The sequence below is a fragment of the Rutidosis leptorrhynchoides genome, chromosome 8, assembly GCF_046630445.1.
Source record: "Rutidosis leptorrhynchoides isolate AG116_Rl617_1_P2 chromosome 8, CSIRO_AGI_Rlap_v1, whole genome shotgun sequence".
Taxonomy (NCBI): domain Eukaryota; kingdom Viridiplantae; phylum Streptophyta; class Magnoliopsida; order Asterales; family Asteraceae; genus Rutidosis; species Rutidosis leptorrhynchoides.
In genome coordinates this window covers 91,022,384-91,093,804 of record NC_092340.1, presented here as the reverse complement: position 1 = coordinate 91,093,804, position 71,421 = coordinate 91,022,384, and the positions used below count along the sequence as shown (strand labels likewise).

At 34.4% G+C, this 71,421-nt stretch overlaps 3 protein-coding genes across 6 annotated transcripts; 2 read left to right on the top strand and 1 right to left on the bottom strand.

The window, feature by feature from the left end:
* The first annotated feature begins 11,023 nt into the window (after nt 1-11,023).
* LOC139861514 (alpha-mannosidase 2) lies at nt 11,024-16,262 on the top strand. Its single transcript, XM_071849931.1, has 4 exons — nt 11,024-11,771; nt 12,214-12,363; nt 12,855-12,887; nt 13,119-16,262. The coding sequence occupies exons 1-4, from the start codon at nt 11,151-11,153 to the stop codon at nt 15,858-15,860; spliced, it is 3,546 nt and encodes a 1,181-aa protein (XP_071706032.1). The 5' UTR covers nt 11,024-11,150; the 3' UTR covers nt 15,861-16,262.
* A 2,780-nt stretch (nt 16,263-19,042) lies between these two features.
* LOC139864781 (cyclin-B1-2-like) lies at nt 19,043-21,096 on the top strand. The gene is made up of 4 exons (XM_071853350.1): nt 19,043-19,255; nt 19,356-19,456; nt 20,649-20,746; nt 20,833-21,096. Exons 1-4 carry the CDS (start codon nt 19,130-19,132, stop codon nt 20,931-20,933), a joined length of 426 nt encoding a protein of 141 aa, XP_071709451.1. The 5' UTR covers nt 19,043-19,129; the 3' UTR covers nt 20,934-21,096.
* Nucleotides 21,097-26,635: 5,539 nt separating this feature from the next.
* LOC139862239 (BRCA1-associated RING domain protein 1-like) lies at nt 26,636-33,046 on the bottom strand. 4 transcript variants are annotated; one of them, XM_071850809.1, is made up of 11 exons: nt 32,909-33,031; nt 32,344-32,435; nt 32,128-32,196; nt 31,793-32,035; nt 31,263-31,363; nt 30,982-31,171; nt 30,811-30,908; nt 30,207-30,273; nt 28,515-28,680; nt 27,489-27,607; nt 26,638-27,403 (listed from the first exon to the last, which is right to left on the bottom strand). In XM_071850809.1, exons 4-11 carry the CDS (start codon nt 31,964-31,966, stop codon nt 27,056-27,058), a joined length of 1,263 nt encoding a protein of 420 aa, XP_071706910.1. In that variant the 5' UTR covers nt 31,967-32,035; nt 32,128-32,196; nt 32,344-32,435; nt 32,909-33,031; the 3' UTR covers nt 26,638-27,055. The 4 variants fall into 4 exon arrangements, with proteins under 4 accessions (XP_071706913.1, XP_071706910.1, XP_071706912.1 ...); XM_071850811.1 differs by having other exon boundaries at nt 31,793-31,999; XM_071850810.1 differs by lacking the exon at nt 32,344-32,435 and having other exon boundaries at nt 32,909-33,046.
* Nucleotides 33,047-71,421: the final 38,375 nt, after the last annotated feature.

The window sequence follows — 71,421 nt, the reverse complement described above, 5'->3', positions numbered from 1 at the left end:
ATGAGCCATAGACACTAATTAACAACTTTATAACTCAAAAATCTCAAGAACACATAAAATTAGTGATTTTAGAAAGTTACCCAAATGAGATGAAGTTGGTATCAAATTGAAGAGGATGAAGAGAGGATTCCAAATATGTATTTTGTTTAGTTGTAAGCTTCCTTGATTGAATTTGGATGATGAATTTATGAATTGGGTTTTGAGAGGATTTGTGGAAGTATTAAAGAAAAATGGAAAAGAAAAAGATAAATGAATGGATGAGGGAGGTTTGACCTCTTTGACCTAGTCAAAGGTTTGGTCCCTTGGCAAGTTTGGTCCCTCTAGTTTCAAAGCGGGTGCGGGAAATAACCAAACGAATATTTTAAAACGCTCGAGTAAACGGGTGATGTTATAATTAAATAACGAGGATATTATGAACGTTAGTTAACGAAAGATACCAAATTAAATGACGAAAGATATTATAAAAAAAAAGACGGTGTTAAAATAAATTTAACGGAAAAACGCGGGATGTTACATTATCCACACCTCAAAAGAAATTTCGTCCCGAAATTTAGTTGGAAGTAATAGTCGATGTCTCTTACTCGAGACCTAGTGTAGTAACTCTACGAATGATTGAAGGTACTTTCTTGGACATTCCACGAATCCGGATAGTCGGGGTGTTACGTTGTATTAGGGCTTGGTTTTACGATCCACAAGTTCAGCCGGTTTTTCCTATGAGGAGGAGTTTGTCATCAATAGTTGGTGCATCTAGAAGGATTGCACGTTCCTGTTCCGCAGGACACGTTTCTAAGTTTGTTACACGAAATGTAAGGTAAACGGAAACTTAATTGAGTCGGAAGTTCTAAACGGTAGGAAGCGGTTCCAATACGCCCCAAGGTTTCAAAAGGTTCAATATTGCGGCTATAGCCTTTCTCGATTTCCTAAAATGGATTTTACCTTTCCAAGGTGCGGTTTCTCAATATTACGCGATTACACACTGGGATTTGTGAGGTTTTCATCTAAGTTTGGTATAACTCTTCTGGCGACAATGGGTTGTCTCGAGCCCTTCTCGGACTTGAACGATCTCAATTGTTGTTTTTTTTTTTTTTGATGGAGTTCAGATTTCGGTGGTTGATGCTTTGGTTAAATGAACAGGGGTATGACATTAGCGGTCATATAGGGTTTCAGAAAGTGCGTGTGAACACACGAGTGGTATCTACTGTTGTAAGAGTGATCTACTAAAGGTGACAATACGAGTTTGTGACATGTCTTTCCAAGACGTAAATCGTTCGTTTGCTCGGTTCGTCGGTTTGTGGGTGGCACGCGGTACTCATGTCTAAACGGGTCTCCAAGGTTTCTTGTAAAACTAGAAGTGAAACGAGTATTTCGATACGGAATAATTGACAAAGATACACCGTGTTGGAATAGAATCTCTTAAGATACGTTTGAACAAGTTAGTTAGGGTTCGAAAAATGTTCGTTAGGACTATTCACCCTCGTGGCGAATACTTAGGTAATATGAGAAATTTCTTTAAACGGAAATGCGAGCGATAAAGATAGGAGTGAAATGAGGACTTAGAATAGGATGAGCTTGCATCTCGAGGTTGCCATAACGTGCCTCTAGTTGTCAAAAGTTGAAGTCTGAAAGAGAAACGAGGTAGTACACGTAGTTGTATAGTTCGGGGTTGAATAATAGTTGACCGATTATCAGAAACACAAGGGCGTTAAGTCAAAGAAGAGTGAAGTATCGTTGGATTGTGTGTTATCTTAAATTCCAGTAATATCAGACGGTGACGGTGAAATAACAGAGGTATGTAGTGTGGTACGTGATGACGAGAAGTTTGATCGGATCCACAATTTAGTATTCGAATTCTTCGTGTAAAATAACGAATTTTAGTTATGTTGATTTTTTTTTTTTGAGTCGAGAGAGTATGCCTTTCGGCGTTCAAATAGAAATATTTCCATGTTCGAGTTCCATCTGTTGCTATACGATTTTAACTAGAAATGTTGGTGTGAAGAATCACGCTCAAGGTTCGAACACGGAGAGGTTTAGAGTTTTCCTTAGTGAGTTAACGAGTTTAAAAGTAGTGTAACACGAGAAAAGTCAGAAATGAATCTTCGGTAATAACAGACGAGGTCTAAGATTTTTACGAATACAAGTCCGAGTTGGTAGAGTTTCCTGATTACATGTGGCTTGATTTCGAGATTGATTGTAATGCCTTGACCATTAACATCATGGTCTAAAAAATTGGACTTCGTTCAACAGAAATTCTCACTCGGAGAATTTGGTATAAAGTTGCTCTTTTCTCAAAAGTTCGAGCGTAAGATGGTGATGTTGTTCGTTTTTCTTCTTTACTTAAATAAGTTAAGATGTCATCTATAAATACGATAACAGATTTGTCTAGATAAGTTGCATACGTGGTTTAGGAGGTTCATGAATACGGACGGAGTCCTAAATAAATCAAACGGTACTAAGAGAGATTTACAACTAACGTTGCGAGTTCGGAAATGGCTTAGGAGACATCGTCTCCCTTAACCCCCAATTGATGATAACCGGAACGGAGGTCGTTTTGGAATGCACACGGGATTCATGCAAGTAATCAGGTGGTCATGGATACGAGGAAGAGGGTATCGGTTTTCAACCGAAAATTATTTAGTTCACAATAATCTATACCTAGTTGTAGGGAAACAATTTCTCCTTAACGAATAGGTTCTGAGCTCCCTAGTTCTATAGGTGTCAAGTCAATATTCTTAACGTATATCCTCCGATAGAATTTATAGACACACAATATCTTTCCGTTGGTCGCTTAAATTGCCTAAGTAGTATCTAAGGGAAAAAGGTGGAATGTAATGAGTACAAGTCAAAGTCTTGGTTGTAAAACGTCTAGCGGTAATGGGATCGAATAAGTATGAAGTATACAGTTTGTTGTGAAGAAACGTACCCGTTATTAGTCCATCGTCGTTCCGGGCATCCTAGGTGTCGATGTTGAAGGTTCAACGGCGTGCGTTGGGGTTGATTTTCTTATTTGGGCACACATTCCTAAAATGACCCAGTTGGCCACATTCGAAGTAAGCACCCGTTCTGTGTGCGTTGGGCATCTTTCGAGCGACGGGTCCTTGGCGCCGGTGGCGAAACCTGCCACATCCTTCAAAGTGATGCTTGTGGCATTCGTTACAAAAAGGTAGTTTTCCGGCATAGCCTTTCTTGTCGTTGGAGGTAAAAGGCTTCTTGGCGGGGTTGTTGTTATTGTTGTGGTTGCTTGATTGAGAGGCTTCCCATGTTCTTTTGTTGTTACTCGGGTGGTTCTCGACCATTGGTGCCGGTGCTTCCATTTCATTCACCGTTTCTAAGGCTTGGCGGGCCATTGTTAAAGCCTCTTGTAGGTTAGCGGCGCGCAATACCTGGGAAACATGCAGTTTGCAGAAAAATGGTCCAAGTCACGAACCAAAACTCAAATTAACATATTTTATGAACCGAAAACATCCAAAATGCATACTATATATCGTTGGAAAGGTAATTTGACAAGGAAAACAACTAAACACGTTTCATCAAACAAAAACATCAATTTCAATAACCGATTTTCCGTCAAGTGATCATTAAGAATCCATTTTCAAAGTTTCAAGTTCATCAAATGCATTTTTAGTTTCGGGAATCCAATTCACACATGTGATATGCCGTTTTGAAGGTGATCAAACACACATTGTAACAAAATTCTTATCTACAATATTTCATAGCATTTGGTGCATCAAAAGTTCATCTAAAGCTTATCAAACCCTAATCCAAGTTCACAAAATCACTAATCATGTTCTTGGAGTTTCTTTAATCAACCTATACATCAAAACGAAGCTAATGATACTAGTAACACTTTTAAAACATGCACTTTAACAATCTAACAACATTTGATCATTCAAAATCAAGGATTTAGCAAGTAATTTTCATATTGAACTAGTTACACCAAAAACAACGAATCGAGCATACAAATTACATACACGACATCACAATGAGCCATAGACACTAATTAACAACTTTATAACTCAAAAATCTCAAGAACACATAAAATTAGTGATTTTAGAAAGTTACCCAAATGAGATGAAGTTGGTATCAAATTGAAGAGGATGAAGAGAGGATTCCAAATATGTATTTTGTTTAGTTGTAAGCTTCCTTGATTGAATTTGGATGATGAATTTATGAATTGGGTTTTGAGAGGATTTGTGGAAGTATTAAAGAAAAATGGAAAAGAAAAAGATAAATGAATGGATGAGGGAGGTTTGACCTCTTTGACCTAGTCAAAGGTTTGGTCCCTTAGCAAGTTTGGTCCCTCTAGTTTCAAAGCGGGTGCGGGAAATAACCAAACGAATATTTTAAAACGCTCGAGTAAACGGGTGACGTTATAATTAAATAACGAGGATATTATGAACGTTAGTTAACGAAAGATACCAAATTAAATGACGAAAGATATTATAAAAAAAAGACGGTGTTAAAATAAATTTAACGGAAAAACGCGGGATGTTACACCCCGAAAACTCCGAAGCATATACGCCAATTTTTAGGACTGGATGGTTACTACAGAAGGTTCATCCAAGACTTTTCCAGAATAGCAAAACCCTTGACTGCATTAACGCATAAAGGGAAGAAATTTGAATGGAAAGATGAACAAGAAAAAGCGTTTCAATTGTTAAAGAAAAAGTTAACTACGACACCTATATTGTCATTACCTGAAGGGAATGATGATTTTGTGATATATTGTGACGCCTCAAAACAAGGTCTCGGTTGTGTATTAATGCAACGAATGAAAGTAATTGCTTATGCGTCCAGACAATTGAAGATTCACGAGCAGAATTATACGACGCATGATTTGAAATTATGCGCGGTTGTTTTTGCATTAAAGACTTGGAGGCACTACTTATATGGGGTCAAAAGTATTATATATACCGACCACAAAAGTCTTCAACACATATTTATACAGAAACAACTGAACATGAGGCAGTGTAGGTGGATTGAATTGTTGAATGATTACGTGGATTGAATTGTTGAATGATTACGACTTTGAGATTCATTACCACCCGGGGGAAGGAAAATGTGGTAGACGACGCCTTGAGCAGAAAGGACAGAGAACCCATTCGAGTAAAAGCTATGAATATAATGATTCACAATAACCTTACTACTCAAATAAAGGAGGTACAACAAGGAGTTTTAAAAGAAGAAAATTTAAAGGATGAAATACCCAAAGGATCGGAGAAGCATCTTAATATTCGGGAAGACGGAACCCAGTATAGGGTTGAAAGAATTTGGGTAACAAAATTTGGAGATATGAGAGAAATGGTACTTAGAGAAGCTCATAAAACCAGATACTCAATACATCCTGGAACGCGGAAGATGTACAAGGATCTCAAGAAACATTTTTGGTGGCCGGGTATGAAAGCCGATGTTGCTAAATATGTAGGAGAATGTTTGACGTGTTCTAAGGTCAAAGCTGAGCATCAGAAACCATCAGGTCTACTTCAACAACCAGAAATCCCGGAATGGAAATGGAAAAACATTACCATGGATTTCATCACTAAATTGCCAAGGACTGCAAGTGGTTTTGATACTATTTGGGTAATAGTTGATCGTCTCACCAAATCAGCACACTTCCTGCCAATAAGAGAAGATGACAAGATGGAGAAGTTAGCACGACTGTATTTGAAGGAAGTCGTCTCCAGACATGGAATACCAATCTCTATTATCTCTGATAGGGATGGAAGATTTATTTCAAGATTCTGGCAGAGATTACAGCAAGCATTAGGAACTCGTCTAGACATGAGTACTGCCTATCATCCACAAACTGATGGGCAGAGCGAAAGGATGATACAAACACTTGAAGACATGCTACGAGTATGTGTTATTGATTTCAGAAACAGTTGGGATCGACATCTACCGTTAGCAAAATTTTCCTACAACAACAGCTACCATTCAAACATTGAGATGGCACCGTCTGAAGCACTTTATGGTAGAAAGTGCAGGTCTCCGATTTGTTGGAGTGAAGTGAGGGATAGACAGATTACGGGTCCAGAGATAATACAAGAAACTACCGAGAAGATCATCCAAATTCAACAACGGTTGAAAACCGCCCAAAGTCGACAAAAGAGCTACTCTGACATTAAAAGAAAATATATAGAATTTGAAATTGGAGAGATGGTCATGCTTAAAGTTGCACCTTGGAAAGGCGTTGTTCGATTTGGTAAAAGAGGGAAATTAAATCCAAGGTATATTGGACCATTCAAGATTATTGATCATGTCGGACCAGTAGCTTACCGACTTCAGTTACCTCAACAAATCGCGGCTGTACATAACACTTTCCACGTATCGAATTTGAAGAAATGTTTTACTAAAGAAGATCTCACTATTCCGTTAGACGAAATCCAAATCAACGAAAAACTTTAATTCATCGAAGAACCCGTCGAAATAATGGACCGTGAGGTTAAAAGACTTAAGCAAAACAAGATACCAATTGTTAAGGTTCGATGGAATGCTCGTAGAGGACCCGAGTTCACCTGGGAACGATCGTAGAGGACCCGAGTTCACCTGGGAACGAGAAGATCAGATGAAGAAGAAATACCCACACTTATTTCCAGAAGATACGTCAACACCTCCAACTGCTTAAAATTTCGGGACGAAATTTATTTAACAGGTAGCGAACTTTTCCATGTTTATATATATTAAATGAAATTTTTATTTACATGATTAAGTGTTTCCAACATGTTAAGCAATCAAACTTGTTAAGACTTGATTAATTGAAATAGGTTTCATATAGACAATTGACCACCCAAGTTGACCGGTGATTCACGAACGTTAAAACTTGTAAAAACTATATGATGTCATATATATATATATATATATATATATATATATATATATATATATATATATATATATATATATATATATATATATATATATATAGTTAACATGGTATTATGATAAGTAAACATATCATTAAGTATATTAACAATGAACTACATATGTAAAAACAAGACTACTAACTTAAGGATTTCGAAACGAGGCATATATGTAACGATTATCGTTGTAACGACATTTAATTGTATATATATCATATTAAGATATATTAATACATCATAATATCATGATAATGTAATAATTTAACATCTCTTTAGATATAATAAACAATGGGTTAACAACATTTAACAAGATCGTTAACCTAAAGTTTTCAAAACAACACTTACATGTAACGACTAACGATGACTTAACGACTCAGTTAAAATGTATATACATGTAGTGTTTTAATATGTATTCATACACTTTTGAAAGACTTCAATACACTTATCAAAGTACTTCTACTTAACAAAAATGCTTACAATTACATCCTCATTCATTTTCATCAACAATTCTACTAGTATGCACTCGTATTCGTACTCGTACAATACCCAGCTTCTAAATACAATTACATCCTCATTCATTTTCATCAACAATTCTACTAGTATGCACTCGTATTCGTACTCGTACAATACCCAGCTTCTAAATGTATTTACTATTGGTATATGCACTCCAATGATCAGCTCTTAGCAGCCCTTGTGAGTCACCTAACATATGTGAGAACCATCATTTGGCAACTAGCATGAAATATCTCATAAAATTACAAAAATATTAGTAATCATTCATGACTTATTTACAAGTAAACAAAATTACACATCCTTTATATCTAATCCATATATCAATGACCAAAAACACCTACAAACACTTTCATTCTTCAATTTTCTTCATCAAATTGATCTCTCTCAAGTTCTATCTTCAAGTTCTAAGTGTTCTTCATAAATTCTATAAGTTCTAGTTTCATAAAATCAAGAATACTTCCAAGTTTGCTAGCTTACTTTCAATCTTGTAAAGTGATCATCCAACCTCAAAAATCTTTCTTATTTACAGTAAGATATTTTTTTAATACAAGGTAATACTCATATTCAAATTTTGATTCAATTTCCATAACTATAACAATCTTATTTCGAGTGGAAATCTTACTTGAACTTGTTTTCGTGTCATGATTCTGCTTCAAGAACTTTCAAGCCATCCAAGGATCCTTTAAGCTAGATCTATTTTTCTCATTTCCAGTAGGTTTACCTATTAAAATTAAGGTAGTAATGATGTTCATAACATCATTCGATTCATACATATAAAACTATCTTATTCGAAGATTTAAGCTTGTAATCATTAGAACATAGTTTAGTTAATTCTAAACTTGTTCGCAAATAAAGTTAATCCTTCTAACTTGACTTTTAAAATCAACTAAACACATGTTCTATATCTATATGATATGCTAACTTAATGATTTAAAACCTGGAAACACGAAAAATACCGTAAAATCGGATATACGACGTCGTAGTAACACCGCGGGCTGTTTTGGGTTAGTTAATTAAAAACTATGATAAAATTTGATATTAAAAGTTGTTCTTCTGGGAAAATGATTTTTCTTATGAACATGAAACTATATCCAAAAATCATGGTTAAACTCAAAGTGGAAGTATGTTTTTCAAAATGGTCATCTATGCGTCGTTCTTTCGACTGAAATGACTATCTTTACAAAAACGACTTGTAACCTGTATTTTCGACTATAAACTTATACTTTTTCTGTTTAGATTCATAAACTTAAGTTCAATATGAAACCATAGCAACTTGAAACACTCAAAAGGATTTAAAACGAAGAAGTTATGGGTAAAACAAGATTGGATAATTTTTCTTGTTGTAGCTACGTGAAAATTGATAACAAATCTATATTAATCATATCCTAGCTAACTCATATTGTATTATACATGTATTCTAATATATTATATAATCTTGGGATACCATAGACACGAATACAATGTTTTGACATATCATATCGACTCATCTATATATATATTTCAGAATAACCATAGACACTCTATATGTAGTAATGTTGGAGTTAGCTATACAGGGTTGAGGTTGATTCCAAAATATTATATATACTTTGAGTTGTGATCTAGCCTGAGGCTTGTATACACGAGGTCGTGGATTGATTCAAGATAATATATATTGCTTTATTTTCTGTACATCTAACTGTGGACAACTAGTTGTAGGTTAATAACGAGGACAGCTGACTTAATAAACTTAAAACAGCAAAACGTATTAAAAATGTTGTAAATATATTTTGAACATACTTTGATATATATATACATATTTGTTATAGGTTCGTGAATCGACCAGTGGTCAAGTCTTACTTCCCGACGAAGTAAAAATCTGTGAAAGTGAGCTATAGTTCCACTTTTAAAATCTAATATTTTGGGATGAGAATACATACAGTTTTATAAATGTTTTACAAAATAGACACAAGTAAATGAAACTACATTCTATGGCTGGATTATTAAACCGAATATGCCCCTTTTTAGTCTGGTAATCTAAGAATTAGGGAACAGACACCCTAATTGACGCGAATCCTAAAGATAGATCTATTGGGCGCAACGAGCCCCATCCAAAGTACCGGATGCTTTAGTACTTCGAATTCATCATGTCCGAAGAGAGTTCCGGAATGATAGGGGATATTCTATATGCATCTTATTAAGGTAGGTTACCAGGTGTTCATCATATGAATGATTTTTATCTCTATGTATGGGATGTATATTGAAATATGAAATATTATGGTCTATTATTACGATTTGATAAATATAAATTAAACCTATAACTTACCAACATTTTTGTTGACGTTTAAAGCATGTTTATTCTCAGGTGATTATTAAGAGTTTCCGCTGTTGCATGCTATTATATGGACAAGATTTGTTGTCAGCATGTTTGTATAATATTGTTTAAAACTGCATTCGAGATTTATTTTGTTGTAACATATTAATATTTGTAAACCAATATGTATTGGTAGTGTGTAAGTGTGATATTTGATAGATTATCATTTCTGGATAATCTAAGTGGTGTCTTGTTAACCTTGTCGATAAAATAAAGGTTTTGGTTTGTTTTTAAAAATGAATGCAGTCTTTGAAAAACGTCTCATATAGAGGTCAAAACCTCGCAACGAAATCAATTAATATGGAACGTTTATAATCAATATGAACGGAACATTTCACAATCGTCGGGGAAAACTCCGACCACGAAGAAAAAACTGATCGGTGTCTGATTTTACAGGGAACCAAAAAAATCAAAGTGTAACGAACATCATATCTCTAAATAAGATCCGTACCCAACACCACCATGGACGAAAAACACACAAGGCAATTTTCGGCAACCAACAAAGCTCACAACCACCAAGTTTATATATTCCTACGCTACAAACCACAGGGAACGAAGGACACCCTTGTATAGACCGTCGTGGTTCATCGACGAAAAAAATAAGGGAGCCCAAAAAACATGCTGGAAGAATGAGGTGTTCGGATCAAAACGTGTAAGTTGGCAGGGACACGCTAACCCTGTGTGCCGTAGCACCCACCAATCCCACCCCGAAAGAGACCTGTGCCGGCAAAGTACCTCCTCCCAGGTACCACAGTGACGGCAAGGCGATTTTTACCCCAGCTAGCTAGACCCCCGAAACACTTCACAAATTTCCCCCCGGAGGGAGAAATAATTCCATGCGGGGCGCCCAGACCAAGAATCGAACTTGCGCCTTTCTTCGGATCAAAGCTTCCCCCACTGTGGGCCCAGGGATCAAAGGCATCGGGTACCACTGAGCTATAAGCTCGTTGGTGAAGAATGAGGTGTTGTGATGTATTTACAATACAATAAAGGTAGTGGAAAAGAAGAGACAAATTAATTTGAGACGATAAAAAAACAAAATATTGAACAATACATTTCGAAGAGTATTGTTTATTAATATTGATTGATATTTATATTTTTATGTATATATATTGGGAGAGCTAATGTGCTCGTTTATAAGAGAGTTTAATGGCTATTAAAAAAATAAAATATATTTATATTTACATTTATACTTATACTTATACTTATACTTATGAAATTATTTTATTTATTGTTTATATCTATATCTATTATCTGCTACGTAAAATAAACAAAATAAAAGTCCCGGCAATAGCATTGGGTACAGAACCAAAAAATCTTCGTCAACGTTTTGATTCTAAACCCAAAACGACGTCGTTGAAAGACGATCTCATATTGACTCAAGACCCCTACTACTGACACACCTTTTCCGATCCATTCATCACCATCCGATGGCTTTCTCAACTTCTCTCGCCGGCGGCAACTCCAACGTCCGCCGGGGAGTCACCGCCGGTTGGACCCGATCACTCCTTCCATTCACATCACCAAAATCCACCAAACACATCCGCAAATCACGCAAACGCACAACCGCCCTAACAGACTTCATATTCGCCAATTTCTTCAAAATCGGACTCACAGCTTCAATACTCTTCTTCCTTCTCGTCCTCTACCTGTACGGTATCCCAAAACCTATCTCATCACAGTTCCGTATCAACACGCCACGTGTCATTAGATCACGTAAATCAGGTTACCGTAGAACGACGTCGTTATTAGGAAGTTCGTTATTACTTAATAAGAATCAGTCTAGCTTAGGGTTAGGGTTAGCAACTGCTGCTGTTGATTTAACTACAAAGGAGTTGTATGATAAGATTGAATTTAAAGATGAGGCTGGTGGACCTTGGACTCAAGGGTGGAGGGTTTCATATAAAGGAGATGAATGGGATGATGAGAAATTGAAAGTTTTTGTTGTTCCGCATTCGCATAATGATCCTGGTTGGAAGCTTACTGTTGAAGAGTATTATGATCGACAGTCTAGACATATTTTAGATACTATTGTTGATGCGCTTTCTAAGGTGCGTATTTCGGTTCGATTAATCTATTTAGGGCTAAGTACATACAAATGTATAAAACGTATCGGGCATTGTGTTGTTCGTAGAATCGTGTAATGCTTGTAGTTTACTTTCAGTTCTTGCCATTGTAGTATTATATGATTGTATGATTTTTAACTCATATAACAAGTTAACTGATAACGTGATGCCAGTTAGGATGATGTGGTTGATTTTGTGGTTACTTTAGCAAAATGATGTAAAGTTGAAAACTTGGGGGTTACTGATGAAGTGATCACCTTATAGATAGAATAGCAAGAATTGAAAGTATGTTACGTATAAAGGACATAATAAGTTGTATACATTTACATGCACTTAGCCTGGTTATCTATATCAATAATGTTATTCGTGTTTAATCTACTAATTATTAACCTGTTGAATGGATTTATTTGCTATGATATATGTTTAGGATGAAAGGAGGAAGTTTATTTGGGAAGAGATGTCTTATTTGGAGAGATGGTGGAGGGATGCATCAGAAGTCAAAAGAGAGTCTTTGGTTAAATTAGTGCAGAATGGGCAGTTGGAAATTGTTGGAGGTGGTTGGGTGATGAATGATGAGGTAATATCGATTCATTAAACATAATTTTTGTATGGTCATTGGTTCTTGCTTTCATTTGTGTTGGTCCCATGGTTTCTTGCTTTGAATTTAGAGTATTGGTGACTCAAGTTTAGGTTGAAAATGTGTCTACAGCTCTATAAGTGGGGAAACGATAGTTTATTTTGAGTTATATAGGCCATATACAATGGAACTTGAATACGATTTGTTATCTGAGTTTAACTGGGAAAGGTTGATATGGTAAAAGAGCTATGTGTTTAATTTGCTATGAAAAAAGGTTGTATCTTTTTGGTTGTCTTCAACCATAATGGCATGGTTATTGCATAAATGTGTACATAGATGTAATACAGAGCAATTTCTGCTTTATTACGTGCATGTCTTGTATTATATGCTTCAAAATTGGGGTCTCTTATAAAGATACTCATACATATGCATCATCAATCTTCAATTTGACCTTTTAGTCTTACTGAACTGCCTTTTTGATTCTTTTGCAGGCCAATTCACATTATTTTGCGATCATTGAACAGGTATTTCTTAGTTCATGTAACTGATGTTGATATTCTTAATCTAATGGCTGTAATTTTGAGAGCATTCTTTTTGTCATTTTGGTATTATAATTGTTTCTATGGTATGAGTATTATTTTTACTATCTAAAATTATTAAAAACATTGTATTTGTATTTTGTTATCTCTATTACTTTTGCGCATATTAGCTTTATTGGGCAAACTTATTTTAATATATTTTTTAAATTGTATCAGATGATGGAGGGAAATATGTGGTTGAATGAAACTTTAGGCGTGATCCCAAAAAATTCATGGGCGATAGATCCCTTTGGCTATTCACCTACTATGGCGTATCTTCTTCGACGTATGGGTTTTGAAAACATGCTTATACAAAGGACTCATTATGAACTAAAAAAGGAATTGGCTTTACATAAGAATATGGAATACGTGTGGAGGCAGAGTTGGGATAATTATGAAACAACCGATATTTTTGTCCACATGATGCCATTTTATTCTTATGATGTCCCACATACATGCGGGCCCGAGCCAGCAGTATGTTGCCAGTTTGATTTTGCAAGAATGTACGGATTTATGTATGAACGTTGCCCGTGGGGCCAACACCCCGAAGAAACAACCCAAGAAAACGTTAAAGAACGAGCCCTTAAACTTTTAGATCAATACAAGAAAAAGTCAACCCTTTACCGAACGAATACCCTTTTAATCCCACTTGGAGACGATTTTCGTTACATAAGTATCGATGAGGCCGAAGCTCAATTTAGAAACTATCAAATGTTGTTTGATTATATTAATTCAACTCCAGAGTTAAACACAGAGGCGAAATTCGGAACGTTAGATGATTACTTCAGAACTTTAAGAGAAGAAGCTGACAGAATAAATTATACCCGCCCGGGTGAAATCGGGTCGGGTCAGATTTCAGGGTTTCCTTCTTTATCGGGTGATTTCTTTACATATGCTGATAGACAACAAGACTACTGGAGTGGGTATTATGTATCACGCCCGTTTTTCAAATCGGTTGATCGTGTACTTGAACAAACTTTACGGGCAGCCGAAATGACTATGGTCTTTTTACTAGGGTTATGCCAACGAGCTCAGTGTGAAAAGTTGCCTAACGGTTTCGTCTATAAGTTAACCGCTGCAAGAAGAAACTTGGCTCTGTTTCAGCATCATGATGGTGTAACCGGTACAGCTAAAGATCACGTGGTTATAGACTATGGTATGCGTATGCATACATCATTACAAGACCTTTTAATCTTTATGTCTAAAGGTATTGAAGTACTACTCGGTATCCATCATGACAAAAACGATCAGAACCCGTCACAGTTTGAACCCGCACAGGTTCGATCCAAATATGACGCTCAACCCGTGCACCAATTAGTTAGTGCTAATCAAGGAACGGTTCAAACGGTGGTGTTATTTAATACTCTTGAGCAAACAAGAAACGAGATTGTGATGTTCATAGTTAAGAGACCCGATGTAACAATTTTGGACTCGAATTGGACGTGTGTCAAAAGCCAGATATCGCCTGAATTGCAGCATAACAAAGTTAAAATGTTTACTGGGAACCATAGGGTTTTTTGGAAGGCTTCGGTACCTGCGATGGGATTGCAAACGTATTATATAGCTAACGGTTTTGTAGGATGTGAAAAGGCCAAACCTTCAAAGTTGAAAATTAGGTCAAATTCTGAAACTTTACAATGTATTGCTCCATACACTTGCTCAAAAGTGGAAGATGATTCAGTACAGATTAGAAATCGGCATCAAGCTGTTACCTTTAATGCTAAACTTGGTTTATTACAAAAGGTAACCCAAACCAAAGGTGGGTCCCAGAATGTTCTTGATGAAGAGTTGGCTATGTACACTAGTCCTGAGAGTGGGGCCTACCTTTTTAAGCCTAATGGTGACGCCTCACCAATTGCTCAATCCGGTGGTGAATTGGTTGTTTCGGAGGGTTTTCTTATGCAAGAAGTGTTTTCGATTCCGAAAACGGGTTGGACCAGATTCCCGGTCTCTCACAGCACCCGTTTGTATAATTGTGAGGGCTCGGTGCAGGAATTTTTGATTGAGAAAGAGTATCATGTGGAGCTTATCGGGGGTGAATTTAACGATAAGGAGTTAGTCGTTAGATATAAGACGGATATTGATAACAAGAGGATATTTTATTCAGATTTGAACGGCTTTCAGATGAGTCGTAGAGAAACGTACGATAAAATCCCTTTACAGGGAAATTACTACCCAATGCCTTCGCTTGCTTTTATCCAAGAATCGAAAGGAGAACGTTTTTCAGTACACACCCGGCAGTCATTGGGCGTGGCTAGCCCTAAAAATGGATGGTTAGAGATCATGCTTGATCGACGGCTGTCACGAGACGATGGTCGTGGTCTCGGTCAAGGAGTAACAGATAACCGTCCAATGAATGTTGTTTTCCATCTCACTTTCGAATCTAACATATCCTCAGTTCTCGACCCAATTTCACACCCGGGACCCATTAGTCCGTCTCTTTTCTCTCATCGAGTTGGGGCCCACTTAAACCACCCGTTACATGCATTCATCGCTAAAAAGCCACAAGAAATATCTGTTCAACCGCCACCAAGATCATTCTCGCCATTAACAGCTCCATTGCCATGTGATTTGCATGTTGTAAGCTTAAAGGTTCCAAGACCATTAAAATACACACAACAAAATCTTGAAGAACGGAAGTCGGTTTTGATTCTTCAGAGACGGCATTGGGATTCATCGTACTGTCGAAAAGGAAAGTCAGATTGTTTAAGGCTAGATGATGAACCGTTGAACCTGTTGAACATGTTTCAAGGTCTTGATGTTTTAAATGCAAAAGCAACTTCTTTAAATCTTTTGCATGATGATACCGAGATGCTTGGATATAGTGAGCAGTCCACAGATGTTTCACAAGGACGGGTCGTTATATCACCTATGGAACTGCAGGCTTTTAAATTTGACTTACTACCCGTTGCCAGTTAAGCTAATATGGCATTGATTTGCCGTTTTGTGACCATGTATAGCCACAAAGTCGCCCGAACGAAACAGGCAAGAATATTATTTTCGGTGAAGATGTGGCTTTTTTAAGTTTTAAAGAAATGTTATATAGTTGGTTTGTAAGGTAGTGTTACATAGTTATGATTTGAGGGCTCAAGAAGAGATGATAGCTGACACACACAAGAGCAGATTACGGTTGTAGCTATTTGGCTTTTTTGTTCTCTTTGGTTTTGTTATCATGTATGGGATAAATTATTTGTGTAATTGTGTACACTTTTTAACATATTATATGAATGAATGAGAGAACACAGAAGGATCGTTTTAATGGTCATCTGAGCAATTGTAATCGGTTCTCAATGTTCTTGTAATTGACTCAAGCATAGAAGGATTCACTCGAACCACAAATTACATGCAACCTTATAAAAAATTATACTTTGTTTAGAATGTTCATATATATGTTTACAGATTAATCTACTTTAGTATTCAACTAGAAAAAATTCGACCGCGCGTTGCTGCGGTTGTATTCAACGCGCGGTCGAATTTGGATATATGTTGTTTGTTACCTAATATATCTAATAGGTTGAGTTGTTTGTTGTACGTGTATGTATATGTATGAAATATAATCCGAAATATTTAGTGTTTTTTTAACGATGTCCGTTTCGCGCGTAGTTAGTTCCGTTGTGTTCGTTAGATTTTTTCTAGTTGAACGGTGATTTCGGAAAAATTTAACTCGCACCGAGCGAGAAGATAGGGCCCGTTAAAAATTCGGGTGGAATTATTTTCTTTTATTTTAATAGAATTATGTATGTTCGCTTTCTACCCCTGATAAAGTGTAAAGTTGAGGGATCGATGTGTAAATTGAACCGAATTTGAGGGATCGTTTGTAGTGTGAGCGCAAACTCAAAACGACAATCGAAAATAAGTAGAACTACATTTTTTGGCATGTGTTTTAGAATTATGTATGTTCGCTTTCTACCCTTGATAAAGTGTAAAATTGAGGGATCGATGTGCAAATTGAACCGAATTTGAGGGATCGTTTGTAGTGTGAGCGCAAACTCAAAACGACAAGCGAAAATAAGTAGAACTACATTTTTTGGCATGTGTTTTAGCACATAGGGATAATAATAATAATAATAATGAGGACCCTCGCAGCAGGCAAGTGGGTGTCTTTCCTCCTAATATTGCTCGACCTTTAAATGGTGTTAAGTTGCTTGGGGCCCCAGCAAGTTCCGATCTTGGTTTTAGTAGTGAACTGGTGATGCAAAGGGTGACCAAGTCCATTGCGCTTATGGATAAGGTTGCTAAGCTTGATGATCCTCAGTGTGAGTTGTTGTTGCTTAGGGCATGTACGGGAGTTTCTAAACTCTACTTTACCTTGCGTACTTGTCCTCCTAGTATATTTGAGGCGGCTCAACGCGCTTTCGATGGAGCCCTTCGATCTTCCTTGGAGCATATTGTTACTGCTTCAGGGCCTGGGTTTGGTGATTGGCAGTGGCGGCTTGCCACCTTGCCATTTGCATTTGGAGGGCTTGGTGTTTATTCTGCGGGAGATGTTCGTCATTATGTTTTTCTGGCTTCTCGATTACAGTCTGCTGGGTTGCAGACCAAGCTCCTACGTCATGCGGGTATTGTTGGTCTTGGTCGTGCTTTTGAAGATGCATTGGGTCTGTTTAATAAAACGGTTGGGTTTGATATTTTAGGTAATCAGAGTGAGGTCGCTGCCCCCATACTCATGAAGAAATTGGCAGATGTTTATTTCACAAAGGTTACCGCTTCTGCAGAATCCACTTTTTCATTATCTCCCCGACAATCGGCCTTATGGAAATCACAGCAGGGTGATCACACCTCTGCTTGGCTAAGGGCAGTCCCTATTTTGGGGTTGGGTCAGACGATGAACGCAAAGACTTACCGATGTGTGTTGTGCTACCGGTTGGGTGTTCCATTGTTCTCTATCTCGACGGCATGCTCTGCCTGTTCGAGGGTTTTTACTGGGGATATTTTCGGGGATCACGCGGTGTCTTGTGCTGGTATGGTGGGTATTAAGCATCGACATAATGTTGTTCGGGATTCCCTTGTTGATGTTTGTTATCGATCTGGGATTTCAGCGAGAAAGGAGGTTGACATTGGGTTGTCTGGAGGGAACGACAGGGTCCTCAGACCTGCAGATGTGTTACTTTATTCCTGGGATTGTGGTCGCGATCTTTGTGTTGAATTGACAGGGTCTTCTCCTTTGACACAGTCTGGGCTTTCTGACTTTGTCCCTGGACGTGCTGTGGTTGATGTGGCTCGTCGGAAGCGGGTCAAGTACGAATCTAGCTGTCAGGCGATTGGTTATGGTTTCATTCCTTTCTCATTTTCTTCCCTTGGGGAATTAGAAAAGGATGCTGTTTCTTTGCTAAAGCGGGTTCAGAAGAGTTCGATGGCGCAAGATATTGGTGCCAGTGCTGCTGCTCATATTTTTACTAGGATAGGTTTTGCTATTGCTAGAGGTGTGGGGGCCAGATTGTCTCTAGGCTTCCCACTAATTTTTTGTAAGTTTTAATACTTTTAAGTTTATGATAATAATAATAATAATAATAATAATAATAATAATAATAATAATAATAATAATAATAATAATGTGATTGAATATGAATGCCAAGTAAGAAAAGTTATTATTTCTATCAGGATTTTTCTAAAGACATGGTTACAAAATTGTACAAAACTTATATTGAACTTAATGACAACTCTAACTAACGTTAGAAAAATCCTTACACATCTTAAATATTAAGATGTAGGCATAAGTTACTTGCAAGTTGCAACAGGTCTCCGATTCGAATCCTGTCTAGGACAAATATTTAGTGGTGGTCAGGGATTGAGTTGGAAACAACCAGGGTGTAATCCTGCTGAACTGCGTATGTCAGAATAGGATCGGATTACTCGTCTTCCCAGATAACCCGGACAGGGAAAACCAACCTTCTACATTTTTTACATGAGTCGTTAGTACCTATGTATTTTGCTGAGGTACAACTCAATATGTTTTTTTTTTTTTATAGGTTACGCCAATGCTAATATACCTGGGCCTTGGATTATTAAGCCCATGAAAAAACATAAGTGGCTTTAATACGAATGGCCCAATATATCTATACTCATTAGTACTCTCCACCACACTGACTTGTTTGCAAAGTTATCTTTGGGGGTATTTACAGGAAGCTATCATCGTTCTCTTCCTAAACCAACAACGAACAGTAACGAAAAAAATAAAAAACCTAAAAATGGATTCATCAAAGACAATTGAACACGAGATCGGAGGTCTTAAAAACGATGCACTTCGTTTCGGACTTCAAGGCGTCAAAAGTGACATCATCGGATCTCATCCTCTTGAATCCGCCTTTCAATCGGTACACATATGCATAGGTTTTATGTATCTATAGAGAGAGGTTTTTGTTGAATTAATAAATGAGATAAATTTAGTTCAATTAATTAATCGAATTTGTTCAGGCTGTTGTGAGAGAAGAGCAGATGAAGAGGAAAATGCTTGCAAACACTTACGGATCTGCGTTTCCGTTGAAGCAGGAATTTGATCGAAAAGTTCTTTCTAGGTATTTATTTATTTATTTTTAGTGTTATAATGTTTTGATATAATGATTTAATTTATGCTGTTTGATTTGTATGATGCACTTTCAATAGCTGAAATATGAAGAAACTAGGGTTTGAAATTTTACATATTTGATGCTGCTTTTAATCAAACTGTGTTTCAATTAATTACACAGCAATGAAATATATTCATTTGTACCGGTTTGTAAATGTGAAGATTGATGTTGCTTATTCGATGTAACCAATGTATATTAAAGATTGTTACAGATTGATTATGTTGTCAATTTAGTTTTTTATATTTGTTTTGTTATCTGATTTCACCGAAGATCTTGTGATAAACATCATCTTATATACATGGTTTTGTGATAATCACTATTAAGTTGAAATTGGTGAGGTTCTAAAGCATATCAAAACAAAGAGTATAAACTTAGTTCTATTAAAATGGATCTTGAATTTGCATTTTACTTGGATCTAGCTTGAAGTTGTTAATGGCTACATATTTTTTAGTCTTTCTATAAATTGATTATCGAATTATTTGATAATCAGACACTATTAGTGATGATGTTTTCTGTACCTAACTTAGATCTCTAATAATCGTACAATGTTCTGGAACTGTTGGGTTTTGCCTTTATTGGTTTCATCTTTTAGCCTGTCTAAACTAGTTTAGGATGAATAACAGTTAACATTCATATTGATTTTGATCTAGATTTGCGAATTTTACGTATATTGGTTTTGTTGATGATTTGAGTCTGTGGGTGTGTATAGAAGTTTTAATGCGTTGAAGTTGCTGGAAACAAAGATGTTTGATGGTAATACCATGAAACATGACAGGATAGGATGCAATGCCTTTCACCCTGCAAGTTGAAACTTTATTAAATTTTCTAGATCCTCCTAAATTTCATACTTTTGGGGAACTTTGCATATATTGTGTGTTTCTAGGGAAAAAAAAAAAAAAAAAACTCGTAAGCAGGAAATAAGAGTTTGGGTTGTTTGGTGATTATGGGTTGTTTGGTGATTATGGGTTGTTTGGTGATTATGACAGTCATTTGTAAAAATTCCAACTTGTTAAATAAATTAAATATAATAGCTAGTGTTTTTGTCATACAGTAGCTTTTGTAAGCATAAATATTGTTATTTGTGAATCTTTTGATCTTACTGTTAGAGTTACTTATATTCTTTTATGTTTTGAGCTAATAGATTTCAAAGGCCTCCTGGGCTTATACCGTCCTCCATGCTTGGATTAGAATCATTAACCGGAGCTTTGGACGATTTTGGTTTTGAAGATTACCTCCAAGGTAACAGCATATCGATTGTTTTTTGAACTTCTTTGTTGTTGACTTTTGCTTGGTTTATTAAGTTTTGGTATTGATGATTCTTGTAGGTGTTCACGACACTGAAACAATACGTGCCCCTGACATGCATCATGGAATGGAAGTTCGAGTTGGGCTTTCAAAGGGGCCAGTTCAACCCAGTTTCATGTGAGCGCACAATGTATTGCTGCATCTATGGTTTTTAATCTTGTAGACATTTGTGGTTTGACTATGAATATGAATATGAACCTTAACATCTGGCTCTAAATTTGGATTATTTTCGTTGTGATCTATATGCCATTATTAGTTACGAGTATATGTTACATATTTTTACTTATTATTGCTATGCACTTGCTATCACAAATAACATTCCGTGCTGAAAAGTGCTTACTTTTGAAAACCACTACAGATACATTTTATACCAAATAATAATTCTGAGTATATTTTAAAAATTAAAACTACAAGTCTGTCTCGAGGTACCCAAATAGGTCGCGTACAATCTGAATATAAAATAATCCCCTTTAGCCGACCTGAACATGAATAGACTTTATCCGTACTCGTTCACCCTCTAGCCTTGACTTTCGTGAGATGTTATATCTCAGTCTGAGAAATGGACACTAGATGCAACTCTTGTATGGGTGATCAAATCAACATGTGAATATTGTATTAAGGGACAGTACAAAATGTAACGTGATGTATGAACTATGAAGTATGAACCGGTAATACGCTTACTTTTTACATTAATAAATGGAGCAGAAGTTGGGTTAATGATAGATGGAGCAGAAGTGGGTTGATAGTATGTTGTAATACGCTTACTTTTTACATTAATAAATGGCTAGTCCTGAATCTACAGAACACACTTATGACATCTTTCAGTTGTAATAAAAGGCATACACAGGTTTCAGTAGTTTTATCTCCAACAATATGCTAATGAAGAAAGAATGTTAAAAGACGAAGAAAGAAATTTCGGACCGAAACCTTTTAAAGTCTTTGATGCTTGGTTTGAAGAAGAAGATTTGGACCCTATTATTCGGGAAGCTTGGTCAATTCCGGTTACGGGCATGGTACGTAAAGATTGTGGTTTCCGAAATAGACTCAAGAATGTAAAAAATGCTTTAAAGGTTTGGAATGGTGGAAAATTTAAGGATCTAAGCCGAGAGATTGATAATCTTAAACAGGAAGCGTATTCTTTTGAACTGAAAGCAGAAAACTCTCTGTTAGATGAAACCGAACTGAATCTGTGGAGAGAAAAGCGAAAGCAGTGGATCGACAAAGAAAATGTTAAGATTAAAATGCTGAAACAGAAAGCCCGTATCAAATGGGCCATCGAAGGAGACGAAAATTCAAAATTTTTCCACTCTTTGATCCGGAAAAACAATACAAAATCTAATATTAGAGGACTAATGATCAATGGGGTTTGGAACGACAAACCGAATGACATCAAAGGCGAAATCTTCAAACACTTCAGTGGCGTATTTAAGGAACCAAATATCGATAGGCCTAGCTTGGAGGATTTAAATTATCCTTCTATCTCTGAGTCTGATGCGTTACTTCTAGAAGCACCTTTCGAAGAAAAGGAAATTTTCGAGGCAATTCGGGATTGTGGTAGTTGCAAGGCACCCGGTCCGGATGGTTTTAACATGAGATTCTACAAGATATATTGGGAAATTATCAAAGATGATCTTATAACCTCTATTCAATGGTTTTGGGAGAAAGGTGTATTTTCCCGAGGATGTAATGCGTCATTTGTCACCTTAATTCCAAAGAAAGATGATCCATTAAGTCTCGGCGATTATAGACCCATTAGCCTCATAGGTAGCTATTACAAGGTGGTTGCTAAAATTCTCTCAAATCGGCTTCGAAAGGTTTTACCATCACTTGTTGGATCGGAGCAAAGCGCGTTTTTGAAAGGTCGTTTTATTCTTGACGGGGCTCTTATCGTTAACGAAACCATTGACTATCTTAAATCAATAAGGCAAAAAGGACTTCTTTTCAAGGTAGACTTCGAAAAGGCGTTCGATTGCCTTAGTTGGAACTTTCTTATGGATGTGATGAAGTGTATGGGATTCGGATGTAAATGGAGAAATTGGATCTTTTCATGTCTAAGCTCGACATCGATTTCTATTCTCGTTAACGGATCACCTACGAATGAATTCTCTCCATCTCGAGGGGTTCGACAAGGCGATCCACTTTCGCCTTTTCTTTTTATTATTGCTTCGGAGGGATTAAATATCTTAACGAAAGCCGCACTGAATACAGGTTTGTTTAAAGGGGTAAGAATAGGTAATGATCAAATCCCAATCTCTCATCTCCAATATGCCGACGACACTATTTTTATTGGAGAATGTAGTAGATCAAACGTGTATAGTTTAAAAAACCTTCTCACATGTTTCGAGATGGCATCCGGGTTAAAGGTTAATTTTGTAAAAAGTTGCTTGTATGGTATTGGTATCTCTTTGGAAGATGCTACATCGTTTGCAAGTTGCATGGGGTGTCAAGTTGGCCAAATGCCTTTCAAATATCTCGGTTTACCCATTGGCACTAAAATGAATAAAACTAAAAATTGGCAACCGGTGATTGACAAATTCAAATCAAGGTTATCACGTTGGAAAATGCGTATGATGTCGTATGGAGGAAGAATGGTTCTTATAAAGTCGATCCTTAATAGTCTACCGTTGTATTTCTTTTCGCTCTACCGTGCTCCCGAAAGTGTGATCAAAATACTGGAAAGTGTGAGACGCTCGTTTTTTTGGGGCGGGGGGGATTCGGGTTCAAAAATCGCGTGGGTAAAATGGGACAAGGTCATTGCTTCATATGACCATGGGGGGCTTAATATCGGGTCTTTAAAAAATAAAAACTTGGCTCTCTTGGGGAAATGGTGGTGGAGGTTTAAAACCGAAACCAATTCTCTATGGGTCAAATTAATTCGAAGCATATATGGTTCTTCAGGTGGTTTGGAGATGGAAGGTGACTTACCTCACCCGACGTCTTCAACTACTTGGTCTAATATCATTTTAGCAGGTCATAAGTTACAGGAGGCAAACGTCAATTTCATCGACTCATTCTCAAGGCAAATCGGATGCGAATCAAATGTTTCATTCTGGAACGAGAAGTGGATCGGGAACAACAAGCTTCGTGTTCTTTTTCCTAGACTTTTCAGATTGGAAACAAGGCAAGACGCAAGAATTAGAGACATAATCTGTGTTACAAGCAACGGAATTGTCTACAATTGGTGCTGGAACAGGCAACCCACAGGTCGTACGTGCAGCGAATTTTCAAATCTCAGACAACTTCTAGAAGGTATCGAGTTTAGCAGCAGGAGCGAAGATATGTGGAAGTGTTCTTTTGCATCGAACGGTTTATTCTCAGTCCATAACCTTACCAAACTGATCGAGGAACAGCAGGCTTCAAACAATTCAGGTGCAGCAACTTTTCGTAATAATTTAATTCCAAAAAAATTAGAAGTTTTTGTTTGGAGGCTTTTAAAAAAACGCCTCCCGGTTCGGGTCGAGTTAGATAAAAAAGGGATCGATTTACATTCGGTTAGATGTCCGATGTGTGATGATGTATTAGAGACTATCGAGCATACATTTATTTTTTGTAAACAAGCAATGGATCTTTGGGAACGAGTCTTTGGATGGTGGGATTTGGGTCATTTTAACAACCTTAGCTTGAGTGAACTACTTCGAGGCAACAATCCAAAGTCGACTACAACCTTCGGGAAAAAGATATGGCAAGCCGTCGAATGGGTTTGTGCGTATTATATTTGGAAATGCCGGAACAATTTGATATTTCGTGATATTAAATGGAATATTCCGGTAGTGCTAAATGAAATACAAATCAAATCCTTTGATTGGATTTCTCATAGGTCGAGGGGAAAAAAGTTCGATTGGCACATTTGGTTGAGCAATCCGAAATTCTACCTTACAACTTAGAAAGCTTGTGATTGTTCGTGTGTAAAGATTGCTCCCTTAGCAATTTAATATCTAGTAGTTTCGTGTAATTGTTTTTCTGATGTCCTGGGCTATTAATGCCTTTGAACCTTCATGTATTCTGTTTTTCTTTCAATGAATTTTGCTTTTCAAAAAAAACAATATGCTAATGAATAATACCAATACTTACTAGATAACTGAATTTTTTCAAAACCTTTATAACAAAATTGATCAAAATCTTAACCAGAATTGTCATAATGTAATGTATTTTATTATCAAAATTTTATGATTCTCACAAGTGTGAATAGAAGTGTGAGTTAATTTATCAAAAAATTATTATTGAATATAAATTTACATGTATTTTTCAAAAGACAATGACTATGCTAAAACAATGATTTACAAATTTGTCAAAAGAAGAACCGATTAAGTCGGCCAAGCAATAATGAAAAACAAGATCTCCAAAAAGAAAATTATTTCATGGCCCCATTCAACGTGAAGACAAAAGAAGATTATCATGTGTCCGCAAATTATAAAGATAAAGTAAAACTTTCAAAAGCAAATTATTCTCTGAATCCTACTCGAGGATGAAGAGAAATTTTTTACAATCATGATGACAAAGCATCCGATTTCCATTCCATAATTGGAAGATATTCAAGGACCCTTTCTCTAGAAATTTGTCACAAGAAGAAATGGTTATGTGGGCCAAGAAATAAAAGGCACGATTTCGAAAAAGAAGACTATTTCATGGCCCCATTCAACATGAATACAAAAGAAGATTATGATAATGGTGTCGAAATTACAAAGATAAAGTAAAACTTTTAAAAGCAAATTATTCTATGAACCGTATTTAATAATAGAAGACAAAAAATTTATAATCAAGATGACAAAGCATCAGATTTCCATTACATAATCGGAAGATATTCAAGACCGTTTTCTGTCTATAAAAGGAGAAGTATTCTTCATTTGAAAAGACACCAAAAAATAGTAGAATTTTTTTTTTTTTTTTTAACCGCAAGCATGCATCAGTGTATCATTTGTTTCAACGACACTCATCATTTGCGCACACACACGCGTTCGAGAGGAAACCCGAATCGCATTACAGGAACCCGATCCTTTAACCATCCCTAGGGGCAGGCGGATCGGGTTTGAATCCTGAATGGATCCGGGAGAAAACCCCCGGGTCAATCAGGATATCCATATTAAATATATGTACGCAATTATTTCTAATGTTTAATCCATGTCTAAGAAAAACGCCTAAAGTCATTGTCAACCTCTCGCTGTTCAAAATGATTAGATTTTCAAATTATCCTTGCTCCAAACACTAGTACTCATTGTATATATTCCAAATCAATTCAAGAGATGCACACTAGTACTCATTGTATATATTCCAAATCAATTCAAGAGATGCAAACAAAACTTTTGTTCATTCTACTCGGTTTAAGATTATTATTTTTGAGTTAGATATCAATTATGTAGTTTGTAATCTTTAATTTATCGTTTACTTATATTCAATAATGTATTTTTGGTTTAGAAATTGGTTGGTATTCATATATGGGTTAGAAATTGGTTGGTATACATATATAGTCTTTGTATAGATCAAACGATCCAGTTACACCACACATTGAACAAACTATTGTCTAGAGCCCTATATATAAACATCATAACTCCTTTGAAACTAACATACAACCAACAAACCTATTGAACAAGACAAGCATACTACTAAATGAATACACAATGAAACTAATATAATACACCAACGCATCTATTGACAACAACCAAACAATACACAACCATTGAATCAAAAGATCTCTTATGAGATCCCCAAAGCGCCAAGAGATCTGAGAACCATCTGGAACTTTTAAAAACCCATTTACAGTTAATAACCAACCAATCTAACCCTCAAGGAACGCAAACAGACCCAAACTACCTCAGCAAACCAGGACCCAGCTGCATCAATGGAGCAGAATTGGGTTAATGATAGATATACTACGCTTACTTTAACATTAATGGATACTCCGGAATCTACAGAACACACTTATGATATCTTTCATTTGTACTAATAAAAAATAGATACACAGGTTTGAGCAGTTTATCTGTAACAAGTTGCTAATGGTTAACACCAATACTAGACAACCGAATTTTCCCAAAATCTTTATAACAAAATTTGATCAAATCTTAATCTGAATTGTCACAATCATAACTTTACGAGTCTTGAGTCCATTCTGAGATGCAAAACATTACATCCAAACGATTAAACTTGACCCCAAACTACCAAAACATGTTGCTAAAACTTCAAAGAACATATGCAAGATGAATCATATGCACCATCGAAGCTTTAAGTCACTGTCACTTATGGGACATTTTATGTAAAAGGCAGTAAATTACACGCAGCAACTGATTCCAAAATCCAAATATGCCCAACGACCCGCGACCCATATTGCTGGGCTACGTCCTCTGCTGCAGCTATTCGTTGAAATTTAATACTTTCTTCACTTTCATACTCTGAATGATCTGACACGTCAGCATTGTACACAACCAAAGTTACTTTATTCATTTTCACATCTACATCATTGCACGCAGACAGTAACTGATCCTTAGTGGCGCTAATTGTGCCACCACCGGTTGTAACCAAGGTTATCAGATCGGTTTTATAATCATCTACAAAATCTCCAATAAAGTAAAACCTCACGTTCTTGAAAAGTTTTGGACCCTGCAAAAATAAATTAATCAAGTACATAAAAATACAAACTTTATGAGCACCAATTAATTTGAATGAATTAATTTTAAAGTCTTACGTTATTTAAAATTCTTGACCTCCCTGCTTTGGGCCCACCAGAACAGCCATGTGTGTCTAGATGAACTTCATACGGTTCTTCTTTTACAAGATATCCAGCTTCCATGCAAGCTTTTACCCCTGAAAACATAACAGGTGTCTCAATCTTGTTCCATTGAACCCTAGGATCAACATATAAGCATGGTTCAAACAGTGGTTGCGATGTGTTTGGTGACTAGCAGGTCGCGTTTCGTCCAAAAACGTTTAATTAGTCGGTCAACACTAAAAAGTCAGATTAAAGTCGGTCAACAATCGACTTTTTGTCAGGCCTTGTTCTAGTGCAAACAAAAAATCCCATGCCCATTTAAAAATTACTTGAGAAAAACACCGAATTACATAGTATCCCTTAAAGATAAATACACAATAATTATAAGAAACTTTATGAAAAAACGGCTCTATTGAGTCGACATCAATCGTCGATTTATTGGCGACTTGACTAACTCTTAGAGCCTACATTAAATTCCAGGCATGATTTAAAACCCATGAAAATTTGATTCTACCATTTTCATGGCATCTATTATTATTGTTTTTTTTAAAAAGACTTTTTCCTACTTAAAGGCCGGAGGTCCTCTCGGAAGCAATCTCTTTATCCGTCGAATAAAGAGAGGGATGACTTTCTCTACTCTTGTGAGTGTTTCACTCTGGGTGGAGAAATGACTTGTCTTTATTCTCGAATAGGGAAAGGATTGTCTACATCTCACCTCCCCATACACCACTCATGTGGTATTGGGTTTTGTTGTTGTTGTTTATGAAAAAACTATATATATATTTAAACTAACACCACATCATTTTATTTGTAAATCATTTAATTTTTAAATATTTATGTTTATAATATTTATATTAAAAAGTCAATGTCGGTCAACGTCCGTCTGGACCCCGTCTTGACCGACTCGACCTTTCAAGGTCTTGACAGACTCGTTTCCTTCTCGTTCTTCCAACCTTGGTTCCATTGAACCCTAAGATCAACACATAATATTAAAAACCTTACATTCAAATGTAACAATCCATTTTCCATTCAATATGGCCATGAGAAGTTTGAATGTACGTGCGCATGCACCGTCCGAATCTTTAGCAGCAATAACGTGTGTGACAGTATCTCTCCACTGTTTGGACACTATTGCCCCGTTACTTGTTGCAAACTTAACCAGGTGGTACTGCGTTATCAAGTCAAAAAATTATATTTATATATATATATATATATATATATATATATAGTGGTAGGATCAAGAGGGAAGTAACCAATCGGGGGAAGCGGGGGAAGCAAAAACTTTTTTTTTTTTGTTTTTTGAAAAAACTTTGTTCACGAACATTATAGATGGGATGAAAATATGAACATTTAGTAGAGACACTTTGTGATAAATGTTTTTATTTTGGCGGGAAAACGCTCGAAGAAGTAATATATAACAATTATCGTGTTTTTCGAGCGTATGTTGAGGTTTTAGCTATTGGGGTTTAGATATTAGGGTTTAGAAATTTAGGGTTTAGGGTTTAGATTTAGGATTTAGATTGAGTTTTTAACACGAACGGTTTAGAGTTTAGGGTTTGGTGTTTTGGGTTTAGGGAATAAACCCAAAACACCAAACCCTAAACCCTAAACTCTAAATCGGGCTAAATTTTACTTCACAAAACATGAAGAAAAAAAACGTTTATATTCTTCACGAACAATATTATCTTCAATATTATCTTGAATGTTATTTTTGTCGATCGTTTTCCCTCCTAAATAATAACATTCATCACGAAGTGTCTCTTCTAAATGTTCATATTTTTGCGTGATCTTGATGCCGGAAAAAAAAATTCCAAACAAAACGAAAAAAAAAAAAAAATTTGCTTCCCCCCGATTGGTTACTTCCCCATTGATCCTGCCCCTATATATATATATATATATATATAGTGGTAGGATCAAGAGGGAAGTAACCATTCGGAGGGAAGCGGGGGGAAGCAAAAACTTTTTTTTTTTCGTTTTTTGAAAAAACTTTGTTCACGAACATTATAAATGAGATGAAAATATGAACATTTAGTAGAGACACTTTGTGATAAATGTTTTTATTTTGGCGGGAAAACGCTCGAAGAAGTAATATATAACAATTATCGTGTTTTTCGAGCGTATTTTGAGGTTTTAGCTATTGGGATTTAGATATTAGGGTTTATAGGGTTTAGATATTAGGGTTTAGAAATTTAGGGTTTAGGGTTTAGATTTAGGATTTAGATTGAGTTTTTAACACGAACGGTTTAGAGTTTAGGGTTTGGTGTTTTGGGTTTTGGGTTTATGGAATAAACCCAAAACACCAAACACCAAACACCAAACCCTAAACTCTAAATCGGGCTAAATTTTTCTTCACAAAACATGAAGAAAAAAAACGTTCATATTCTTCACGAACAATATTATCTTGAATGTTATTTTTGTCGATCGTTTTCCCGCCTAAATAATAACATTCATCACGAAGTGTCTCTTCTAAATGTTCATATTTTCGTGTGATCTTGATGTCGGAAAAAAAAAATTCAAAACAACGAAAAAAAAAATAAAAAATTTGCTTCCCCCGATTGGTTACTTCCCCATTGATCCTGCCCCTATATATATATATATATATATATATATATATATATATATATATATATATATATATAAACCATGAAGAAATTTTGAAATTGTTAAAAGTTATAAATAGTTGCTTGTACCAACCTTTTGTTCTGAAGAAAGATCTGAACCACAAAACACCAAACCATTTTCGGCATTCGACACCGATGTCCTAAAAATCAGTTATAAAACAAATATTTCACAATCAAATTATTACGTTGGATTTAAAGATTCAAAATAAACTTATGTTTTTTTCTAAATCCATTAAATTAAAAGCCTAAACCATTCTAAGATAGCGTAGTGGTGAGGGTCCTAATATCCTCACAATAGGTCTCAGGTTCAAACCTCACTACCAACATATCTTAGGGTAACCAGGCAAAGGGTCGGAAACGTTCACGGGATAACCCGGTTAGACCGCGTAGGGGCGGAACATAGAGTAGTCCTGGGTGGGGGGTTTGCCCCCCTAAAATTTGAGTAAATTTACTTGATTAGTGTAATATTTATATTTATAATATTTAAAAAAAAAAAAATAGTGCTACTCGCCCCCATATTTACAACCATATATCATCTTATTATTTTCGCCCCCCCCCCCCCCAAAAAAAGTTTCAAGTTCCACCAAAGTCGCCCTCTAGGGTAGACTATAGCCTGAACAGGTAAAACCTAATCCGTTTACCCATTAAATTTAAATCGTAGATTATGAAAAACATACTTATATTTTTTCTCATTATTTCGCTTCCGTCCTTTTGACTTCATTTCACTTGGAAATTTGTTGGATGTATGTTTCGGGCAAAAAATAAGAAATTCATCCTATAAAAGACACACAATTAGAAAACGCAGAACAAATTACAACTTAGTTTAGTACTTATAAATTATTGCTTACAAAACCCCATCTGCAGTCACTAGTTTCATATGCACATGGAACATGATATGATCTTTGGCATCGTTCTGAATAACAGCCAAGACCAGCTCCTTTTTTACCACAATGGCTGCATTTTAGCTTGTTAGCACGTGCTACTTCTGATTCTAAATTCTGTATAAGTCCATTCGCGTTAAAGAAAATTCGAGGCGTCCTACATTAATTAAGATATAAATATTGGAAATAATAATATATTTTTATTTGCTCAAATAACATGTCAAATATTTTATAGTTGGATAGCATACCAGTTACGACATCTTACATGAACATGTATAACCTTAGAAACATTGGCCTCGTCTCCCACCACTTCTTTCCCTTGAGAGTACGACAAAAGTTCTCCACTTTCCTACACAACTCGAAAAACAATATCGTTACCAGTCCTTTTTGCACGTTAACGACAACCCTAAGGACTGTCGTTAGATAATTCCAAAACTAATTTGTCTAACGACAAGCCCTAACATGCAAAAACTACTTGTATACTCTAATGACGGACATTTAAAAGTCCAAATCAACCGTTATGTACCAGTCTTTTTTGTACGTTAACAACAGTCGCGAGGGTTGTCGTTAAAATATTGCAAAACCAATTTGTCTAACGACAGCCCTAACATGCAATAAATACTTGGTACACTTTAATAACCATCATTTTACAGTCAAAATTAAACGCTATGTACCAGTCTTTTTTTGCACGTTAAGGGTTGTCGTTAGAAAATTACTAAGTGCCTATTAGGTTTAATCTGAATCTAACACATCGTTTTTAGGAGATTTTGAAACTCACCTGCGTGCACTCAGAAGTATGACAAAAGGCACAACTACGATCATTGATATCAAGTAATCCACTATCTGTTTTCTTTTGCGTTTTCACTTCGATGGTTTGACTTTTAGGTCCAGGGGAGCTTTTACTTTTTGGCTCCAGATTAGCCTTCTTGTCGCCATTTGCAACTCCTTTCATTGGTGAAATTTAAATTTATACTTGAATCGTTTTCTGAATTACGATAACCAGCTAACACTTGTTACTATACTATTGTATTACAAGTGTACACATACAGGATTCAACGATTAGTAAAAACAATAGAATAAATAAAAAAATTCCATTAAATGTGCGAACTTTACCTCTGTAATCCACCAAAAAAGAATCTTGATCAAGCAGTGTAGATAACAAACCCTAATTTGTCCTTATAGCTGCATAAAAAAACAATTCAGCAAAAATAAATAAATTGAAACACATCTATTGATGACGTAATAACTGAAACTAATGTAACATAAACATTTAAAAGCTGTAGATATCTATTAAGTTTTTGAACCTTAATGATAAATAAAAATACTAACTATATTTTCCATTAAAGGTGCAAACTTTAACTCTGTAATCCACCAAAAAAGAATCTTGATCAAGCTGTGTAGATAACAAGCCCTAATTTTTCCTTATAGCAGCATAAAAAACAAATCAGCAAAAAAATAAAATTGAAACACATCTATTGATGACGTAGTAATAATGTACCATAAACATTTAAAAGCTGTAGCTATCTATTAAGTTTTTTATTGTCCATAACATCAATATTACTACAAATACTAACTATAATTTCCATTAAAGGTGCAAACTTTACCTCTGTATACCCAAAATGTATAATAAAACTGTGTAGATAACAAGCCCTAATTTAGGTACAACTGAGCCCTAGAATGTAACAGGTGTGCTAACTATCTTTATTTTATTTGCTTATTAACAATTAACAATTAACAATTAACAATTAACAATAAACCTTAGTTTACCAAAATAAAAAAATAAAAATAAAAAATTTAAATCCTTCAAAATAAGTTCATCCAAAAAACCCCTAAAACAAAACGCACTTGTATGTTAGGGTTTAAACGAGGATAGAAAAAGAAATTATATAATTACCTCGATTAACATACGAATGATGTTTAGAAGCTCAATACTGGAAACTAGATTGTGTTAGCGATTTTTGTATGAACTAAACTGTTTGCGAAACCACAAATAAATAAGTAAATAAATTTTGTAAACGGTAGAATGTAGAAGTATTACATGGAGTCAGTGATGGAGATCATCTTAACACACCATATTTAATTGAACTCATTTACAAATGGACTATTTTACCCTTACATAAATTAGAATTAGGATTAGGATTTTATTTATTACAGTAAGTATACAGAAATGATGCAAATTCTACATAGGTAATAACCAGAAAATACAAGTATTTTCTTAAAAATTAAATTTTGAGTATTCAACGTTCATATTTAATTGTATAAAAATTGTTTATTTGTAAATATGTTGTACTGTATTATACATTTTATTTATAATAAAATAATAATAATAATATAATAATAATAATAATAATAATAGTAATAGTAATAATAATAATAATTGGAGTTAATATTAATATTGCATTTTTTTTTTGTAAGCTAGGAAAAACTACTATGAACGAGCACATTGGCTACCCCATAGAAGATAAAACCTCGGCTAATCAAGTCCCCCTGAGCGCGAGACTTGGTACCGGGTAAATTGCGCATTATGCGCATCTTCTAGTCACACTCCCTTTTTAAACAATTTGGCATAGCCATGAATTGAACTCGGTTGGTATGCTTCAATGAGCAACTCGGTGGCTCTTCAGGCAAGCTTAGCGTGATTATTAATATTGCATTTTCTTATTTCTTTTTAATTTATTTATATTTTATATTTTATATCAAAGGATTACTTTATTATTAGTTATAATCATAAATAATAATAATAATAATAATAATAATAATATAATATAATAATAATAATAAACATTATAATTGAGTAATTATTGAGTTATAACATCTATAAGCAAATTATATTATTATTTATTATAATTATAATTATATTATACATATCATATCATTATATCATTATTTGTGAACTACATATGAAAATGGCCGTGAATGATAATACATTTCGTTCAGTGAGCACTCCAAATAGCAGCAGAAGCAATTATCATCATCATTATCATTATCATTATCAATATATTCAATAGAAAGTGTATTTTCACTATTCATAACATTATTTTATTCATAAAGAGTAGTTTGGTCATTTTACATCTTAGATATTTATTGTTTGAGTTCTATCTTTATCTTCATTTCCCCTGCCATTTTCTGGATACTTCTCGCGAATTCTAACCTTCTCCATACGCTGGGCAATATATTCAATAGAAAGTATGTTTTCGCTATTCACAACATTATTTTATTCATAAAGAGTAGTTTGGTCATTTTACATCTTAGATATTTATTGTTTGGGTTCTATCTTTAACTTCATTTCCCCCTGCCATTTTCTGGATACTTCTCGCGAATTCTAACCTTCTCCATACGCTGGGCAATATATTCAATAGAAAGTGTGTTTTCACTATTCACAACATTATTTTATTCATAAAGAGTAGTTTGGTTATTTTACATCTTAGATATTTATTGTTTGGTTCTATCTTTATCTTCATTTCCCCTGCCATTTTCTGAATACTTTTCGCGAATTCTAACCTTCTCCATACGCCGGGCAATATATTATGTTTTTACTATTCACAACATTATTATTTTATTGCTAAAGATATTTATTGTTTGGGTTGTATCTTTATCTTCATTTCCCCCTGCCATTTTCTGGATACTTCTCGCGAATTCTAACCTTCTCCATACGCTGACAATTTTCCCACATCCTTTCTCCCCTGCTTTCAATGTTAACCGCCTCATACGCCACCGTCGTTTATGATAACCCATCGGCCTGATTGTTTGCCGGCGTGGATTACAGACCGACGAAAATATCGCAGCTGTGTTTCCCGACATCGTTTACGGCAGAATCAGTTTTTTACAGGTGAGATTATGCTTGACTGATTTAGGTTGATACACTCTATTGTTGTTATTATTATTTTCTGAGTTAGGGTTTTGATTTTTTAGGTGACTTTTATTGAAAGGTTGCAGGTGGATTTTGATACCAACCAAAATTTTGTTTTATCAATTTTCTTAAATGGATCAGGCCATAAGTTTTCCTCGACGATTTGTTGTATTATCACATGTAGGTTTTAATTAAGGTTTTGAATCGCATTTGTTGTTGATTTTTGTTTTAAACATGCTGAAGGTTTCAATCTTGAAACATGGTTAAGGTAGCAAGCTTTTTTCCCCTTTTATTTTTTTTTACAGCATCTTAACTAATATGTTTGTGTTTATTACCATGTTGTGATTGATGTTTGTTACTGTAGGTCTTTGGGATATCTTTTAATAACACCGTTGTACAGTCAGCCTTTACATTCTTTCTATTTAATACTGGCAGTTATACAAATGCCAATTTTTTTATGTGTTTGCGTACTGCTTTTGTTGGCCAATGTTATGGTATGCGATTGTTTAATGAGAAAATACCATATACGTTGTTTGTTATTTATTGTCTTTAAAGGGAAGTACTTACAGTATGCAGTTGCCTATGATTATTCATTGAAACTTACTACAGGGTGACGCTATTCAAGTGAACATGTATTTGATCTCGATGTTACCTACTATAGGATTACAGACTTCATATGCAAACCAACAAGGCATCGACAATGAACAATAGAGAATCCGACATCTTTTACATTTCGGAGGTACACCGAATTTAATCGATCCCTGTAGTTGGCTACCTAATGCACTATTTCAACTTCATTTGCAAGATCACCAGACAACCAACTACCAAAGAGAACACACCAATTTCATGTTCTTACAGGTAATACAATTTAACGACTATCTTACTCAAAACATTATTTCATTTACTCACTTTATCATGCAAGCACATATTAGATGGGACCAATTCAGCATGTGAGCAGTATCATAACGTTCAGAGACGCAAGGGCTACCCAAAAAACATGTCGCAAAATCGATATCAACAACGTCAGGTCATAAAACAAACAATTTATCTAAACAAAAATTAAATGACACCTTACCGTATTACTTATTAACATGTTATAACACAACAACTGCAAATAGTGATAAAAACGCCCAATTGACGCTCTGGAACGAAGTCTTTGTGTACAATTTTGGGTATTTCTCATGTTTTGGTGTTGTAGTTTAATTTAATTTGGGTATTGTTTGAGTTATTTTTTCTATCAGGTGAGGTTCCAATGTTTTAACGTTTTTTCCTTTCTTAATTTTGTTGTATGTATCTGATATTATATTTTGAGAGATGTGTGGACACTAATAATTTGTTTTGTGTTTGTTCTTCTCATGTTGTCCTTTAACTTTATTGCTGAAGATCGAATCTGTTATGACAAATTTTTTTTTTGCATATGTAGGTTTTTTTTGGCGTTATTTTAGTGTCGTACTGCTGTTATGGTGTTTGTTTTGGTAGTTTATATGTTTATTTTTGTGTTATGTTCAGGCACCGATTTACCCAAACCCATTCCGATCAAGGGAATAGGTCGTCGACCATTGCTAGATGATGCGGGTGAGCTGGGCAATATAACCAGCAACACAACCAGCACAAGCTCAAATGATGTCACACTCGAATATGGTCAAGCAATGGTCGTGTTGCCATTTATTTCATATCATCTAAGTGTTTTTGGAGCTGGTTCAAGAAGCTCAGGGGTGACCCTACTTCAGTCCTTAAACTGAAGTAGTTATGTTTTCATGAATAAAGTTTTTGATAGTTGAAGGCAAGCTAGCAATTAAGAAGACAGCTAGCCGGACCAGCAAATGAGCTTAGTTCAGCCAGTAAAGCTTTAATTCACTCAGCCGGGTAACCAGCAAATCGAACCAGCAAAGTTAATACTTAGGCGAACCAGCTAGTTCAACCAGCTGAAGAATTTTAGTTCAACCAGCATACGAAACTTAGTTCAACCAGCAGGCGACATTGTTTTCTTTTGAGGGGCCAACTTGCTGATACGATTCAAAGTTTACTTATGCTTTTCAATAAACCGGTCAGGTCATGTGCTTAACACGTGCGTGGCTGTTCTAGAAGAATGTTAGCTGTTAAAGGAAGATTCTCATATATCATATGCTTTTATCATGGGAGGAGCACTACCAAATGGCAGGCCTTTTGCAGATTATGTCCTTTATTCTTATTGGCTAATTTGTAATTGTTTGTCCTTTTTGTCCTTTATTCTTATTACCATCAAGTATGGGTATCCCATACCTAGATTAGATGATATGCTAGATGAGCTGCATGGTTCTTGTGTATTCTCCAAAATTGATCTTAGAAGTGGGTATCATCAGATTTGAATGAAAGAAGGAGATGAATGGAAGACAACTTTCAAGATCAAAGGTAGTTTATTCGAGTGGTTGGTTATGCCTTTTGGATTATCTAATGCACATAGCACATTCATGAGACTTATGAATGAAGTGTTCAGACCACTTATTGAGCAATTTGTGGTTGTTTACTTTGATGACATTCTAGTGTACTCAAAAACTAAAGAAGAACACTTGGATCATTTGAGGAAAGTATTTGAGCTGTTAAGACAGTATCAATTATATGCAAAGCTGGAGAAGTGTGATTTCTTTGTCAGCAAAGTAGTGTTTCTTGGGTATGTGGTTTCTGAAGAAGGCATTTCAATGGATCCATCTAAAGTGGAAGCTATCAGATCATGGCCTAGTCCTTCTTCCATCACTGAAGTCAGAAGTTTTCATGATTTAGCTTCATTTTATAGAAGATTTATCAAAGACTTCTCCACAATTGTTGCTCCAATTACTGATTGTATGAAGAAAGGGGTATTTGAATGGTCTAGTTCAGCATAATCAGCATTTGAATCATTGAAAGAGAAGCTAAGTTCAGCATCTATACATGCTTTGCCTAATTTTGACATGCTGTTTGAACTTGAATGTGATGCAAGTGGTGTTGGCATTGGAGCTGTGCTTGTGCAAGGAAAAAGACCAGTAGCTTATTTCAGTGAAAAGCTAAATGGGTCAAAGCTGAATTATAGCACTTATGATAGAGTTTTATGCCCTCATTCAAGCTGTTGATCATTGGTCACATTATTTGAAGCCAAGGCAGTTTGTTCTCTTTTCTGATCATGAAGCATTGAAATACATTAATGGGCAGCACAAATTAAATCCAAGGCATACAAAATGGGTTGAATTCTTGCACATGTACTCTTTTGTGTCTAAACACAAGGCTAGTACTTCTAATGTTGTTGCTGATGCTCTTTTAAGAAGATATTCTTTGTTGTCAATTCTAGAAGCTAGGGTTCTTGGATTTTCATTTGTTAAGGAGTTATATGAAGCTGATCCAGACTTTGCTTCTATTTTGAATTGTTCTCCTGCTGAGTCCAAAAGAGATTATGTTGAGCAAGATGGTTTTCTATTCAAGGGCAGCAGATTGTGCATCTCAAAAGATTCAATCAGGGAGTTGCTGATTAGAGAGGCACATGGAGGTGGTTTAGCTGGTCATTTTGGGATTAACAAGACATTGGAGATCCTAAATGAACACTTTTACTGCCATGTATGGATAAAAATGTTAAAGCTGTGATTAATCGTTGTGCTACCTGCTTTCAAGCTAAGTCAGCTTTTCACAAGGGTTTATATACTCCTCTTCCTGTTCCCAACCAGCCATGGGAAGATTTGAGCATGGACTTCATTGTTGCATTGCCAAGGACTCAGCGAGGCAAAGATTCTATTATGGTTGTTGTTGACAGGTTTTCAAAAATGGCTCATTTCATAGCCTGCAACAAAACCAATGATGCTACCATTATTGCTGCTTTATTCTTCAAAGAGATTGTTCGTCTTCATGGGGTTCCCAAAATCATTGTCTGATCGAGATACAAAGTTCTTAAGTTATTTTTGGAAGACATTATGGAAGTTGCTTGGTACTAAGCTTTTGTTTATCACTTCTCACCATCCCCAAACTGATGGCCAAACTGAAGTAACAAATAGAACTGTGGGAATGCTGTTGAGAACACTTGTTAAGAAGAGTTTGAAGGAGTGGGATTTGAAGCTTGCACATGCTGAATTTGCTTTCAACGGAGCGCCTAATTACTCCACTGGAAAATCCCCATTTGAAATCTGCTATGGTGCAAATTCACTCACACCCATTGATCTGGTTCCTTTTGCAATTGAGCCTAAGGCAAGTGTTGAGGCAGTAACAAAGGCAAAAGAAATGAAGAAGCTTTATGAGCAAGTGAAAGCTAAAATTGAGAAGACCAACCAGCAATACAAGGCTAAAGCTAACCAGCATAGAAAATAGCCCACTTTCATTCCTGGTGATCTTATTTGGATTCATATAAGGAAGAAAAGGTTCCCAGCAAAAAGGAAGAACAAGCTGATGCCAAGAGCTGAAGGTCCATTCAAGGTGTTAGAAAAAGTTGGTGACAGTGCTTACAAAGTCGAGCTGCCTAGTGATACTGCTGTATCTATCACTTCTAATGTGGGAGATTTGATGCCATACTTTGAAGATGACAACCTCGAGAACTTGAGGTCAAGTTCCTTTTTAGAGGGGGAGGATGATGCGGGTGAGCTGGGCAATATAACCAGCAACACAACTAGCACAAGCTCAAATGATGTCACACTCGAATCTGGTCAAGCAATGGTCGTGTTGCCATTTATTTCGTATCATCTAAGTGTTTTTGGAACTGGTTCAAGAAGCTCAGGGGTTGTAGTGACCCGAACTTTTCCATGTTTATATATATTAATTGAGATTGATATTTACATGATTAAATGTTTCCAACATGTTAAGCAATCAAACTTGTTAAGACTTGATTAATTGAAATATGTTTCATATAGACAATTGACCACCCAAGTTGATCGGTGATTCACGAACGTTAAAACTTGTAAAAACTATATGATGACATATATATGGATATATATATATATATAGTTAACATGATACTATGATAAGAAAACATATCATAAAGTATATTAACAATGAACTACATATGTAAAAACAAGACTACTAACTTAATGATTTTTAAACGAGACATATATGTAACGATTATCGTTGTAAAGACATTTAATGTATATATATCATATTAAGAGATATTCATACATGATAATATCATGATAATATAATAATTTAAAATCTCATTTGATATTATAAACATTGGGTTAACAACATTTAACAAGATCGTTAACCTAAAGGTTTCAAAACAACACTTACATGTAACGACTAACGATGACTTAACGACTAAGTTAAAATGTATATACATGTAGTGTTTTAATATGTATTTATACACTTTTGAAAGACTTCAATACACTTATCAAAATACTTCTACTTAACAAAAATGCTTACAATTACATCCTCGTTCAGTTTCAACAATTCTACTCGTATGCACCCGTATTCGTACTCGTACAATACACAGCTTTTAGATGTATGTACTATTGGTATATACACTCTAATGATCAGCTTTTAGCAGCCCATGTGAGTCACCTAACACATGTGGGAACCATCATTTGGCAACTAGCATGAAATATCTCATAAAATTACAAAAATATGAGTAATCATTCATGACTTATTTACATGAAAACAAAATTACATATCCTTTATATCTAATCCATACACCAACGACCAAAGACACCTACAAACACTTTCATTCTTCAATTTTCTTCATCTAATTGATCTCTCTCAAGTTCTATCTTCAAGTTCTAAGTGTTCTTCATAAATTCCAAAAGTTCTAGTTTCATAAAATCAAGAATACTTTCAAGTTTGCTAGCTCACTTCCAATCTTGTAAGGTGATCATCCAACCTCAAGAAATCTTTGTTTCTTACAGTAGGTTATCATTCTAATACAAGGTAATAATCATATTCAAACTTTGGTTCAATTTCTATAACTATAACAATCTTATTTCAAGTGATGATCTTACTTGAACTTGTTTTCGTGTCATGATTCTGCTTCAAGAACTTCGAGCCATCCAAGGATCCGTTGAAGCTAGATCCATTTTTCTCTTTTCCAGTAGGTTTATCCAAGGAACTTAAGGTAGTAATGATGTTCATAACATCATTCGATTCATACATATAAAGCTATCTTATTCGAAGGTTTAAACTTGTAATCACTAGAACATAGTTTAGTTAATTCTAAACTTGTTCGCAAACAAAAGTTAATCCTTCTAACTTGAATTTTAAAATCAACTAAACACATGTTCTATATCTATATGATATGCTAACTTAATGATTTAAAACCTGGAAACACGAAAAACACCGTAAAACCGGATTTACGCCGTCGTAGTAACACCGCGGGCTGTTTTGGGTTAGTTAATTAAAAACTATGATAAACTTTGATTTAAAAGTTGTTATTCTGAGAAAATGATTTTTATTATGAACATGAAACTATATCCAAAAATTATGGTTAAACTCAAAGTGGAAGTATATTTTCTAAAATGGTCATCTAGACGACGTTCTTTCGACTGAAATGACTACCTTTACAAAAACGACTTGTAACTTATTTTTCCGGCTATAAACCTATACTTTTTCTGTTTAGATTCATAAAATAGAGTTCAATATGAAACCATAGCAATTTGATTCACTCAAAACGGATTTAAAATGAAGAAGTTATGGGTAAAACAAGATTGGATAATTTTTCTCATTTTAGCTACGTGAAAATTGGTAACAAATCTATTCCAACCATAACTTAATCAACTTGTATTGTATATTATGTAATCTTGAGATACCATAGACACGTATACAATGTTTCGACCTATCATGTCGACACATCTATATATATTTCGGAACAACCATAGACACTCTATATGTGAATGTTGGAGTTAGCTATACAGGGTTGAGGTTGATTCCAAAATATATATAGTTTGAGTTGTGATCAATACTGAGATACGTATACACTGGGTCGTGGATTGATTCAAGATAATATTTATCGATTTATTTCTGTACATCTAACTGTGGACAACTAGTTATAGGTTACTAACGAGGACAGCTGACTTAATAAACTTAAAACATCAAAATATATTAAAAGTGTTGTAAATATATTTTGAACATACTTTAATATATATGTATATATTGTTATAGGTTCGTGAATCAACAGTGGCCAAGTCTTACTTCCCGACGAAGTAAAAATCTGTGAAAGTGAGTTATAGTCCCACTTTTAAAATCTAATATTTTTGGGATGAGAATACATGCAGGTTTTATAAATGATTTACAAAATAGACACAAGTACGTGAAACTACATTCTATGGTTGAATTATCGAAATCGAATATGCCCCTTTTTATTAAGTCTGGTAATCTAAGAATTAGGGAACAAACACCCTAATTGACGCGAATCCTAAAGATAGATCTATTGGGCCTAACAAACCCCATCCAAAGTACCGGATGCTTTAGTACTTCGAAATTTATATCATATTCGAAGGGTGTCCCGGAATGATGGGGATATTCTTATATATGCATCTTGTTATTGTCGGTTACCAGGTGTTCACCATATGAATGATTTTTATCTCTATGTATGGGATGTGTATTGAAATATGAAATCTTGTGGTCTATTGTTACGATTTGATATATATAGGTTAAACCTATAACTCACCAACATTTTTGTTGACGTTTAAAGCATGTTTATTCTCAGGTGAATATTAAGAGCTTCCGCTGTTGCATACTAAAATAAGGACAAGATTTGGAGTCCATGTTTGTATGATATTGTGTAAAAACTGCATTCAAGAAACTGATTTCGATGTAACATATTTGTATTGTAAACCATTATGTAATGGTCGTGTGTAAACAGGATATTTTAGATTATCATTATTTGATAATCTACGTAAAGCTTTTTAAACCTTTATTTATGAAATAAAGGTTATGGTTTGTTTTAAAAATGAATGCAGTCTTTGAAAAACGTCTCATATAGAGGTCAAAACCTCGCAACGAAATCAATTAATATGGAACGTTTTTAATCAATAAGAACGGGACATTTCAGTTGGTATCAGAGCGTTGGTCTTAGAGAACCAGAAAATTTGCATTAGTGTGTCTTATCGAGTTTGTTAGGATGCATTAGTGAGTCTGGACTTCGACCGTGTTTTCTTTAAAAATGATTGCTTAACATTTTTGTTGGAAACTATATATTTTTAACATATGAATATTATGTGATATATTAATCTCTTAACGTGTTTGATATTATGTGATAGATGTCTACCTCTAGAACAAGTCCCATTGACTCACCTAATAATAATGAAGAGTCAAATGTAAATTGGAATGATTTGTGGACTGATTCACAAGTTCCCGAAGAGGAACCGGAAGAAGAGTCGGAACCGGAAGAAGAATCGGAACCGGAAGAAGAATCGGAACCGGATGAAGAAATAGAACCGGTGGGGGAAATAATAAAACGGTTAAGTAAAAGAAAATCCTCAACCAACCGACCAAAGTTAATTATGGTCAATGGTGTTTCCGCCAAAGAAGCAAAATATTGGGAGGATTACCAATTCTCCGATGAATCGGATTCCGACGAGAATTCCGATGATGTTATAGAAATTACCCCAACTGAATTTAAAAAGGCAAAAGAAAATAATAAGGGAAAGGGCATAAAAATAGAGAAATCTAATTCCAACCCCGATGAACTTTATATGTATCGTCAACCCCCGAAGTTCTTAAGTTGTAACAATGACCCGGGAACCTCTAAACCACCAGGTTTTTCTAAACCAATGTGGACAACGACGGCTCGTATTAGGGGAACATCATATATCCCTAGAAACTTGGCAAAACGAACCAAAACCGAAGAAGAAGAAACGAGCGAGTCGGAATAAGATAGTTGTATTCGTGTGGTGTAATATATGTAATATAGTGTTCTTATGCTTTATGATATATGTAAAAATTGCTTGTATTAATAAGTATTTTTTTATGAATCTAACTCTTGTCTATTTTACAGTTTAAAAACACAAAATGGATAGACAACCCAATATTTTAAGAGACCTACCCGGAGACATGATTGATGAAATCTTGTCTAGAGTCGGCCAGAATTCTTCGGCACAACTATTTAAGGCGAGATCAGTTTGTAAGACATTCGAAGAACGTTCCAAGAATGTCTTGGTTTATAAGAGACTTTCGTTTGAAAGATGGGGGATATCACATTGGGAAACCCATAAGTTACGATGTGTTTACTTTGACGCATATATTGCGGGGAACCCAAATGCTATTTTACGCAACGGGTTAAGAAATTATTTTGACTCAATATATCCGAATATTGGACTTCGTGATTTAGAAAAAGCGGCTAACATGCAACATAAAGAAGCATGTTATGCTTACGGATTAGTAATGTTCGCTTCTCACCAAAGTGAGAACAAGAACATCGGGCTACAACTATTAAACAAAACGTTTTCACAAGTGACGGAGTCGGTAATTGGGGTAAGAAATGAGGTTTTTAGATTATTACGGGACTGTTGGACATTACGTAACCCTCGTCCCTTTGATGACGTTACAACACGCTGTCTTATCAACGGCCATAACGGTTATGTTGCACAAGACCAAGGATGAGAAGTAGTCCTAGTAAAACCAGAATGCATGACTTGTTTCTGGACGTATGAATTACGTGTCTTTATTGCCTTTGCTGAACGACTTGTGTACTAGCTAGAATTGTCTTCACAACTATCTTGTATCAAAGTTATTGTGTGCTATATTTCATGCTTTATGTAAAATAAGCGGTATTGTAAGTTTGTAAAATATTGTATAAAAGTTTGAACGCGAAATATTATTATAATCAGTTTTTCATATAGAATTGTAGTAGTTGAATTGTATATTAGCTACTAAGTATGAACTTAACGGGTAGGTACTACCCGAATTTAAACTTATAAAACGCTAATATGAAGAAAAAGCTTTTATAAATGAGTTCATATTATGCTACGAAATACTATTAACTACTCTTAATATTCTGTATGATTAACTTGTTCCATTTAACTATTTTGAAGGAAATGGCACCGACTACTCGACACACCGTGAATATGAATGAAGAGGAATTCCGTACTTTTCTAGCTTCAAACATAGCCGCAGTACAGGCTGCGCTACATACCAACAATAACCTTGGATCTAGCAGTACAGGAAATCGTGTAGGATGCACCTACAAAGAATTCACTGCCTGCAAACCTTTGGAATTTGATGGAACCGAAGGACCGATCGGATTGAAACGGTGGACCGAGAAGGTTGAATCGGTGTTTGCCATAAGTAAGTGTACTGAAGAGGACAAAGTGAAGTACGCTACGCATACCTTCACAGGTTCTGCGTTAACATGGTGGAATACCTATCTAGAGCAAGTGGGACAAGATGATGCGTACGCACTACCGTGGTCAGCATTCAAGCACTTGATGAACGAGAAGTACCGTCCCAGAACCGAGGTCAATAAGCTCAAGACAGAACTTAGAGGGTTACGAACCCAAGGATTTGATATTACCACATACGAAAGACGATTCACAGAATTGTGCCTATTGTGTCCGGGAGCATTCGAAGATGAGGAAGAGAAGATCGACGCGTTTGTGAAAGGATTACCGGAAAGAATCCAAGAAGATATAAGTTCACACGAGCCCGCCTCCATACAACAGGCATGTAGAATGGCTCACAAACTAGTGAACCAGATTGAAGAAAGAATTAAAGAACAGACTGCTGAAGAGGCCAATGTGAAGCAAGTCAAAAGAAAGTGGGAGGAAAACGGTGATAAGAATCACCAATACAACAACAACAGCAATTACAACAATAATCGCAACAATTATCCCAACAATCGCAACATCAATCGCAACTACAACAAACGGCCCAACAACAACAACAACAACAACAGCAACTACAACAATCATCCCAACAACAATAATAACCGCAACAACAACAACAATCAGAAGCAGCTATGCCAAAGGTGTGAAAAGAATCACTCGGGGTTCTGCACCAAATTTTGCAACAAGTGTAAAAGAAATGGTCATAGCGCGGCGAAGTGTGAGGTCTACGGACCAGGGGTTAATAGAACGAAAGGAACAAATGGTGTCGGAACGAGTAATGGCGGAGCAAGTAGTGTCGGAGCAAGTTATGCCAATGTAGTTTGTTATAAATGTGGAAAACCAGGCCACATTATTAGAAATTTCCCGAACCAGGAGAACACGAATGGACAAGGCCGTGGAAGAGTTTTCAATATTAATGCGGTAGAGGCACAGGAAGACCCGGAGCTTGTTACGGGTACGTTTCTTATTGACAATAAATCTGCTTACGTTTTATTTGATTCGGGTGCGGATAGAAGCTATATGAGTAGAGATTTTTGTGCTAAATTAAGTTGTCCATTAACGCCTTTGGATAGTAAATTTTTACTCGAATTAGCAAATGGTAAATTAATTTCAGCAGATAATATATGTCGGAATCGAGAAATTAAACTGGTTAGCGAAACATTTAAGATTGATTTGATACCAGTAGAGTTAGGGAGTTTTGATGTGATAATCGGTATGGACTGGTTGAAAGAAGTGCAAGCGGAGATCGTTTGTTACAAAAATGCAATTCGCATTATACGAGAAAAAGGAAAACCCTTAATGGTGTACGGAGAAAAGGGCAACACGAAGCTACATCTTATTAGTAATTTGAAGGCACAAAAACTAATAAGAAAAGGTTGCTATGCTGTTCTAGCACACGTCGAGAAAGTACAAACTGAAGAAAAGAGCATCAATGATGTTCCCATTGCAAAAGAATTTCCCGATGTATTTCCAAAAGAATTACCGGGATTACCCCCACATCGATCCGTTGAATTTCAAATAGATCTTGTACCAGGAGCTGCACCAATAGCTCGTGCTCCTTACAGACTCGCACCCAGCGAGATGAAAGAACTGCAAAGCCAATTACAAGAACTTTTAGAGCGTGGTTTCATTCGACCAAGCACATCACCGTGGGGAGCTCCTGTTTTGTTTGTCAAGAAGAAAGATGGTACATTCAGGTTGTGTATCGACTACCGAGAGTTGAACAAACTTACCATCAAGAACCGCTACCCACTACCGAGAATCGACGACTTATTTGATCAACTACAAGGCTCGTCTGTTTATTCAAAAATTGACTTACGTTCCGGGTATCATCAAATGCGGGTGAAAGAAGATGATATTCCAAAGACTGCTTTCAGAACACGTTACGGTCATTACGAGTTTATGGTCATGCCGTTTGGTTCAACTAATGCACCAGCTGTGTTCATGGACCTTATGAACCGAGTTTGTGGACCATACCTTGACAAGTTTGTCATTGTTTTCATTGATGACATACTTATTTACTCAAAGAATGACCAAGAACACGGTGAACATTTGAGAAAGGTGTTAGAAGTATTGAGGAAGGAAGAATTGTACGCTAAGTTTTCAAAGTGTGCATTTTGGTTGGAAGAAGTTCAATTCCTCGGTCACATAGTGAACAAAGAAGGTATTAAGGTGGATCCGGCAAAGATAGAAACTGTTGAAAAGTGGGAAACCCCGAAAACTCCGAAACACATACGCCAGTTTTTAGGACTAGCTGGTTACTACAGAAGGTTCATCCAAGACTTTTCCAGAATAGCAAAACCCTTGACTGCATTAACGCATAAAGGGAAGAAATTTGAATGGAATGATGAACAAGAGAAAGCGTTTCAGTTATTGAAGAAAAAGCTAGCTACGGCACCTATATTGTCATTGCCTGAAGGGAATGATGATTTTGTGATTTATTGTGATGCATCAAAGCAAGGTCTCGGTTGTGTATTAATGCAACGAACGAAGGTGATTGCTTATGCGTCTAGACAATTGAAGATTCACGAACAAAATTATACGACGCATGATTTGGAATTAGGCGCGGTTGTTTTTGCATTAAAGACTTGGAGGCACTACTTATATGGGGTCAAAAGTATTATATATACCGACCACAAAAGTCTTCAACACATATTTAATCAGAAACAACTGAATATGAGGCAGCGTAGGTGGATTGAATTATTGAATGATTACGACTTTGAGATTCGTTACCACCCGGGGAAGGCAAATGTGGTAGCCGATGCCTTGAGCAGGAAGGACAGAGAACCCATTCGAGTAAAATCTATGAATATAATGATTCATAATAACATTACTACTCAAATAAAGGAGGCGCAACAAGGAGTTTTAAAAGAGGGAAATTTAAAGGATGAAATACCCAAAGGATCGGAGAAGCATCTTAATATTCGGGAAGACGGAACCCGGTATAGGGCTGAAAGGATTTGGGTACCAAAATTTGGAGATATGAGAGAAATGGTACTTAGAGAAGCTCATAAAACCAGATACTCAATACATCCTGGAACGGGGAAGATGTACAAGGATCTCAAGAAACATTTTTGGTGGCCGGGTATGAAAGCCGATGTTGCTAAATACGTAGGAGAATGTTTGACGTGTTCTAAGGTCAAAGCTGAGCATCAGAAACCATCAGGTCTACTTCAACAACCCGAAATCCCGGAATGGAAATGGGAAAACATTACCATGGATTTCATCACTAAATTGCCAAGGACTGCAAGTGGTTTTGATACTATTTGGGTAATAGTTGATCGTCTCACCAAATCAGCACACTTCCTACCAATAAGAGAAGATGACAAGATGGAGAAGTTAGCACGACTGTATTTGAAGGAAGTCGTCTCCAGACATGGAATACCAATCTCTATTATCTCTGATAGGGATGGCAGATTTATTTCAAGATTCTGGCAGACATTACAGCAAGCATTAGGAACTCGTCTAGACATGAGTACTGCCTATCATCCACAAACTGATGGGCAAAGCGAAAGGACGATACAAACGCTTGAAGACATGCTACGAGCATGTGTTATTGATTTCGGAAACAGTTGGGATCAACATCTACCGTTAGCAGAATTTTCCTACAACAACAGCTACCATTCAAGCATTGAGATGGCGCCGTTTGAAGCACTTTATGGTAGAAAGTGCAGGTCTCCGATTTGTTGGAGTGAAGTGGGGGATAGACAGATTACGGGTCCGGAGATTATACAAGAAACTACCGAGAAGATCATCCAAATTCAACAACGGTTGAAAACCACCCAAAGTCGACAAAAGAGCTACGCTGACATTAAAAGAAAAGATATAGAATTTGAAATTGGAGAGATGGTCATGCTTAAAGTTGCACCTTGGAAAGGCGTTGTTCGATTTAGTAAACGAGGGAAATTAAATCCAAGGTATATTGGACCATTCAAGATTATTGATCGTGTCGGACCAGTAGCTTACCGACTAGAGTTACCTCAACAACTCGCGGCTGTACATAACACTTTCCACGTCTCGAATTTAAAGAAATGTTTTGCTAAAGAAGATCTCACTATTCCGTTAGATGAAATCCAAATCAACGAAAAACTTCAATTCATCGAAGAACCTGTCGAAATAATGGATCGTGAGGTTAAAAGACTTAAGCAAAACAAGATACCAATTGTTAAGGTTCGATGGAATGCTCGTAGAGGACCCGAGTTCACCTGGGAGCGTGAAGATCAGATGAAGAAGAAATACCCGCATCTATTTCCAGAAGATTCGTCAACACCTTCAACAGCTTAAAATTTCGGGACGAAATTTATTTAACGGGTAGGTACTGTAGTGACCCGAACTTTTCCATGTTTATATATATTAATTGAGATTGATATTTACATGATTAAATGTTTCCAACATGTTAAGCAATCAAACTTGTTAAGACTTGATTAATTGAAATATGTTTCATATAGACAATTGACCACCCAAGTTGATCGGTGATTCACGAACGTTAAAACTTGTAAAAACTATATGATGACATATATATGGATATATATATATATATAGTTAACATGATACTATGATAAGAAAACATATCATAAAGTATATTAACAATGAACTACATATGTAAAAACAAGACTACTAACTTAATGATTTTTAAACGAGACATATATGTAACGATTATCGTTGTAAAGACATTTAATGTATATATATCATATTAAGAGATATTCATACATGATAATATCATGATAATATAATAATTTAAAATCTCATTTGATATTATAAACATTGGGTTAACAACATTTAACAAGATCGTTAACCTAAAGGTTTCAAAACAACACTTACATGTAACGACTAACGATGACTTAACGACTCAGTTAAAATGTATATGCATGTAGTGTTTTAATATGTATTTATACACTTTTGAAAGACTTCAATAAACTTATCAAAATACTTCTACTTAACAAAAATGCTTACAATTACATCCTCGTTCAGTTTCATCAACAATTCTACTCGTATGCACTCGTATTCGTACTCGTACAATACACAGCTTTTAGATGTATGTACTATTGGTATATACACTCCAATGATCAGCTCTTAGCAGCCCATGTGAGTCACCTAACACATGTGGGAACCATCATTTGGCAACTAGCATGAAATATCTCATAAAATTACAAAAATATGAGTAATCATTCATGACTTATTTACATGAAAACAAAATTACATATCCTTTATATCTAATCCATACACCAACGACCAAAAACACCTACAAACACTTTCATTATTCAATTTTCTTCATCTAATTGATATCTCTCAAGTTCTATCTTCAAGTTCTAAGTGTTCTTCATAAATTCCAAAAGTTCTAGTTTCTTAAAATCAAGAATACTTTCAAGTTTGCTAGCTCACTTCCAATCTTGTAAGGTGATCATCCAACCTCAAGAAATCTTTGTTTCTTACAGTAGGTTATCATTCTAATACAAGGTAATAATCATATTCAAACTTTGGTTCAATTTCTATAACTATAACAATCTTATTTCAAGTGATGATCTTACTTGAACTTGTTTTCGTGTCATGATTCTGCTTCAAGAACTTCGAGCCATCCAAGGATCCATTGAAGCTAGATCCATTTTTCTCTTTTCCAGTAGGTTTATCCAAGGAAATTAAGGTAGTAATGATGTTCATAACATCATTCGATTCATACATATAAAGCTATCTTATTCGAAGGTTTAAACTTGTAATCACTAGAACATAGTTTAGTTAATTCTAAACTTGTTCGCAAACAAAAGCTAATCCTTCTAACTTGACTTTTAAAATCAACTAAACACATGTTCTATATCTATATGATATGCTAACTTAATGATTTAAAACCTGGAAACACGAAAAACACCGTAAAACCGGATTTACGCCGTCGTAGTAACACCGCGGGCTGTTTTGGGTTAGTTAATTAAAAACTATGATAAACTTTGATTTAAAAGTTGTTATTCTGAGAAAATAATTTTTATTATGAACATGAAACTATATCCAAAAATTATGGTTAAACTCAAAGTGGAAGTATATTTTCTAAAATGGTCATCTAGACGTCGTTCTTTCGACTGAAATGACTACCTTTACAAAAACGACTTGTAACTTATTTTTCCGACTATAAACCTATACTTTTTCTGTTTAGATTCATAAAATAGAGTTCAATATGAAACCATAGCAATTTGATTCACTCAAAACGGATTTAAAATGAAGAAGTTATGGGTAAAACAAGATTGGATAATTTTTCTCATTTTAGCTACGTGAAAATTGGTAACAAATCTATTCCAACCATAACTTAATCAACTTGTATTGTATATTATGTAATCTTGAGATACCATAGACACGTATACAATGTTTCGACCTATCATGTCGACACATCTATATATATTTCGGAACAACCATAGACACTCTATATGTGAATGTTGGAGTTAGCTATACAGGGTTGAGGTTGATTCCAAAATATATATAGTTTGAGTTGTGATCAATACTGAGATACGTATACACTGGGTCGTGGATTGATTCAAGATAATATTTATCGATTTATTTCTGTACATCTAACTGTGGACAACTAGTTATAGGTTACTAACGAGGACAGCTGACTTAATAAACTTAAAACATCAAAATATATTAAAAGTGTTGTAAATATATTTTGAACATACTTTAATATATATGTATATATTGTTATAGGTTCGTGAATCAACAGTGGCCAAGTCTTACTTCCCGACGAAGTAAAAATCTGTGAAAGTGAGTTATAGTCCCACTTTTAAAATCTAATATTTTTGGGATGAGAATACATGCAGGTTTTATAAATGATTTACAAAATAGACACAAGTACGTGAAACTACATTCTATGGTTGAATTATCGAAATCGAATATGCCCCTTTTTATTAAGTCTGGTAATCTAAGAATTAGGGAACAAACACCCTAATTGACGCGAATCCTAAAGATAGATCTATTGGGCCTAACAAACCCCATCCAAAGTACCGGATGCTTTAGTACTTCAAAATTTATATCATATCCGAAGGGTGTCCCGGAATGATGGGGATATTCTTATATATGCATCTTGTTATTGTCGGTTACCAGGTGTTCACCATATGAATGATTTTTATCTCTATGTATGGGATGTGTATTGAAATATGAAATCTTGTGGTCTATTGTTACGATTTGATATATATAGGTTAAACCTATAACTCACCAACATTTTTGTTGATGTTTAAAGCATGTTTATTCTCAGGTGAATATTAAGAGCTTCCGCTGTTGCATACTAAAATAAGGACAAGATTTGGAGTCCATGTTTGTATGATATTGTGTAAAAACTGCATTCAAGAAACTGATTTCGATGTAACATATTTGTATTGTAAACCATTATGTAATGGTCGTGTGTAAACAGGATATTTTAGATTATCATTATTTGATAATCTACGTAAAGCTTTTTAAACCTTTATTTATGAAATAAAGGTTATGGTTTGTTTTAAAAATGAATGCAGTCTTTGAAAAACGTCTCATATAGAGGTCAAAACCTCGCAACGAAATCAATTAATATGGAACGTTTTTAATCAATAAGAACGGGACATTTCAGGGGTGACCCTACTTCAGTCCTTAAACTGAAGTAGTTATGTTTTCATGAATAAAGTTTTTGATAGTTGAAGGCAAGCCAGCAATTAAGAAGAACCAGCTAGCCGGACTAGCAAATGAGCTTAGTTCAGCTAGTAAACCTTTAATTCACTCAGCCGGGTAACCAGCAAATCGAACCAGCAAAGTTAATACTTAGGCGAACCAGCTAGTTCAACCAGCATACTAAACTTAGTTCAACCAGCAGGCGACGTTGTTTTCTTTTGAGGGGCCAACTTGCTGATACGATTCAAAGTTTACTTATGCTTTTCAGTAAACCGGTCAGGTCATGTGCTTAACACGTGCGTGGCTGTTCTAGATGAATGTTAGTTGTCCAAGGAAGATTCTCATCTATCATTGGATGCTTTTATCATGGGAGGAGCACTATCAAATGGCAGGCCTTTTGCAGATTATGTCCTTTATTCTTACTGGCTAGTTTGTAATTGTTTGTCCTTTTTGTCTCCTTTTTCTTTTTATGTTTTGTCTTATCTATAAAGTAGCTGTTAAGCTTCTCCTATAAATTTTGTAATTGTAAAACTTGGTTGATGATTGAATGAAAAGTTTGATAGAGCTTATCTATTTACAAAATCTCTGTGTCTTTACGAATCTTTGATTCCGGTGGCTAAGAGTGGTTTCTTTATCAGTGTTTATGGTGTTACTTTATCAAACATTATGGTGAAATTCAAATCTTCATATCTGATATTATAGTTGTGGTGGAATCTTTATCAGCTGTAGTTGAAGATTTGGAGTGTTTCTAGATCTCTAATTGTGGTGGTATCTTTATCAATTAAGGGTTTAGATTCTCTATCCTTTGTGTTCTTATTTCAGAGTTTGATACTCTGTTTTGGGACTGTTACTGTTACAAATTGGGTCTTTGTGTTCAGATCTGTTGGGTGAAGAAAGTTTGTTCTAAATTGCCTTTTTAAAGTCACAATCACGCATCACTAGAGTTTATGGTCGTCTTCGGGGTTATAATTACCATTTTCTTCTTTTTCAGTTTTGTTGGTTGAAATGTTTTTTTGTGTGTTTCATTACTTTCATGACCAGATAATCTTAAGTTTTTTGGGGTTACTTTTTTAATGATCAATTTTGATGGCAAAAGCAGTGTGATGTGGACTGAAAATGAGCCACAAATGTAAAATGTATATGTCATTTATACTAATACACGATGTGAAGGTGAAGAGCACAGTCAACTCGAACCGAATCAACTGAAAGGTAAATGTTTATCATACTTATCTCTTTATGTGTCCTTTTCTTCAAAGTACAAAGATGTTCAATGTTTATCTCTTATATCTTGAAGATAGGTAAATATCTATATTTTTATTTATAGGCTGAAAATGTAGCTGTAATAGAGATATAAGACAAGCAGAAGACAAGCATATAGGTTTGCTAAAACGCATATGTGATTGTAGAGAACCGTTGGTCCAACAGTCTTAAATGGTTGATCAAATAACAAATAAAAGAAAGTAAGTAGTTGTGTATCTTATTTTTTGGTTAGATTATATTTATATTCATATTTACTTATAAGTCAAGTGTTTATTCCATAAATGGTTGCAAGCTGTTGCATTTTGCTATTAGTATATTAGATACATAGACTTGACTATAGTTAAGTAGATTTACATATAACGTTCATAGGGTTGGCCACTGCAACGCGCGGCTGGCTATATGCTTGTTGTAGCTCAATTGGTTAGTTCTTTACACTACAGTACATAAATGAAGCAAATTAGACCCATCAACCCTAGCGCAATCCAGTAATTCTAAAACCATCACCATCAGATTAAGCCCTCGACTTTCTATCGTCGTTACGCATAGGGCACCAAACTAAGTCAAGATATATTCCTCTTTTATCAAGTTCAGTGCGAACCAAAAGCCTATCTCCAATTGAAATTTTTTGCAAGTGTATGTTATTGCGGTGCATTGTTTTCAACACAAAACATCCAGTACCATTTACCCATCAAGGCAAGAATTGTACCCCTTGTAGACCTGATATTAGAATAGTGGTTCATTTAACCCAAGTCAATTTGATGTTGGTGGTGTAACATTTAAAAGTAAATGAACTAAATATTTTCAACGTTAGTGGGGTAACATTTTTTAAGAATATTAAAAAAATCATCACATATTGCATTGTTTTTTGGCAAATGATACCTACATTATCACAATCCTACTTGAATGATATCTAGATACACTTAAGCATTATATACAATTACTTCTACATCAAGCTGACAAACATGTTTGGATAGAAAAAATTTCATTATATTCTATGTTTGCTTCATTGCATCAAAGGCCAATTAAAGTATTATACACGTAAACCATAACTCTGTTGGAGATATGGAGAACTTTAAACAATTAGAGGGAAGATTCCAGGAAACTCACACGAAGCTTCCACGAAGTTAGGAAACTCACATGTAGCTTCTACGAAGTTGTTAGGAAACTCACATGTAGCTTCCACGAAGTTGTGAGGATATTCACATGTAGCTTCCACGAAGCTGTCAGGAAACTCACATGTAGCTTCCATGAAGCTGTCAGGAAACTCACATGAAGCTTCAAGGAATTGTTTTTAGCTTACTCTTTAAACCATTCTATAAATAGACCCTCTTGTAACTCATTGTAAACACACCACAAATATTCAGTAAATACATTCTCTAGTTGGTCCGTGGACTAAAGCAATCACAACGATTGCATATAACTACGTTATCTCTTGTGTCGATTTACATTTCTTGCATTTATAATCTTTCGTTCATTAAGTGGGTTAGTAATCTTGTAGAATTACTATCGGTGAGTGATCTTGTTGAATCACTTGCGTTGTTTTGGGTCCTAATATCCTTACAACTGGTATCAGAGCTCAAGGTTTCGTTAAGGGAACGATGGCGGAAGACGGGAAGTTTAGAATCGACCGATTCGATGGGAGAGACTTTGGCTTTTGGAAGATGCAAATTGAAGATTACTTGTATCAAAAAAAGCTACACCAACCCTTGTTAGAGACCAAGCCTGAAAGCATGAACGATGCCGATTGGACGCTTTTGGATCGTCAAGCTTTGGGCGCTATTCGTCTTTCACTTGCTAAGAACGTTGCATACAACGTTGTGAATGAGAAGACGACGTTTGCTTGCTTGAAAGCACTCTCTAACATGTATGATGAAAGGACCCGTCCTAATCCATACAGACAAAGTCCACATCGATTATAAATGATTCACAACAGTTGATTACATCGCGAGGTACTTGACCTCTATATGATACATTTTACAAACATTGCATTCATTTTTGAAAAGACAATCTTTCATTACATCTACGGTTGACGTCATGCATACCATTTCATAATATATCTTACTATAATTGACTTAATAATAATCTTGATGAACTCAACGACTCGAATGCAACGTCTTTTGAAATATGTCATGAATGACTCCATTTAATATCTCTAAGATGAGCAAAAGCACAGCGGAAGATTTCTTTCATACCTGAGAATAAACATGCTTTAAAGTGTCAACCAAAAGGTTGGTGAGTTCATTAGTTTAACATAAATAATCATTTCATAATTTTAATTGACCACAAGATTTTCATTTCCAGTTCTCATAAATATACGTCCCATACATAGAGACAAAAATATCATTCATATGGATTGAACACCTGGTAACCGACATTAACAATATGCATATTAGAATATCCCCATCATTCCGGGATCCTCCTTCGGACATGATATAAATTTCGAAGTACTAAAGCATCCGGTACTTTGGATGGGGCTTGTTGGGCCCGATAGATCTATCTTTAGAGTTCGCGTCAATTAGGGTGTATGTTCCCTAATTTTTTGTTTACCAGACTTAATAAAAAGGGGCATATTCGATTTCGATCATTCAACCATATAATGTAGTTTTGATTACTTGTGTCTATATGGTAAAAACATTAATAAAGCATTTGCATGTATTCTCAGTCCAAAAATGTAAAGAGTAAAAAGGGAGCAAATGAAACTCACCTAATGTATTTTGTAGTAAAAATACATAGAACGACATTGAACAAGTATATGGTTGGCCTCGGATTCACGAATCTATATCATTTATATATATATTAACACACATAATCGTAATCGAATAAATATATATTATTATTAATAATATGCTTGTTAAATTATTTGTTATATAGATGTAGATATATTTAACTTACATATTTTATTTAATTTGTGTTTATCTTTCTTTATAACATGTTAATAATAATTTATTTTAGAGTTTTTATATGATAAACTATATATGTATATATTAGTTGATATAATTTATATGTATATATTTTATTTTTTTATTTTTATTTTTGTTAAAATAGTAATTATAATAATATTAAAATAATATTAGTAATGATTAAAATAATAATAATAATAATAATAATAATAATAATAATAATAATAATAATAATAATAATAACAATCATACTCATTAATAACAATGATAATACTAACAATTATATTAGTAATAATACTACTTTAAGAAAACAAGTAGGTTGTAGCTTCAAGAAAAATAAAAATGTCACAGCACAGATTCGAAACCGCAACCCCTCATTCAACCAATTTCTTTTAAATCACCAAGCCACAAGTTTGTTTTAGTTTAGAATCATTCGATTAATTATTTAACATATGAAACTGTTTCCTTCATCAAATGTCTATCCTTAACTTAAACTATCATCATCATCATCATAATCATATTTAAACTTAATTATATTTTAAATCATAGTTTAAACTTATCTTCATATCTTAATCTTTATTTTAACACTTTTAATAATATTTAATCAAAAAAGTGATTAAAAATAACAATATTAATATATATATACCTTAAATAATTTTATGCTTTTGTGTTGATATCAAACCAGGAACAGAACCCGTTGGATTTGCATGTCATGGCCCGAGTTTTTAAGCCCAAAACAGAATTCGTTTAGTATAGTCCAATAGCTAGCAAATTGTTGGGCCTTAAAGAGTTTCAGTCCATTAACAGTTGGATGGCACCCTAACCACATCCGATCCCCTTTATGTTTCTCGGTTCGATTCATCCCTAAATTCATTCGATCCCCAATTTTCTTCCAGATTACATTCGTAAAAATCAAAGCACAACATCGAGTGATCTTGTTTCCTAGATCCCTGCTTACGAAGTTTTGTGAAGGAATCAAGGCTAACAACAAACAACAACTTCAATTTTGTTTAAGAACAATGGCGATGATGATGATGAACATAAAAGTCAGAAAATGAAATCTAATTCGGTTCAGGTACGGCTTCCTTCATAAAGTGTGTTTAGAATCTCCCATAGCATGCACGTAATTAATCATTTGTTTCAGAAACACCTTATAATTCATGGAGTGTAAGGTTGATCGAAAAGCTTTATATGTTGACTTTGAAATCCGGGATTTAGAAGTGTAAATTAATTGATCACGAAACATAAATAAGCATCCATGAATCGAAATAAGTCATTAATTTAATTTGGTATTAAATCGTTTGGCTTTTAGGGTTTGAATTCAAATAGTAACAGGTGCACTAGCAGTTGCAGTGGCAGCAGTAGTTGTTGATGATGGTTTTGGTGGTGGTTCGAGATAAACAGGAAAAACAGAAATACAAATATAGCAGCAGTTATCGAACATTAATATTTCAAAGGTAATGGATTTTGATAATTTTAGGAAGATAATAATGGTGTTTGTTTGTGATGGCAGCAGTAGCAGCAGGACCAGAATAGTTTAAGTGGTGATCCTAGGTGAAGAAAATGAAGTGGGTGTTTTCAGTTTGTTCATGGTGGTGGAATTTTATTGAGAGAAGAAAAGAATAGCAGTCTTAGATTGTAACAAGTCGTATTTATAGATTTGGTCGTTGCAGGTACAGCAGCAGGAGCAGGAGGATTGTTTGGTTTGTGTGTTCACTACGGTAACATATACAGTAAGCAGAGAACAGATGCATTCGTGGGTTCTTATTGGGTTTTCGAAATCGAAATAAAGGAGAGGAAGAGAAGAGATAGAAGTGGTCATGGTGGTGTTGGTGTTTGACAACCGAAGCAACAATGAAGCGATTTATGTGGTGTTTTTCGAATAAAACTGCCACAGAATAGATTAATAGGAGTTGCAGTAATCTTACCAGCTGGAGATGGTTTGTTGAGCAAAAGCAATATGACAGTTGTTGTGCAGGGGTTAATGGTGGTAATGGTTTGAACAAGAACAGTTGTAGTCGAGACATTTTCTTGAGTTTTAGAATTTGATTTTCTGAAAGGTATTACTAGATAGCAGTGTATATGGATGGAAATCGAATGGTTGTACTAGTACATATGACATGATTGATTCTTGTTTTGTAATGACAGAATCGTTTCCTTATTTGTGAGCAGACAGCATAATAGAAAAAAAATATATAAAAAATTAAAAAGGTAGATGTTGATCACTAACAAACTTGGCTGTATATGTGAAGGAATCTGCTTTTGGTAACGAGATTTGAAAAATCAACACAATCCAAAAACAGTTGATAGATGTGTGTAACTTGTAAAATTTTACAATTTTAAATAGTTTATATGATTAAAATTTATGTTAATAATTGATAATTACATTAATGTTAATAATCATATAAAAAAATAATAATGATACTAGTTATTATAAAGGTGTTAATGATTATATTATAATTGACAAAAATAATATATTATCTTATATTCTATCAATAATAACTATATGAATAATAATGGTTTTAATAATAATATTGATAAGGATAATAATAATAATAATTAATCATAATAACTTAAGATTATAATTTTACTACTAATTATAATGATATAACAACTTAGATGTATTAATTCTATATATTATATTAAATAATAATATTCTAATATTAATATTGATATTAATATTAATATTAATACTAATTAATAATGAAAGTAAATTATATGGAAATGTTATTATAACATATATATAAATAATAAATATTAAAGATTCAATAACTTATATAATGGGTAGATATGATATAATAAATGGAAAATATACTAAACTTAATTAACAAGTCTGAATATAATTGTTATTATTATCATAACTAATAGTAATATTATTAATAAAATTAATAAGTTGTAATATTAATATATTTAATTACAAGTTAAAAATATTATTATTTTAAGTTATTATATATATATTCATATAGTTATATTTATATTTATATGTATACACATTTAATTGCAAATAATGGTTCGTGAATCGTTGGGAATGGTCGAAGGTCAAATGCATATAAATATAGTTTACAAACTTTGTCACTCAACATTACAGACTTTGCTCATCGTATTGAAATCAAATAAGATTCAGGTTTAAATTTGGTCGGAAATTTCCGGGTCATCACAGTACCTACCCGTTAAAGAAATTTCGTCCCGAAATTTGAGTGAGGTGGTCATGGCTAACAATTAAAATGTTTTCATGACAAATATGAGTTGATGAATAGAGTTTTATCATCGAGTAATACAGATAAAACAATTCGATTATGTGAAGCGTACAAGTGAAGTTGTCACAAAAGATTGAGATAGAGATTTAACTTTTGACGTAATCATATTTGAATTTAGAAAATAAGGTGCGTCTTGACTTTTGACGTCTTGGTTGAATTCCGGAATTCAAGGGATATAAAGAAAATCTTCGAAATCTAAAAGATTTGATTCTTCGGCGAGTAAGGAAATTAAGATCTCTATAATTAAATACGGTGATCTGCCTTGATTACTACGTCCGATTTTTCCATTATAAATATACCTTTTCCGTTCCATTTATTTTCACCACTTCTATACTCAATTCCCAAATTCAAAAGATTTATGAAAATGCTTAACCCTGTTCTGATCCTTGTTCTTATTCTAACTATCGCAATGATCGTTCTTCTTTTTCAACTCCCACCTGAAGAATATGTTTATTTTTATTATGCTCTAGGGATTATTGTATTTATAGTCCTCCCGTGTCTTTATATTGCTATACGTACTGATATCCGCGGTTTGTAATTTCGGTGTTGTCATTGGGCTTTATATTTTCTCTTATATTTTGGATCTCTTTGCCTTTTAATTATTCTCCCGACCTCTAGTAAAGCGAGTAATGGTCCAGAATTCGTAAGTATGGAATTTCGGATAAACATCATGTACTAAATAAGAAAGAAGGTATTAGCACGATTTAATTTGTCAAATTATCAGAATCACTGAGTATATAACTATCAAGAATATATATTTTTGATATGTTCAGAAGTTACGCAGAATGAAAGAGTTATGTAACATGGCACGTGATGACGTTATGATCTGTGAATCATCACGTCTCATTAGAAACTCAGCATGACTTACTGTAATATAATCACGTTGATCAAGTGTCATTATATTATACTAACTCATGCATCAGTTCCCAACATTACTTCAATAACATTCATATTTTAAGCTCGAAAGTTTACAGAATATAGAAACTAATAGTTTCTATATGATGTAACACTGATAGCACTAAGAGATTAATGATTTCAGATAAGAATAGTTATGAAAATATCTTCAGAAATATGGAGGATATTTATAATGAAAGATACGATAATATCTTTGAATATCTAAGATCAGAGGATGATGGAGATTATTGTCTGCAAGGGTTTAGAGTCAGGAGTAAGATATTTGCTAAAGACTTCAGCAGACATTGAATCATTTAGATTCTTTGAAGTCAAACTTATTCTTTGTGATTTGACCACGGCTTCTTTCATAGTTTCGCATAATCCGTTTTTCGGTACTAAATTTTCTATTGAGTGCTTCCAATACTTCATTCTTTATCATCAAACTTTCGACAGCTAAGGTCGTGTACAGTTTTTGCTGCGCTATTCAGCTTTTCCAGAATTTGTGGTATTGATTTGTAAACTGGGTGCTCTTTCAAAATTTCAGAATTGAAGATCGTAATTCTAGAAGATAATTGTTATATGTATACATATAACTATTGATGTAGACATGCTGCGAGGTTTTAAAATACTGATTGCTGATTCTCGGTAATTGGTACAGAAATTCTCGTTATCAGATGCAGATGAGTATATGATAGGGTTTCAATGAATAAATATAATGATTTGTCAGAGAGATTTGAGCCAAGGAGCAACGAGGTTGCTGGTACGTCTGCTGGTAATATAGTGGAATATAAAAGAATTCTCCGGTATCAAAAGGGTAATTGTATATATCAGGATTATAGTAAGGCTACTTCGTATGAAAAGTCGAAGTTGACTTGCTAGAGCTGTGACAAAATTGGCTACTTTGAAAAGGGATCGCAAAGCTATTTTCGGTAATCACAACGCCAAAGGAGCTAGCACAGATACGTGTTAAACATTTACTCAGGTTCCGAGTGTTTTCAGGTGCATAACTATATGCATCAATCTTTTCTTCCGTAGATGAAGTGCGGTTGGTTCATCCTTTCGATTGAGGCGTTTTTAAAAATTATGAAAGGTTTGAACGCAGATTGTAATTGTCAAGATACAAATGAGGTTTAAGATGAAATCAAGTGGCAAACTTGAAGAATTGTTTAGTTTCATATGTTATAGTCAATGTTTTAATTCATTTTAATTGTCCAATGTTGGTAGTCCACAGTTGATAGTCCACAGTTAGCAATTCAATAATTCATATATAGTTTAATATATAATATTCGAATTAATTAATACGTATCGTGACCCGTATACGTCTCAGACTCGATCACAACTCAAAGTATATATATTATTGTAGAATCAACCTCAACCCTGTATAGAGAACTCGATCATTACTGCATATAGAGTGTCTATGGTGATTTCAAATAATATATATAGATGCTTCGATATGATATGTCAAAACCATGTATACGTGTCCCGATATTTAAAGTGCGTAAAATAAATAACAGAAATTAAATGACGATAAATAAAGTGCGTAAAGTAAATAACAGAAATTAAATGACAATAAATAAAATTGCGAGAATGTAAATTGCGATATATAAAATGTAATCAGTTAGCTAGGAACAATTAGTTAGGAACAGTTAGCGTGGATTCTTAACACAATTTCTCATAGTTAATTAGTCTGTTTCTAACAAATTTTATTTTGTCATATGTTTTCTTCATTATGCCACTTGTTGGATTCTGATAGGTCAAAATCCGAATATGAAATTGAATAAAAATGGTTATTCTGCGGTGAACGGATACGTATATCGGTGGTTGTAAGTAAGATAGTAAATGACTGTTGAATCGGATTCGAAGAATGTACAGTGTAACTTATTAATGTGAAATCTAAATATTCCTCGGGTATTACCTACCCGTTAAAATATTTTCATCATTAGCAGTTTGTACGAAAGAACTTTTAATTACAATTCTTATGAAAATATATACATATATATTTTCTTCAGATATAATCATGGATTTAATGAGTTAACGTAATATTAATCTCATCTGATTTTCGGTTGAAACTAGAATGAATAATTTCCAAAACTTTAGATATTACATAATCGCCATGTCGAACGAAGATAAATGACGTAGAACGATACGTAGAACGATGATTATACTCGAGGTACAGATTGTGATGTTGAGGCATGTGTTGTTGTTGTTGGTGGTACTAGTGCTGTTGGTGCTGAGGCTGGTGATGTTACTGGTGTTGGTGATACTGCTGGTGCTTGCAAATTATGTACCGTGTTCTCTAAAGTTAACACTCGAGCTCGGAGTTCTTTGACTTCTTTTACTAACCCTGGTTGGTTATCAGTGTGAGGTAGAGGTCGAATATTTTCTCTAGTTCCGTTAATGGTAGCCTCAAGACGAAAAATTCTTGCAAAAAGCATATAAACGGTGTTGCGAACAGGTTCGCCGGTGAGCGGGTCGAGTACTCCAAGGTTAGGTGGTAGATTCAATTCATGATATGGAGTACCTTCTTCCCTTCTCCATAGGGTGAGTATGTCACGAACCCACCCCCATTTTCTCCAGTAATCATGGTAGTTGATTGGTTGTTGTGCTCCCGTCACGCTGTCTTCGGAGTCAGAGGAACTTGGTCGATTCGTAGAGGCCATCTTACGCGATCACAGAAAAGATTTTTGGTATGAAGAGTTTAGTGACAACAATTGATAATTGGATGTATTCTCAATGCATAATATGCATAGATATATATAGTACCAGGATCCCTTAAATTACGGAGAAATAACAGGAAAGGTCTACAGTAACATATACGCTAAGATATGAATTGCCAGATACGCTAAGATATGAATTTTGTATTTACACTATTCATGCAGTCAATGCAGTAAAACGTGTCTAGACTAAGAATAATGAACAAGTAATTCCCTAAGGATGATAAGCAGATGATTTTTGACAAAAATGATAAGCAAAACTTTTGACATGCAGACACGGTCGAAGTCCAGACTTACTAATGCATCCTAATAACTATCAGTTAGGCACACTAATGCAAGACCTGGTTCACTAAGACCACAGCTCTGATACCAACTGAAAGGACCCGTCCTAATCCATACGGACAAAGTCCACATCGATTATAAATGATTCACAACAGTTGATTACATCGCGAGGTACTTGACCTCTATATGATACATTTTACAAACATTGCATTCATTTTTGAAAAGACAATCTTTCATTACATCTACGGTTGACGTCATGCATACCATTTCATAATATATCTTACTATAATTGACTTAATAATAATCTTGATGAATTCAACGACTCGAATGTAACGTCTTTTGAAATATGTCATGCATGACTCCATTTAATATCTCTAAGATGAGCAAAAGCATAGCGGAAGATTTCTTTCATACCTGAGAATAAACATGCTTTAAAGTGTCAACCAAAAGGTTGGTGAGTTCATTAGTTTAACATAAATAATCATTTCATAATTTTAATTGACCACAAGATTTTCATTTCCAGTTCTCATAAATATACGTCCCATGCATAGAGACAAAAATATCATTCATATGGATTGAACACCTGGTAACCGACAGTAACAATATGCATATTAGAATATCCCCATCATTCCGGGATCCTCCTTCGGACATGATATAAATTTTGAAGTACTAAAGCATCCGGTACTTTGGATGGGGCTTGTTGGGCCCGATAGATCTATCTTTAGAGTTCTCGTCAATTAGGGTGTCTGTTCCCTAATTCTTATATTACCAGACTTAATAAAAAGGGGCATATTCGATTTCGATCATTCAACCATATAATGTAGTTTTGATTACTTGTGTCTATATCGTAAAAACATTAATAAAGCATTTGCATGTATTCTCAGCCCAAAAATGTAAAGAGTAAAAAGGGAGCAAATGAAACTCACATAATGTATTTTGTAGTAAAAATACATAGAACGACATTGAACAAGTATAGGGTTGGCCTCGGATTCACGAACCTATATCATTTATATATATATATTAACACACATAATCGTAATCGAATAAATATATATTATTATTAATAATATGCTTGTTAAATTATTTGTTATATAGATGTAGATATATTTAACTTACATATTTTATTTAATTTGTGTTTATCTTTCTTTATAACATGTTAATAATAATTTATTTTAGAGTTTCTATATGATAAACTATATATATATATATATTAGTTGATATAATTTATATGTATATATTTTATTTTTTTATTTTTATTTTTGTTAAAATAGTAATTATAATAATATTAAAATAATATTAGTAATGATTAAAATAATAATAATAATAATAATAATAATAATTATTATTATTATTATTATTATTAATAATAATCATACTCATTAATAACAATGATAATACTAACAATTATATTAGTAATAATACTACTTTAAGAAAACAAGTAGGTTGTAGCTTCAAGAAAAATAAAAATGTCACAGCACAGATTCGAAACCGCAACCCCTCATTTAACCAATTTCTTTTAAATCACCAAACCACAAGTTTGTTTTAGTTTAGAATCATTCGATTAATTATTTAACATATGAAACTGTTTCCTTCATCAAATGTCTATCCTTAACTTAAACTATCATCATCATCATCATAATCATATTTAAACTTAATTATATTTTAAATCATAATTTAGACTTATCTTCATATCTTAATCTTTATTTTAACACTTATAATAATATTTAATCAAAAAAGTGATTAAAAATAACAATATTAATATATGTATACCTTAAATAATTTTATGCTTTTGTGTTGATATCAAACCAGGAACAGAACCCGTTAGATTTGCATGTCATGGCCCGAGTTTTTAAGCCCAAAACAGAATTCGTTTAGTATAGTTGTGACGACCCGGAAATTTCCGACCAAATTTAAACTTTAATCTTTATATTATTCCGACACGATAAGCAAAGTATGTTAAGTTAAATCTCAAGAATTTTAAACTGTGTTCATACATTCATTATAACCTCGACCAAATTCTGACGATTCACGAACCGTTATATATAAATAGATATGTATATGTATATATATATATTATAACTTGAGAATATTAATAAAGTATTAAACATATAATACTTTACACGAACGTATTTGTTTCAATATGATTTTCGACGAAATTAAAAAAAAAAATATATTAAATGATTGAATTATCAGAAACATTGAATTATGATTACAAGTCTCTGTTGAGAGGTCCACTATGATTTGAGAAAATCTATTCCTCTTAACGATATTCAGAATAATTTGTAAAGCTATTTATAAATAAAAACAAAAAGTGTCATTTACGAAAGTTAGACAAAAGTTAGTGGAGAATTGGTTTCCATAATATTCTATTAATCTATTTTCAAACGTACAAAGACGTTTTCAGTTTAAAAAGAACTTTATTATTAAAACGTATATAACTTTTATAAATATCTAGAATCACTTTTGATAACTCATTACTTAACCAGTATAATAAATATAACGATATTTATATTTTATTTCATTAAATATATATAACGATTTAAATTAATATTATATATATTTATACGTGTATTATACATACATAGTTTTTATACTTTTACTATACTTTAACTTTACCTTTACTTTACTTTTACTTTACTTTAACTTTAATAATTCACTTTAATAATTCATACTTTAATAATTCATACTTTAATAATTCACTTTAATAATTCATACTTTAATAATTCACTTTAATAATTCAAAAATCTATTATAAATAGAATTCAATAGGTTTCATTATTTCATAGAAACTTGAAAATATATTTCTCTAAACTCTCTCAATCGATTTATATATACATATATATATTTGCTCTGTATTATTTCAAGATATTATTAGTGTACATAAAATATTACGACGGAGTGCTGTCCGAGTGATTTCAAAATAGTTTTTTTTAATGAGTCGAAGCTAAGGAAATTATGGGTTATAGCTATGGAGGTGATGGGTATGGTTCATGGGTATGCTCGTGAGGTCAATCTAGTGTTTATCATCTCCGTTGCGTCTACGTATTTTCCTGCAATATTGATTCTCAATATTGATACGTTCGTGAATCCGAGGCCAACCTTGCACTTGTTAAATGACATTATATGTATTTTTACTACAAAATACAGTATTGTGAGTTTCATTTGCTCCCTTTTTAATTGCTTTTGCAATATATATTTTTGGGCTGAGAATACATGCGCTGTTTTATAAATGTTTTACGAAGTAGGCACAAGTACTAAAACTAATTCTATGTGGGTTTAAACCAGAAATATACCCTTAGCTTGGTAACATTAAACTACTTGTCTATGTACGGTAGGCGCGAATCCTAAAGATAGATCTATTGGGCCTGACAAACCCCATCCTGACTATGGAATGCTTTAGTACTTCGAGGTTATTTTAAACACACCTGATCTGGTGTACTTCAGAGGGTAAAACATGAACGTTAAGGCTTGTTACCGGGTGCCTACAACTTATAGAATACTTTTATACACTTGCGAGTATACATATATTTATAAACGGAAATCTTGTGGTCTATTAATATATTGAAATGATTGTTATGATAAACCTATGAACTCACCAACCTTTTGGTTGACACTTTAAAGCATGTTTATTCTCAGGTATTAAAGAAATCTTCCGCTGTGCATTAGCTCATTTTAAGGATATTACTTGGAGTCATTCATGGCATATTTTGAAAGATGTTGCATTCGAGTCATTGAGTTCATCAAGATTATTATTAAGCCAATTATAGTTGGATGTATTATGAAATGGTGTACATGCCATCAACTTTCGTTGTAAAGAAAGTTTGTCTTTTAAAAACGAATGCAATATTTGTAAAATGTATCATGTAGAGGTCAAATACCTCGCGATGTAATCAACTATTGTGAATCGTTTATAATGTATATGAACGGGTCCTTTCAGTTGGTATCAGAGCGGTGGCCTTAGCGAACCAGGTCTGCATTAGTGTGTCTAATAGTCGTTAGGATGCATTAGTGAGTCTGGACTTCGACCGTGTCTGCATTTCAAAAGTTTTGCTCACCATTTTTTTCGAAAATTACCTGCTTATCATTCTTAGTCTAGACACATCTTATTGCATTGATTGCATGAATAGTGTATAGACAAAATTCATATCTTAGCGTATCTGCTAATTCATATCTTAGCGTATCTGTTACTGTAAACTTTGCCTGACATATTCCGTAAATTCCTCCTTAATCTACGAAACCTTTTGCTCTATATAATTAGAATACCACCCGATAGCCGGAAAATCATTTCATATCGAAAAATTCTTTATTCAATCGTACGAAATGGAATTTGTCATTAGTTCAAGTCCCTCAGATTCTGAAATGGAATCCCACTCAAGTTCCGAAAGCAGTGTGACCGGAATGGATCAACCAATTAGTCATCATCTATTCTGGATGAATTGGGAATGGGTTCGTAGCCTCCTTAATCCTTGGAGACAAGAAGAAGGTGATCCCTTCCATCCACCACATTGCCCTCTTGGCGAAGAACCTGAAGCACTTACCGGCAAACCTATCCGAAACACCATTTTCTCTCTTATTTCTAGAGTATCTCGTCACGATTACATACTACACCAAATTCTAGATTTTATTTATCCGCTCGTCCGAAGCGACAATCACCCCGGTGTAATAGAAGAAGTCAACGAGCTTCACGCTCGGGTAGTGGCTTTGGAGAATATGGTGCAAAGGTTACAAACACCAGCAGCAGCACCAGCAGCATAAACAATACCACCATCAGCAACACCAACAGTACCATCACCACCACCAACAACAACATCCACATCCCACACCGCAACATCACAATCTGTATCTCAAACATCAACGTCATACGCCCTGTAAATATCCAGGAATATCAACAACAACAAACGATGAAGTATTAATTCATAAACTTCATTGAAGAGATATCTCTGTGGTAGTTATGTAATCTCCAAAAATCTTAGAGATTATTTAATTCTGACCATAAATCGGATGAGTGAACGGAGATGGTTGAGTAGAAACTTTGATCGAAAATGGTGTACGATTTACAAGCTAGAATTGTTTTACCAACAGCATCAACAGGACCGTAGGATCATCAACACGGTCAGTGCCGTCAGTATCGTCAGAATCAACAGCACCTGTAACATCACAAACTCTGTCAGTTCAAGAATCATTGTGGACATCATTACGAATCAACAACAAATATATTGTATCAACGAGTTATGAAGTATTAACTCATTTCCAATCGAAAGATTTATATGTATATTTTATATGTATAAATTTTTAAACCATAATAAATCTTCCCGTACTAAGCTAATATGTGTGAATCTTAACTACTCAGTTAATTCATATTACAAATATGCAATGATGTACGTCCTTCGTCCGCAACTTAACCATCGTTAATTACAATCTCTGTCTCAATTCAATAAAAATCCAATTCATAATAAATCAAGTGTATTATTCGAATATATGTTTGATTTTACACTTTCATCATCGATGTACTCGAAACTTTTCAAATAACATCATTCATACCTTTCGAAGTTCACAAGAATTTCACAAAAACCAATAAATAACAAAGTAATGATTCATAATTTCAATATTATTGAAGAAATACTTATGCAATTTATAAAGTTTTAGGGATTACTCAATTCTAGTTCCAACCATAAAACAAATGAGTTTAATTTAATATTAACTTATTAAATCTATATTACATCTAAAGAAAATATACACATATATTTTCATAAAGACTGTAATAAACTTCTTTTGTACAAAATATTAATTGTGAAAGTTTTTTTAACGGGTAGGTAATACCCGAGAGATATATAAATTCACAATTAATATATTACATTTTTCGAAACTGATTCAACAATCATCAACTATACTCCCTACTTTCACAACAATATCCATTCTTTCATATAAATCAAAACAATCATACTCATTCAAATTCAATTATATATTCTGATTTTGAAATCGCATAATTCAATTCGAAATATATCCAGTATCATCACTCTTAGATTCCTATATCTTTCAAAGCTATACTTTGACTTCAAAACTGTGTTAGAACATCATATGTATTAACGATTACAATATGTGCTCAAACCCTTCGAAATTCCTGAAGACACTTCAACTAAGGAACAATCGAGATGATGATCCAACCACATGTTACCCACAGTTATACACCTGAAAAACTCTCAAAACCCAAGTCATAGTTCGACACGCATCCGTGTTAGACCCTTTGGCATTTACTAGCTAAAATAACTTTTCAATTCCGTTTCAAAATAGATAGTTTTGTCACAGCTCCAGCAAGTCAACTTCGACTTCTCAATCAAAACAGTCTTATTATAACCTCGATAGATACGTTGCCCTTTCACCAACGTTACCGGGGAATCGTTTATATTCACCACATTAGCAATAAACTTACCAACAACTTCACTGATCTTTGACTTTCCAAAAAAAAAATCATTATAATTATCGAAACCCTATCATATACTCATTCGTACCTTATAACAAGAATTGCCATACTAATTATTGAGAATCAGCAATCAGTATTTTGAAACCTCGCAGCATGTCTACATCAACAATTACATATACACACAACGTCTACCTCCAAGACTTACATTCTTTGAATGAGAAATTTCTGAAAAACACCCTAAACTGCGAACCAGTTCTCGAAATTTTGAAAAATGCTGATGAAGCAGCAAAAACTGTAAACGACCTTAACAGTAAAAAGTTGGATGATAAAGGATAGTGTATTGACAAAGCTCAGAAAAAGAGAAGATTTGGAACTGGAAAACGGATTGAGCAAAGTATGAAGGAGGCTGTGGACAAATTACAAAGGCTGAACCTGCCTTCAAAGAATCCAAATGATTCAGTACTTGCTGAAGTCATTAACGAATACCTTGCTCCTGACTCTAAATCCCGGCGGACAATATCCTTCATCATCCTCTGATATTAGACATTCTAAGATATCATCGTATCTTTCATTATAAATATCATCCATACTTCTAAAGATATTTTTATAATTATTCTTATCTGAAATCATTTACCTCTTCGTGCTATCTATATTATATCATAAAAAAAACTATTTTAGTTTCTAAATTCTGAAACATTCGAGTTTAAAATAGGAATATTCTTGAAGAAGCGTTGGGAGTGGAAGCATGAGTTAGTATAATATAATGACACCTGATCAACGTGATTATATTACAGTAATTCATGCCGAGTTTCTAAATGGAACATGATGATTCACAGATCATAAAGTCATCATGTGCTATGTTACACGACTCTTGTATTCTCTTTGTTCTCTAAATATCAAGAAAATATTTCTTGATGATTCGGCCTTTTCCGAGGTATTCTGGTAATTTGACAAGTCAAGATCGTGTCATTACAATTT

What these genes read in the sequence shown, in the direction of transcription:
- LOC139864781 (XM_071853350.1), top strand. Translation starts at nt 19,130, where the DNA reads ATGGATTCATCAAAGACAATTGAACACGAGATCGGAGGTCTTAAAAAC. An exon ending in TTGAATCCGCCTTTCAATCG is followed by an intron (nt 19,256 to 19,355) that starts GTACACATATGC and finishes GAATTTGTTCAG; the next exon opens with GCTGTTGTGAGAGAAGAGCA. An exon ending in GATCGAAAAGTTCTTTCTAG is followed by an intron (nt 19,457 to 20,648) that starts GTATTTATTTAT and finishes TTGAGCTAATAG; the next exon opens with ATTTCAAAGGCCTCCTGGGC.
- LOC139862239 (XM_071850810.1), bottom strand. Translation starts at nt 31,966, where the DNA reads ATGAAAGGAGTTGCAAATGGCGACAAGAAGGCTAATCTGGAGCCAAAA. An exon ending in CATGTAAGATGTCGTAACTG is followed by an intron (nt 31,172 to 31,262) that starts GTATGCTATCCA and finishes TAATTAATGTAG; the next exon opens with GACGCCTCGAATTTTCTTTA. An exon ending in ATCTTTCTTCAGAACAAAAG is followed by an intron (nt 28,681 to 30,206) that starts GTTGGTACAAGC and finishes TTGATAACGCAG; the next exon opens with TACCACCTGGTTAAGTTTGC.
- LOC139861514 (XM_071849931.1), top strand. Translation starts at nt 11,151, where the DNA reads ATGGCTTTCTCAACTTCTCTCGCCGGCGGCAACTCCAACGTCCGCCGG. An exon ending in TTGTTGATGCGCTTTCTAAG is followed by an intron (nt 11,772 to 12,213) that starts GTGCGTATTTCG and finishes ATATATGTTTAG; the next exon opens with GATGAAAGGAGGAAGTTTAT. An exon ending in ATTTTGCGATCATTGAACAG is followed by an intron (nt 12,888 to 13,118) that starts GTATTTCTTAGT and finishes AAATTGTATCAG; the next exon opens with ATGATGGAGGGAAATATGTG.